Source organism: Myodes glareolus, chromosome 3, assembly GCF_982192425.1.
Source record: "Myodes glareolus chromosome 3, mMyoGla1.1, whole genome shotgun sequence".
Classification (NCBI taxonomy): Eukaryota; Metazoa; Chordata; class Mammalia; order Rodentia; family Cricetidae; genus Myodes; species Myodes glareolus.
Genome location: NC_142028.1, coordinates 24,783,854 through 24,855,540, shown reverse-complemented (window position 1 = coordinate 24,855,540; position 71,687 = coordinate 24,783,854). Strand labels below are relative to the sequence as shown.

Below are 71,687 nucleotides of genomic sequence, written 5' to 3'. Positions count from 1 at the left end.
TGAGGACCATGCACAGGGCATACGCATCCTGGGAGTGACATGGGGTGCAGAGGTTTGTCCCCAAAGGAATAGAAGATAATTGTAATGAAACAGAGAGTCTAAATTATGTGGTCCCCAAGTGCCATAGTAAAGTATCCAGATTCTAAATTAAATGATGTTCAGGGCTGCCATGGAAGGAATTTCCCACCAACCCTGACTACCTGAGTTCACACCCCAGACCCACATGGTAGAAGAGAACGGTCAACCTCCTCAAGATGCCATTTGACCTCCACACACTCACTGAGTGGCACATGTGTACACACATACACATACAAAATAAATAAACAAATGGCTTTAAAATAATGGATTCTCAAAATCAAAGAGGATAGAAAAAATATTGAGAGGATGTTGAAAACCAAGATAAGTGAGAAAAGTTAGTAGGGAAATGTTTGCTGACTTAGGACAGAGGAGCCATGAGACCTTGATGTGACCTTCAACTTCATCTGGTCCAAAAGCCTTATTTCGCAGATGGGGCCAAATTTGGGCTAAAACAAAATCAAAAGCTGCCTGTACGCTCCGGGCTAGCGAACGGCAACGCCAGGGCTGGAAACCAATGTGGCGTTCTTTTCACCCCCTTAATAAATTCAAATCTCCAGACTTAGACAAATCACGTCCCAGGTTGTTCAAAGAACTCTCAGAACCATTGTCAATAACCTCTGAAAAAGCATGGAGAATGGGAGCCTGTTAACAGACAAGGAAAGGACAAAGGTGTCCCCATTTTCAAAAGGGGGGAGGGGGCATATTATAAAAACTATAAGCCAGTCAGCCTGACAATTACCCCTGGCAGAATTCTAGAGCAGAATTTTAAAAAGCTATTTACTCCACAAACATTATTATAATAATAGAAACGAAGGGGAAATAACCCACAATTTTGCCACTTTTAACCCATCAACTGAACGGATTATTAAGTAGACTCTTTGTACGTCTTTAGAAAAGCAGAGATCACTCCGAGCCAACCCCAAATCTCTGAAACAAAACATGTCTTCATTTATTCCTTTTTTGATAGGGATATTAGATTGGTAGAGAGAAGAGGCATCAAAACTATCCTTGCTTTCAGCCTGGCCTTTGACAAGCTCCATCATGATTGCAGTGCGATAAGACGGGAACTGGCTGGGCGCCACGAGGACAGGCGAGGCTGTGCTGGGAATCACACCTGCAGCGTGCCGATTAGTGTGGGGGTAGCCCGAGGGAGACGGGTGGGGGCCTTGAGCTCTCTTCTCTGCTTTCAGGAGAATATTTTTTTTTGTCTTAGAGGGAACAGTCAGCAGATTTTCTTAGGACACAAAGGAGAATGCCTGACCTGAGGGCCAAGCTGATAGCTAGTAACAGTACCAAATGCTTATCAATCGCTTGCTAGGTGCTATGGATTGTGGGAAATAGACATTTAAAGTAATTATCACATATAACTCGAAACCGATCTATGAAGAAGGTAGCAATAGTATCTCTCTCTCCACTTTAGAGATAAGGAAATTGATGCTTGAAGAAATGAAGTCTTTGGTCCAAGATCACAAACAAGGCAGGCGTGTGAAGGAAGAAACAGACTTTTGGACCCCAGCAAGGTGGCAGACCTGGTTCTCAGTAATTTCCACAACTTGAAACCTTACGACAACATAAGGCTTAACGCCTGTATTCTGCTTGTCACAGTGAATCACAGGGGCTGTAAAATAGTAAAAAGGGGCTTGCTGTACAAGAGTAAGGCCAAGTGTGGACTCCCAGCACCTGTAAAAGCTGTCGGCAGTGCACAGTTCTATAACCCCAGCATTTGGAGGGTGAACAGGACAAATCTCAGGACGAATCTCTGGAGCCACTGGCCAGCCATCCTAGCTGAATCTGTGGACTCGGGGTTTAATAAGAAACCCTGTCTCAATAAACAAACAAACAAACTAGAGAACAAGAGAGGAATACACCCAGTGTTGACCTCTGACCTCCAAACACATGCCCACCCATGTGTATCTGCATGCACCACACACACACACACATACACACACTCACACAGAGGAGTTTATGTATGATAACGGGAACAGTTGTTGTCAGGACATAACCATATGAATGACATAGGAGGAGTTTTGGTTCACCAACAGTTCCAAAGAAAAATCAGTGTGGCATAACCATGAAAGTTAACCACATTTTGCCCCCAGTCATAGAAACACAGCAATTGACATGCCACTGTTGGCAATATGTCCGGAACATATTTTATGGAAATTCAGCCACATTTTGGCTCTACGGAAGAACATTCTAGCTCTTGGGGTGCTTGCTTCTCTGAGTCGACAGTTTCGGTATTACTGTAAGAACTTAAACAGATTGGAGGTGGAGGGGGTTGTAGTGTGGCGATCCATGCAGGCATAGGGAGGGAGACTGAGGCCAGGCAAACTCCTTTCTGATGCCTGCTTTGTTCTCAGATGTATCAGAACTTGGTTGGTAATTATATATAGTTCAAGTAGTCAACTGACCATCAAACAGCTCATCTAAGAACCTCCAAATGACTCCGCTGTGCATTAAAATAACTCAGTACCTGAATCTACCCTGGCACTAAGTGGTTCAACACACTCCATATCAGAATGCAAGACTCATCACCTTTGGCCAGAGTCACTCAGGACGTCCTCCTGACCTCCTACCTGCCTCGGATTTTAACGGGTTCTTTCTGACCCTCTACCTTCGTTTTTAAGGGATTTCTAGTTTTAGCTAACTATCTTTATTCTTAAATACATATTAGAATTATCACCTCCACCATCAAGGATAAATCAGCGTGGCCCACCAGAGTCCTTTGGACACGGCCTGCACAAAAGCTGGGCTGGTCCATCCAGAAGCCTGACAGGTCTTCTCTGCTGATTGGAAAGTGTGTGGTTGTGCTTGGCCTTCACCTCCCAGCAGGAAAAGTTGTTGCCTGTGTGACAGCGCCATCTTGTGTTGGAAACAAGCAAAATTTCCAGCTTCAGCCAGAACGAAAAAGGCTACTCCTTTCTGTGCCCAGGACATGCAGATTGAAAGAAACCCCCAAATCAAATATCAAACGGGCCGAAGTTGTCTAGGAAGAACTTAACTATGGTCCTTCCCAAATCTGGATGTTTTTAGCCCTATGTCTGAGTGTAAGACCAGAAAACAGGAGCTGCGAGAAACATCCTTAGCATGAATGAAAACGAAAATGTTCCACGTGAGAGATCACAACCAACTTCCCTTCCAATTTCCTTTTAGTTTCATTTTCTTAGAACCACTGGCATGTTCAAACCGGCGAAAACGTGTGAGTAGAGGCCTTCTGGAAAGCTTAGCGGTGGCCCTGGAAGACGGGAGCTGACGCAATGACAAGATCCTAACGCATAGAGAAAGGTTTTTTTCTCTTTCTTTCTTTCTTTCTTTCTTTCTTTCTTTCTTTCTTTCTTTCTTCCTTCCTTCCTTCCTTCCTTCCTTCCTTCCTTTCCTTCTTTCTTTCTCTTCTTTTCTTTCTTTCTTTCTCTCCTTTTCTTTCTTTCTCTCTCTCCTCAGTACAATACTTTTAAAAACTGGTTGCCAGGTAAATCTTGTTCAATGCCATACCAAACCATTCCAAATCATATTTGCTTCACTGGGCTCTGAGAAGTAGATTGTTAAATGTATTCATATTGTAGCTTCAGGCAAGAATAGTCTACCAGGGGGAAATAATACATTAGAACAGGGGTTATAGCAAATTTTACTTGCAAGCGGAGGTGGAACAACTGCTAAGAGCCTTTCTTTGTGACTTGGGGTCATTCATGAAGTATGTTAGTAGTGGCCGGTCCAAAGAGCCCAATAGTTGGTGGTTAAGAGTCTCTCCACAGCACTTTAGAGATCTGACCATTTATTCCTGCAGCTTCTTTGCCTCTGTCTTGTTTGGGTGGCTTGTGCCTTTGTAAGTTGTTCGTGTGGGCAAGTTTGAGTTTCCTTCAGTGGATGGAAAATTCCTCAAAGACAGGGACAGGATCTTTTACGCACCTGTTGGCGCCTTGGTCAGGATGCACCTGAGCCTTGCATCTGATTGTATCATGTTATTGTAACAGACTGTAGCCTTCTAGAGATGCCAGCAACCAGGATGACCACCAAGACCAAACCGTTCATTTTAGACAAAGACGTGGGCTCCAAAGTAGAATTCGGTTGGCTCAATATCATGCAGTGAGGCAGGCCAGAAGGGCTGGAGGCTCCTGACCCTTTTTGTTCACTAACAAAGCACCCCAATCTCCTTCTCTCCTTCCACTGACGTGGCTAGTCACATGCAAGAAAGGGCTTCAAAGTAGATAAACGTGGCCTTCTGTGTCACAATGGACAGGTTTATTTCAACATGAAAGGTTATGTATTTTTGTCTAACGAAGAAAGTGGGAACTGAAAGTGTAAGGAAACGCCCCACCCACCCCACCCCTGGCATAATGTTATGAGCCCTGAAGTTTCTACAGAGCTGTAACTATGGGCAGAACACCTGGGATCTGGGAACAGTGGGCAACTTTCAGAGTGGGACGCTGTGTGCCTGGAAGCCCTGGGAAGAAAGACGGGAACAGAGGGAGGACAAATGATAGAAGAAAAAACAAGATTCCAGATTTGAAGAAAGTAATCTTATAGATTTATTGATATATAATTCACTCACCATACAACATGACTATTCACAAATGCCCAGTCCACTGGCATTAGTATGAAGGTGCCCAGCCTGGAGAGAACAGGTTAAAGAGCACCCAGAGCCTGGAGCTGGGGGCAGGGCACTACAAACACCACCCCTCCGTACACACACCTTGGTGGTATCTTTATACTATGGGAGCAGGAAAAGACAGCTTTAAACTCAGGTCTTGCTTTCTTGCCTCTGACCTGTTGGCATTATTAACTGAAAAGGCACCCCCACTAGCCCCACAGACTGGGCCAAAGCTCCTCCCTCGGACGTGTGCTTGACTTGGCAAGCAGAAGCCTTGGCCACCAAGGACTCGCTAGCAGAAAAGTGTCTCCAGAGCTGAGAGCTGGGGAGAGGAACAAAGGGTGGGGTAAGGGTCACAGGCATGCCACAGCGAGGGAGCAACACAGCTTTCTTTTAAGAAAAGCATATGTTTCTCTTAGGAGGATTCCTAGATCAATTCGGGGTTGAGGAGTCAGAAGCGGGTGACTTAAAACCACACTGAGAAATTGTGTAAGGTAGCCACAGGGGGTTTGGGCTCTGGAGTGAAGTGCCAAGGTTAAGCTCCTTGCCCTTAACCAACTTCTCTGTGCCTCAGTTTCCTTGCAAGACGAACATGATATTGTTGGGCAAGTGTATTTGTTTACATGCACATACACCTATAAAGGCAAGGATACATGTATGCTCACAGATATGCATACGTATGTAAAGAAAGGGCCTTTAACAGCATCAGGCAGATGCTTAGTTCCACATAGCATTGGCAAATTATTACAACAGGCTCTGTTCAAGTTGCAATCCTCCTGCACACACTCTATTCCCAAAGCATCCTCCCTCCGCCCCCATGCAACCACGCATTGTGGCTGCTTAGAAGTTTTGCATTGACTGTCTCCTCTGCTTGGAACCCCGTGTTAGGATCTCTGTTAACCGTACACTCCTATCCTCTTTGAGTTGCTCCCAAATGTTACCTTTCCCCAGACCTCTCCTGGGTCCTCACAATGCTCTTCACCCTGACCTCTCTGTAATATACTTATCACACTGTATTGTACTTGGCTTCTGCTCAGCTCCATCTCAAGGCTTTCTGACCCCTAGTAAGTAGCACAAAGGTAGGGTTTTGTTGTTGCTGTTGTTTTGGTTTTTAACAGTTTACTGATCTAAGCAAGAGTGAGAAAGAGAACGAGAGAGAGAGAGAGAGAGAGAGAGAGAGAGAGAGAGAGAGAGTCTGGAAAATGGAAGGCACTCCGCAAATATTTGGAGAATGAATAATTGGGGAGTAATTCAAACTAGACCATTGGCTGTGATTTCTCAGTGTTCCTGGCTGTGCTCTAAAGGAACAAGCTGGACTCACAGGTCTAGAGTGACCTAGTGTGGGCAGGCCACCCTCCACCTGCTCTGTCTTCCCCTCACCTCCTCCTCACGTGCTGTTCTAGAACTTCTCAGGCCCGCATTTGTCTCAGTGAACTTTCTTTTTTCAATAGCGAAGCTTCTAGCACCCTTTCCTAAGTCGGTCATTCCTTTTAAACAAAACAAAACAAACAAAAAAAAAAAAACAACGTGGTGATGCCCAAAACCTGAACGTAGCATCCCTGGAAGGAAAGCCCCAGCCAGGAATGTGGCAGCTCCAGGGTCTTTTCAGAAGGCTGCATCCTCTAATTAGGATGGCCGCACATCTCAGCTGCTGCTTTTGCCCGCTGCTGTGAGCTGCATGCTGATGCCCATCTTTGTGCTTGGATAATTTCCCCCAGCAGCTCAAGCTAATAGTCACTGGTATTTTCAATAGAGCCCTTCCAGTGAGTGTGGGCGAGTTACTTAGCACTTCATTTTTTAAAAGGTCGAATTTAATTCCTTGTCATGTTTCCTAATTAAAATTTGTGGGGATTGCATTTTGATGGTTTTAAAAGAGAATTCCTTCCCAGGAATGCTTATCTCAGCTTCTGCAAATGTTTCACCTGCTTCTTTCACCTCTTAATTCCTGTTGGGGTTGTTAACTGTCAGACTTTAACAGCAGGGCAGACTCTGGGGCCCGGCCCCATTGTTGGCTCTTTCTCAGACAGAGCTGGGTCTTTACATTCAATGGGTGCAAATGCGCTTTCTCCAGCACTCCCTCGCTCTCTTTTGGCCCCTCCTCTCTCCTTCTGAGCCTCCTTCCAGGCCCCTCTTCTCCTTTCTGACACAGGAGCTTGTCCCTCACATCCTTTCCTAGTGCCCCTCAAATTCTTGCTGTGAATATGGCCTTTAGAAAAGCAACTAGAGCGAGGGGGAGACAGGAGCAGACAAGAATGTGACCCAAGTGTTACAGGCATATGGTGAATCATTACAAAACCCAGTTACTATGTGGCATTGAAACTATAGTGTCAATACTGGAGAAACTAAACAGTTATATAGAGGTCCTGTGCAGCATTCTCACTAATTTTCTCTTTAATTCTATTAAATCAAAAGTATCCTGAAATTCAACAGTAGGAATGCCCACTCTGGTGGGATGCAAAAGGCTGGACTCTGTGACTTGGATTGCGAGAATACTTAGATCTTGAGACATAGAAAGAAGGGAATGAATGAAGGAAGATAATGAAAGGACTGACAATTATGGCAATAACATTAAAATAATAACATTAAAATATGCTTGGTTCTCTCTCTCTAAGATATATTTATTCATTATGTATCGTTTTATGCCTGCATATATGCCTATATGCCAGAAGAAGGCACCAGATCTCATTATAGTTGAGAGCCACCACCATGTGGTTGCTTGAAATTGAACTCAGGTCAATGCTCTTAACCTCAGAGCCATCTCTCCAGCTCTTGCTTGGTTCTCTTTTCTCCTTATTAGTTTAGGATAAATTTATTTCTCACCCCTATAAATTCAATTTAACCCTGCCTTCACTCATCACTGCACCTGACTATTTTCAGGTCCCCCATGGGGCCTCTCCTTGCCTCTGATCTCTCCTTTCCCATCCTGCACTTCTTCCTACACTCCCCCTGGTATTCAAAGGTCTAAAAGTCTTCCAGTCACCCAGGAACCTCTGGGCTGAGTTTAGCTTGGCTTATGACATCTCCATTAAGGTCAAACACAAGACCATGAGAGACACAATCAAATGTCTAGTCTTCCTTAGAACAGAGGTGCCTGTGATTAGCACACATGGTTGTCAGGGCTGTGGCTCTGGACCCTAGCACAATGAAACAGAGAGGTGTTCACCTGCAGGGTGCTGTGCTACTACAGAAGAAGGAAACTGCAGACAGTCACACAGAAAAGGTGGTTCCTGGGAAGGCCATGAGGTTGAGCCTCAATGATTAGCAACCCCCACCCCAAGAAGCTGTGGGAGGCAGTAATGAAGCAGCTCTTCACTGAAATATTTTAGAAGGTCTAAAATTCATTTTATTCGTTAGTAAGAATTAAGTCATCATAACTTATGTCTCCAAATACCCCCAAAGGGCCCAGACAAGCCAATTCAGTGAGATAAAAAGCCCCTTCCAAGTCCAAAGGGGTCAGCATGGCTGAAGCCAGTGGTTGGTAAGTGAGAATCTCTGGCAGGGGAAACTAGAAGTAACATGGTTTTATATAAAATTTCCCATTTCTAAAATCATATTTTCATCACATATAATTAATATTACCTATCCTGTGAAAGCCTACCAGCTACTAACTTGTGACCCAAGGACTAGATATTCATTTGTTCACAATTCTTCCCCATACTCCTTAGCTTCCCAAATCAATAATAAGAAAAAGTATCTCTGAAATTGGTGTATCTGTTTTGGTTTTCCTCCTGTTACCCTGGGATGGGACAGCATACTTTAGAGTGTATTTGTCCCACAGACATCAACATCAGTCAAGCTCCTCCCAAGCCCCTCCCTCTACCAGTAGCCCAGGAACACTAAGGTTTCAAGGAAGTGAAGTAGTGAAGTTTACACCAACGCACAAAACACTAAGGACCTCGTCCTAACTTCCCTGGTTAACTTCCCTGGTTAACTTCCCTGGTTAACTTGTTTTATAAAGACACACTACAGCTTTTTTTTTCTTGGGGGGGGGGATTCTAGACAGAATTTTCCTGTGTAGCCCTGGCTATTATGGAACTCGATCTGTAGACCATGATTGTCTCAAACTCATAGATCCACCTGCTTCTGCCTCCCAAGAGCTGGTATTAAAGGTGTGAGCCACCACCATCCTGCTCCCACTCTGGCATTTAAGAAGATGAATTCCCAAATTGCTTCAGTTGCTTCAGTTGCTACTGTTCACTTCTCAGGGCTAGAATCACCCTGGTATCACAACTTGTGAAAGGTAATCAGCTCTCTTTATGTTGCTCAAGTCGACCTCAAACTCTCCATCCCCATGCCCCATACCCCAAGTGCTGAGATTACAGTCATGGGCATCACAGCCAGTATAAATTATAATCCTAAACAAAGGATTAATTAAACTAAAGTCATATAAAACCGAAACACTAGGATAAGTAGAGTTTATTTCAGGAATGTGAGGCTGGACTAGAGGTGAGCAAATCTATTTATTCAAATCATTCGTTACACTGATGACCTATACTGAAACAGATATAACAATAAAATAGAAAAGTCATGGATAGCATTTAATATCTCTTCATGCAGCAAACTAGGGATAGAAGGAAACTGATTTAGATATGATCATGTATTTAGAGTATTGAGTATCAGCTAGGGACCTGTTATTTTATTACATTAAAGCTGAATGATTACTATCAATAATCCATATATGACTATTATTTTATAATCTCTAGAAATTTTGTGAGGTTTTAGAATATTATCTTATTTGGAGATAATGTGTATAAAATATTATTACATATAATATTATGCATAATGATACACAATAATGCATACTATTATGTAGAAATAATAATATTATTTAAATAATATTTCACAGATTGACTGATAAGTTACAGAACTAATAGAACATTTTCAGGGTAGTACGGCAGGTGACAAATCCACAAAAATCAATAGATTTCCTAAATTACAGCAAAAAAAAAAATCCACTTGAAAAAAGTTATAAAATATCCAAAACAAACACATAAGAACTGTGCAAATTTCTATAAAAATATCTTAAATGTATTTAAAGATATCATAGAGCTAGGGACTAGAGGTATAGCTCAGTGGTGGGGTAGGTGTTTGGCATGTATGAGGTTCTGGATTCAATATTCAGACCTCCCCTCAACACATAACCTACATACTGGAAGAAGTGTGTTCTGGATGAGAACTCATTATTTTGAAAAAAAATTAAAAAGAAAATTCAAAGATGTTCTTTATGAAATAGCAAGTACATGAGGAATCCCTTTATTATAATATCATGGCATAGCACAGGAATAAGCAGATGGCTAGCAGACAGATAAGAATGCTCAGAAATAGATGTATATGCATATTCATGCAAATTTAACCTCAGAGCAGCAAGTAGAGAACAGATGATGCTATGCAATAAATATTTGGACACCTGGTTAACCATTTGGCAACATTTTCATGAATTTCTTATTAAACACTTTCATTTCTAAGAATCGGTTCCAAAGTGGTTAAGGGATAAATGCCTGAATGAAAATAAAGATCATAGTAACTTTTGGGAGCATGAAAATATCGTGCCTATCATAGTAGATTATTTCAGATATGTGTATAATATGTAAACTATGGAACATCATCAGTTTACTTTAATGAAACAGATTCACGTGTATGGGAATGGAACGATACCATATTAAAATGTAAAGAACCACATTCTAAATCTGCGGGTAGTCTTTTACCTACTTTTGAAAACGTGTGAAGAAAAATCTTTTCTTTTACTACTTCTTTAACTTAAAGAATATTCAGCTGTCCTTAAACACATAGGCACAGTAGACAACTTCCTGAATAGAACCCCAGTAGCACAGATACTGAATAGACAATTAATAATGGGGACGTCCTGAAACTGAGAAGCTACTGTAAAGCAAAGGACATGGTCCACAAGACAAAATGGCAGCCTATAGAATGGGAAAAGATCTTCACCAACCCCACATCAAACAGAGGGCTGATCTCCAAAATATATAAAGAACTCAAGAAACTAGACATTGGAGGCTGGAGACATGACTTAGAGGTTAAGAGCATTGGTTGCTCCTCCAGAGGTCTTGAGTTCAATTTCCAACAACCACATGATGGCTCAGAACCATCTATAATGGGATCTGATGCCCTCTTCGAGCATGCAGGTGTACTTACAAATAGAGCTCGCGCACGCGCGCGTGCACACACACACACACACACACTCACACACACATATGTTACATAAATAAGTCTTTCTAAGAAACTAATCAAAAAACTAAATAATTGAATTAAAAATGGGGTTCAGATCTGAACAGAGAATTCTCAACAGAAGAATCTCAAGTGACCCAAGTAAACTTAAGAAATTCTTAGCCATCAGGGAAATGCAAATCAAAACGACTCTGATATATCATCTTACACCTGTCAGAATGGCCAAGATCAAAAACACTAATGACAGCCTGTGCTGGAGAGGATGTGGAGTAAGAGGAACACTCCTCCACTGCTGGCAAACTTGTACAGTCACTTTGGAAATCAATATGGCACTTCCTCAAAAAATTGGGAATCAATCTACCTCAAGAACCAGCTATACCACTCTTGGGCATATACCCAAAAGGTGCGCAATCCTACCAAAAGGAAACTTGCTTGACTATCTTCATAGCAGCATTATTCATAATAGCCAGAACCTGGAAACAACCTAGGTGTCCCTAAACCCAAGAATGGATAAAGACAATGTGGTATATTTACACAATGGAGTATTACTTAGCTGTTAAAAGCAATGACATCAGGAAATTTGCAGGCAGATGGATGGAACTCGATAAGATCATCCTGAGTGAGGTAACCAAGATCCAGAAAGACAAACACGTACTCACTCATAAGTGGTTATTAACTGTTAAAGTAAAGGATCACCATGCTGCAATCCACAGTCCTGGACGCTTGGCAACAAGGAGGACACAAAGGGGAAGCATGGATCTTCCTGGGAAGGGGAAATAGAAGAGATCTCCTGGGTAGACTGGGGGCAGGTGGGGATGGGAACATGGAGGATCAGGCTGAGGGGTGAATGGAGGGGGAGAGTAATTAAATAAATGACTTGATGGGGGGCACTTCGAGGTCAGGTAGAAACCTGATGCAAGGGGAAATGCCCATGAATCTACAAGGATGAACCCAGCTAAGACTCCTAGCAATAGTGAATAGACAGCCTGAATTGGCCATCTCCTGTAATCAGATTGGTAACTACCCCAAATGTCAATGGAGAGCCTGCATCCAGTAACTGATGAAAACAGAGGCAGAGATCCATAGCCATGCACTGGGCTGAGCCAGGGGAGTCCTGTTGAGGAGAAAGAAGGAAGAATTTAGAAGTCAGGGATCAGGGTCATCACAAGGGAAAACACAAGCAACTGGCCTGCACATGGGAGCTCACAGACTATGTTCCAGCGGCGAGGGAGCCTGCATGGTACCAGCCTAGGCCTCTGCGTATGTCTGACTTGTAGAACTCTAGTAGTGGGAGTAAGGCCTGTTCCTAACACTTTGGCTGGCTTTTGGAAACCTGTTTCTAATGTTAGATTGCCGTGCCCAGACTTAATACAAGCAGAGGAACTTATCCTACCTCAACACGATATGCCATGCTTTGTTGGCACCCATGGGAGGCCTGCCCGTTTCTGAACAGAGGTGGAGAAGGGGTGGATTGGGGAGAGGGGGCAGAGAGGAGATGGGGGATGAGAATAGAAGGAGAGGGAGGGGAAGCTATAGTCTGGATGTTAAATAAATGAACAAAATTTAATATATAAAAATGTAAGTAATTAGTCTCTCCCCCCCCACAAAAAAATGGTTTAGTTCTTTTCACCCAGGTGATTTCAGTGTGAGTACCTATTTATGGCCCTAGCTTTCAAGATACTCTAGGTAAATGTGCTTGGAGACCTCCGTACTTGCCAGGATGTCTATAATTTCATGCTACACCTTCTTATATTTCCAAATTACTTTTTGCTTTCTTTCTAAAATCCATGAGGACAGAGACAATATATAGGTAGTGTGTGTAGTGGCATTTCAATTGTATTTTAATAAAGAAAGACTGCCTGAAAAACTGAGAGTCAAACAGTCCCACTGGTCAGCCTTAAAGACCAGGTTATGGTACCACACACCTTTAATCCCAGTAACCACAATGCCACACTAGTTGCCATAGAAATCTGGTGGTGCATGGCCTTTAATCCCAGCCCTAGAGAGGATTATAAAACAGGAGGAAACATATCTCAAAACACAATCTCATTCTGAGATTTCGTGAGGTAGGATCACCATTTCAGACTGAGGTCGAGGTAAAACAGTGGCTGGCTGTTTTGCTTTTCAGATCTTCAGATGAACCGCAATTTCTCTCTCTCAGTTTTTATTAATCGTGCTTCAAGTGCTCACTTCCAAGTCCAGCGACACCTGGCCAATACCGCACATTTTTTTTTCCTACATTGCAAACACAGAAGTACTTGATATAAGTAAGCTTGCTACATCCTTTGGTAGAATTATCATGATGTACACTTCGAGAGAGAAGGAAACAAAGAGGCTTGACGCTTGACCCAAATGCCATTGGTTGAGCGGAGCTCCTCAGGCCTAGCATTGGGTCACTAGACTCAGTATAAGGTGATGGTAGAAAACATCGATTCTACAAGGAGGAATTACAACCTGTCAAGCTTGAGGACATGATGGCGGAAGATGGCTGTATTTAAACTCCTTTACAAGCCAGGTAAAGGCCCCGCCCTCAACGACATGCGCGGAAGTTCCGAAGGGGCGGGGAAATCTTTTGTGGTGGGCGGGGCCACTGCTGATTGGCTAGATCCAGGCGGAAGTCGGGAGGTTCGAGGGTCCGAAGACGCCAGCTTGTGACGGGGAGGGGGAGGAGGAAGGCTTCCGTAAAAGGTGCCTTTCGGTCCCTTCGCTCCCGGGGACCCTCGGAAAACGCCCACCATACCGACCCCGCGGCTAACCCCTCCCTCAGGCTCTCTCCGCTTGATTTCGCACCGTTATGTGGGAAGCGAATCCGGTGAGTAGCCGGCGGGACGGGGCGGGCCCAGTGGGCGGGGTTGCCTGAGAGGCGCGGGAGGCGTTCCCGGGAACTCCCCCAGCGCTGCCTCGGGCTCGGGGTTTGCGTTCCGGGTCGTGGCTGTCCTGGGTCTCGGGCCTCCTGCGGGCTGCGTTATCGCGGCTTGGAACAGTGGGAACGTTACATGGCCGCTTCCACGTTTTTGCTTTCCATTTTCCGATTGTTGATTTTACTTCCGGGGGCTTCTCCGTCTTCGCTTTTTCTTTTCTTTTCTTTTTTTTTGTATTTTTGTATTTTGATTTCTAATTGGAATTACTGGCTTTCGAACCTGCTAATTTGTTTGGGCTCCACACCCTCATTGCTGCTTCTCTTTTTTTTGGAGCTACAGAGGTTTCGGATTCTCTTTATATACGGAGTTTCAGTGGATGACGTTCTAGGATGTTTTCTTTCCGTGATTAGAACAATGATCTGGAATCCCTCTTTGTTTGCCTTCAGTAGTTCCTATGACTGCAGGCATTTTTTGCTACTTGGCCTTCATTCATTCATTCAAATTCCAACGCCACGCAAGGATTTGTCAAGAATATTCAGCTCTTGTTATGGGAATATAGTAGTGAGAAAAATGTACACTGACGTTAGAACTTCGTAGTTGACTGGCAGAATCGCATTTCAAGAAATCTGTGGACTTACTATGTGAAACTACCCGGGTGGCTGGGCTAACCAACAATTAAGTTGACTTTAATAACTCCCACTGTCTGTACTTGAAACAATCCTCATCCTGATTGTGGGATGTATTTCCAGTTAATTCTATCAGAAAATTCCCGATGTTTTAAAGTTCGTACCCAGTAGTAATGAGCCTGTTGATCAGGATTCGGGTGCATATGTGGTTTCATCCCATCATGACAGCCATCAGATGTTTTTGATTCGTACATTATAATACTGTCATCAGTTTGGGTCAGAGGAAGGTACTTGTTTGAATATAATTTTAGCCAAACATTTCTCATTGGGATAAAACTGGCTTATAGGTGTTCATATACTCTTTTACTGTTAACTATTACCGTTTCTTCATTTTTATATCTGTATCCATTTCTATACGTGCATATATGGAGAAGGAGTCAGTTTTTATTAGTAGCCCCTTTCTATTGTTTTCCCACAAATACCCATCACCAGTATGCTTCAAGGTCACATACTATAAATCCTCTGAATTATCTCTTTGTGAACGTGAAATGTATATTCAACTAGAGGACAGATCCTGTTGCATAACAAATACTTGTTGAGTTCTTGACAGTGACTGGCTCAGTAAGGCACTCTGAGACCTCTGCCCACCCTGTTCATCTTTCCTTATGTTTGCACTATTGGGCCAATTATACTTTGGAGAGAATTACAAAGGATATAGTGAATGACTCATGTATTTGGTTTGTTATGTCACTATTTCTTTGTAATAAAAAAAGGCCCAGTTTTCTGTGGAATCATATGTAAGTCTTAAGTTTTGCTCAGCAAGTTGACTTTTGTCAATCATAATGAACATACATACAGCCTTGGGTCCTTTTTTTGGCCCCTCTGCCATCCTTACATGGGTGAGTTACCTGCTGGTACTGTTTTTGTTTGTTTCTTTTTTGTTTTTGTTTTTTTCCTTTTCTTGCGAACACCTGAATGTTGGCAACAGGCACAGCGTTTTATTATATGTATATGGGCGTTTTGACTTCATGTATGTTTGTGCAACACATTCATGCAATGCCCCCAGAAGAGGGTATTGGATACCCTGGAACATGGACTGCCCTGTGGGTGCTGGGAAGCAAACCCGGGTCCTTTGGAAGAGCATCCAGTGTCTTAACCATGGAGCCATCTTTCCAGTCCCCACCACTTAGCTTTTATTTTATTTCATTTTTATTTTAAGTAAACTTTGCATTTTGGGTTCCACTGATAACCCGTGAGTTTCTTGTGACAGAGTGGTGTCTGCATAGCTTATCTAGCTTTGCCAGGGAATAAAATTATCACCCTAAGCTGTGCACATCTGGAAAGACTTAAAATCCAAGTAGAAGAGGAAAACAAACCCCCAACCACAGTGTACTTAAATATCAGTGCGAATAGCATTCACATTCCTGACCAGATTTTTTTCTGTAATGAGGGAAGGTTTGTTAAATGATGGTGAACTGATTTTGTCTAGTTTTTCCTTGTTCTGATGGTCTCCATGGCTTTTAAGGTGCAGCCTGTGACCTGAAATTGATACTCCTTCCTCCTCCTATGGGAAAATAGCTGCTTTGTGAAAACTGTTTCCCAAATGTTCTGAGGCATCATGGAATAATACTGCAGATTTTGCAGTATTTTCTGGGCCACAGGGGTGACAACCCAGAATTAGATACCTAAAAAGAGATTAAAAAAAAAAAAGTCTTACCCCCTTTTACTCGTCTACTTTGAATACAACATAATGTCTGCATTGCTTTGTTTTGCCCTTCTGCCCAGGCAGGTCAAGTTGACAGGGGCAGCAGGCAATTCTGTGAGCTCTTGGTATCTTTCCATCTACTGGGGAGAGACCCTGTGACATTTCCTCACTTACAAAAATGGCAGCCTGAAGAAAAAGTTAGAGGGTTTTTGTCCCTGCTTTGACTCTGAACCCTGACTTTGTCCTTCCTTTCTCAACTGTTTGTCTGTGTCTTCTCTCTTTGCTGGGAATGGAGTAAGTATTTCCCTGGAATTGTTAGTCAAGAGCAGGATTCTGTCACATAGATGAAGAGGATTGAAAAGTAACACATTTGTTTGAGAGTTGTCTTAGTGAGAGTTCTATTTCTGTAAAGAGACACCCTGACCACGGCAACTCTTGGGAAGGAAAGCATTTATTGGGGCTGACTTTACAGAGATTTAGTCCATCTAGTCCATGGCGGGAAGTGTGGAGGCGCACAGACAGACATATTACTGGAGAAGGAGAGTTCTAAATCCGGATGAGCAGGCAGCAGGAAGAGAGAGACACACTGGGTCTGTCTTGAGCATCTGAAACCTCAAAGTTCACCCCCATGACACACTTCCTCCACCAAGGCCACACCTACTCCAACAAGGCCACACCGCCTAGTAGTGCTCCTCAGAATGAGCGTGTTTTCATTCAGACTACTTCAAGAGTACACGGTTTATTACACTGGCAATGTCTTTATAGAAATTGTTAAATTCTTCCAAAAGTCATTTCTGTTTATTGATTCATATTGTCAGAATAATCTGAGTTGGCTCAGGGAGAGAAAACGGTTTTCCCAGAATGGCGCCACAGTTGTCTTCAGAGCTTACTAAGCCCTCTTTCGGTTCCATTTGGATCCCAGGACAGTGCTGGCTTTCAGATGTCAGTCCCTGCTTTGTGTGCAGAACCACTTTTTCTTTGTTACTTTATATTCACAACTGCTTCTCACTTCCTTGGAACTGTGATTTTGTCTCTCTCCTGTCAGTCTGCTTGAAAGAATGACCACATACTTGTCATTTTTAGTCGTAGTCCATTCCTGCAGGCTGGCTCCTGTCAACACTGCTTTCCAGGAAGTCTCCAAGAGTCTCTGAATCAACACATACAGTGGTACCCTAGGTCCCTTAGGTTGATTCAGCAACTTGGATGCCAATTACAGATTTCCCTTCAAACCTTCCTTTTCATTGTTCCCGGTACTATATCCTCACTGATTTTTTTCTATTTTTCTTTTTTATTTTCATTTAATTTTTTTATTTATTGTATGGATGCATGCACACACATACCATGGCACAATAAAATGCTCAGAGGAGTCATTTCTCTCCCCTGACCGTGTATGTGAATTCTGGGGATTGAACTCAGATTGACAGGCATGGTGACAAGTGCCTTTACTGACAGAGCCATCCTGCCCTTTTCTGAGATTTGTTTTCAGTTATAGTTCTGGGCTAAGCTGCAGCCCTCCTGAAACATCCCATCTTTGATTTTTTTGTTCCTTTAGCACATCCTTTTTGGCAAGCTCTGAGGCTATTCTGTGAACATGCCTGCTTAGGGTCATCTTTAGTCTTGATCCCTCTTACTGCTTGTCCCTTTGATGGAACTAAACCCTTGGTCACTGGTTCATTTCACCCAGCAAGTCCTCAGGAAGTGTTTCCTACTTACTAAGCATGGTTCTGACACTTGAAGAGAGGAGTGCAAACATGAACTGAGTTAGAGCCTGTCTACCCCATGAGGTCACTCGCTGGATGCAGTGTGACTTGTGAGAAGCAGGTGGGATCTGAGGGTGACTGGCATGCTGGGAAGACCTCTTGAAGTAAGTTACATCTGAGTAACTGACATGAGAAGAGCGAAGCAGACAAAGTGACCCAAGCCCATGAAATGGAGCGTGGATGTCAGCTACTGAGACATGGAGGAAGTACTTCCAAGACTAAAGATGGAGGGTTGTCCTAGTCACCTTTCTACTGCTGTGAAGAGATACCATGAACAAGGCAACTTTACAAGAGAAAGCAGTCGTTTGGGGGCTTGCTTACAGTTTCAGAGGTTTAGTTCATTTTCATTATGGTTGGGAATTTGGTGGCATGTAAGCAGGTGATGGAGCAGTAGCTCAGATTTTACATCCTGAAATGTAGGCGGGTGGAGAGAGACCTGGAACAGGCTTTAGAAACCTCAGCCCCCCCCCCCCCCCCCGTGACACAGTTCTCATACCTACACCAACAAGGCCATACTTCCTAATCTGTCTTAACCTTTCAAACAGTTCCACTCCCTGCTTACTAAGTATTCAAGATAGCATGGTCTGCCACAGTCTTAACACTGTGTCAAGCCCTGTGATACGAATACTCATGTTTCTAGAACATTTTTTTCTAGTGATCTGTCTCATGATCATGAATAGGAAAGTGGTGTGTCTACCCTAGTATTGGTGTGGCGGATTCAGCACAGCACCAAAGAAATGAATCTGACAGTTCTCAGTGTAGGGATGATGTGAGAAGTCCTTCTGTATGTGTGTTGCTTTTATTGGTTAATGAATAAAGAAGCTGATTGGACCTACAACAGGGCAGAATAGAGCTAGGCAGGAAAACTAAACTGAATGCTGGGAGAAAGTAGGCAGAGTTAGAGAGACACCATGTAGCTGCCAAAGGAGAAAGACACCCACGGGAACCCAATGGAACCTTGACAGTAGGCCACGATCATGTTGTAATGCACAGAGTTATAGAGATGGGTTATTTTAAAATATAAGAGCTAGCTAGAAATATACTTAAGCTATTGGTCAAACAGTATTGTAATTAATACGATTTCTGTGTGATTATTTTGGTCAGGGTGGGCGGGAAATAAACAAGCAGCCACCACTTACATAGGAGGGGTGGCAGATTTGGGCTGCAGGCAGAAGACTCGGATTTGTGGTAGAGATTGGAGCTATGAGTGGACACCTGGTTGAGTAATCCACTGGGTCTAAAATGCTAACACTGAAATCTTTGGTTTATTTAACTCACACTTCACAAACTAAATCTGTTGTTAATATAACCCTTGTTGGCACTTATTATTTGTTTATTTTTTGACCCAGCAACCAGTTGGTGAGTGTGAGGGTTTTGTATTTGCCCCTTATAGGTTTGCAGTGTGATGTAAATAGGCAGACCTAGCATAAATAACCACACAGATGAACCCTAACTCCAATAATGGAAAAACTATGAAGGAGAAAGAATGACAGTGTAAGAAGAAATCAGGGAGGTCACTGTTTGAATGCGGTGACTTTCAGAGACACTGAGGACTGATTAAGAGCCAGCCTGATGGAGGTTGTTCAGAAGGTGGTGCAGTGGAAATGGCACCAGCAATGCCTTCAAGGCTGTATGGGACAGGATAGTTAAGCACCAGGCAAGTCTGTGAGGCAGGAACACAGGGAAACAGGAAGTAGGGTCAGTAAGAGGAAGCCAGGCCGTGACTGGCTCTATGGAACATGACTGGAATTTTTGGCAGTGTGCTGAAAGAAAATTCCGTCAGTTTCCTACGGTAGTGTGATAGCTATTCTTGGTTGTCAATTTGACACACTTGGAAAGAAGGAGCCTCCATTGAAGCATCTCCTCCATCAGATAGATCTGTGGGGCATTTTCTTGATTCGTAAATGATGAAGAAGGACCCAGCCCACTATGGGCAGTGCTGTCCCTAGCCAGGCAGGCCTGGGCTGTATAAAAAAGGTAATTGGGTGTGAGCCTGGGAACAAGCCAATAAAACAGTGTTCCTCCATAATTTCTGCTTCAAATTCTTGTCTTGCCCTCTCTCAGTGATGGACTGTTGGCTGTAAGATAAAATAAACCCTTTCCTCCCCCAGGGTTGCTTTTGATCATGGTGTTTGTTGAAACAAGGGAAACAAAACTAGGACAAATAGGGAGATTTAGCTTGTATGATTCAGGGCAGCCTTCCAAGTTAAAATCGGGAACAAGGAAGCACCATTGTAATGGTAAAAGTAAAATGCTGCAGATTCCCAAGTGGCTGCAGTGGGCAGCGGGCCGTGAGACCATGCCGCAAGTCCTTGAAGTGGTGGTGGGCAGCAAGTCCCGAGACCAGCTAGACCCAGGAAGGGATGGCTCAGTTCCCCGAGTGGCTGCAGCAGGCCACAAGTCCCAGGCAGAGAGCCACATGGTGAGTGAGAGACCTCAATGGGGCAGCCAGTCCCACGAGGAGAGACAGACAGATGGACACACCATGAGACCATGCCACAGGTCTCCTGGGCAGGAAACCACATGGTAGGTGAGAGAAAAGAAACATGGATAGGCATGCCATGCAGAGTGAGGTTGGATATTTATTTAGTGGGTTATAGAGGGGAATGGGGACAAGGGGGCAAAAAAGCAGAGAGAGAGAGAGAGAGAGAGAGAGAGAGAGAGAGAAACAGAAGGGGGAAAGGAGAAAAGTGGGAAGAAGGGAGAGAAAAACTGCCTTTTTGAGAGGGAGACAAAAAGGGAAGGGACTCAGACTGGAAGCTGAAGATCAGCTTGCCTCAGCAGAGAGGGGGAGTGGGCATGGCTTGTCTCTTAAAGGGACAGGACAGATCATTACAACCATGACATGGAGTAAAGCAACATCAAGGAGGTCCAGTGTCTTGGCTTTGGAGGTGAAGGGAGGGACTTCAAGCCAAGGTTGTTGGCTTAGCTTCTAAAATTGGAGAAGTCTTGTTTTAAGCTACTAAGCTTGTAATAAGCTTTCCAAGGAGCAGCAGAACATGAACAGAGAGGAGCCATGAGGTTGTGAAGAGGCAGGTTCAGAGCCTGGACCACAGAGCAGAGGAAAGGAAAAAATGTTTTTGTATTGTATGATGGATGCCAGATGGCTAGAAATTGAACCCAAGGCTCCTCATAATAGACCAGTGCTCTACCACTAAGCTGTGTCCTCAGCCCAGGAGTTTTCTTTTGGATCCAACTTGTTTAATGTGTTGATATTGTAATGTTTTAAGTAAAATGCTGCAAGTTCCTGAGTGGCTGCAGCGGGCAGTGGACCATGAGACCATGCCGCAGGTCCCCAAACAGGGTCAGGGAGCAGGTCCCTAGAGCAGCAGGGAGCTGTGCTGCTGGTGAGAGACAGAGACATGGATAGGCACGCCATGCAGAGTGAGGTTGGATATTTATTTAGTGGGTTATGAAAGGGAGAGGGAGAAGAGGAGAAGAGGAGGAGGGGAAGGGGAGAAGTAGGGAGAGACAGAAGCTGCCTCTTCAAGAGCAAGATGAAAAAAGGGAGGACTCAGGCTGGAAACTGAAGATCTGCTTGCCTGGCAGATGGGGGAGTGGGCGTGGCTTGTCCCTTAAAGGGACAGGATAGATCATTACAAATATGGTTTAGATGAAGTCATACTGTGTGTCCCCCCCCCTCAAAGTTTCATGTGTTAAAAACTTGGTCCCTAAGGTGATGCTATTACCTTCTAGGAATTGATTGGGTACATTTTCTATGCCACTTAAAGAATTAAAAGGCAAGAAAAATCTCAACCTCAACAGGTAGCAGAGGGAAAATCTGACAGAGTAGAAAGAAGCAGATGCAATCAGTGTTAAAGAAAGACTTTATTCGTGGTGAGAAAACACATTCAGCAAGCACACAGAGAGAAAGGTTCTCCACAAAGCAGAAGGGTCCTTGGGTAGCCAAAGTCCTTTATGGCTGTGGTGTTTTAAAGTCCTTGAAGGGTCCTCTCTAATTTAGGGTCTGAGGAAAGACACGATGACCTATTGGCCCAGAGCTCTTGTGTGACATGTCTGTTGATCTTGAACTTGTTGAGCCAGTCTGTCATCATGGGCCTCTGGGTGGGAGAAAAAGCCCACAAGACCTTTGTTTTAAGCTGCCCAGCTTTTGTCTCAGGTCAGGAGAATAGGGAGGAAGGCACCATCTTGGAAGTTCTCCGACTTTATTATTAATGTAGTGGCACTTGATTTGTATTTTAATAAATAAAGCTTGCCTGAGGAAAAGTAAAATAGCCACACTGGCCAGCCTTATAGACCAGGCAGCAATGACACACACCTTTAATTCTGGTTGCCACAATGACACACACCTTTAATCCCTGTAGCCATACTAGTTTGCCATAGAAACCAGATGGCAGTGGTACACACCTTTAATCCCAGAATTAGAGAAGATTATAAAATGGAAGGAGACAGCTCTCAGTCTCATTCTGAGATTCCTGGAGGCAGGATCATCTTTTCGGATTGAGGTAGAGTGTCAGGGACCAGCCTCTACAAAAATATCTCTTGCTAGGGTAGAGGTGTCGTGATTTAGAGAAATAAAGAATACAAAGACACACTTAAAAATAAATCAGAAATAAATAGAATAGTACCAGGAAGGAGTTTTAGTGAATACTGAAATCACCTCTGTTTAAGTTTTAATTGCTTAAAATATCCCTGACCCCAAAAGGTAGGAGTAAAACAAAAAACTACATTAACATGATAAAAGGAAATGATTGAACCAGTTGAAGGTTGTGGGCTATGTACACAGTTAAACATTGTGTTGTTAGAACAAAACAACTCACACTCACACCCTAGACCAAAACATTCTGTAAGCAAACCACTCCCTGGGTAAAATCCCAAGTTATCTTCACAAACCCTTAGTCAACCCTTAATCGGAGCCTTTTCTTTGGAGTAGACTTTTGGAGTAGACTTAATCGGAGACTTTTCTTTGGAGTAGAAACGCATCTACTTCTCTATTTCTCAAATACAAGGTCTGGATATTAGCCACACCTGTTGACAATAACCTTGAGAGAGCAGAAGTCTCTGATCTAAATCTAGGTGACACCCTTGTTTGAGATAGAAACACAATAACGTTGAAGGAATAGAAGTTAACTTCCAACTCTTTGGCCTTTGGTCAACATGGAAACAGGCTTACATTTTTTGGCCTCCACAGTAGAGGTAAGAGCCAGTGGCTGGCTGTTTTGCCTTTTTGACCTTTAGGTTGAACCCCAATTTCTGTCCTTGGCTTTTATTAATCGTGCTACATTTATGACATAATTATGTCTGCCATCAGGAAATATGTCTCCTAGTCCCTGAATGCTATTTGGATATAGCAGATCCCTTTTAAGAGGTAGAGCTTAATATAAGGTTCTTAGGTCTCTGGGAGGCATAAGGAAGTTCCCATGAGGCCCCTTGGGGTCTTGCAAGAAAGGACCAAGCCTAGTTCCAATTATCCTTTCTGCTTCTCCTTTGGGATGCTTGCTTGCTCTCGTAGCTGCTCCTTCTAACTGTTTGCTACAGTACACGACTGACTGTGTCCTTGAACCTTCCAAACCCTGAACTTCTAACCAGAGTCAAGTTGCATTGCCTGTGGGGCATCGAGTACTACAGTCATGGAGGGAGCTGGACATTAAGTATTAGCCCTTGAAATTACAAAAGTAGATGCTAGTCTCAGAAAAGAGTTCTGCAAACCTTTTGCATGCCTGTAAATGACAGCATTTTGTTATTGTTGCCCTTTACTTTCCTTTTGAAAAGGAATCTTTGTTGCCCAGGCTGATCTCAGACTCATGGCAGACCTCCTGTTTCAGCCTCTCAAGTTCTGTGTTTACACACATGTGTAATCCTGTTTGGTTTAGATTACCATTTTTTACATTTTAGATAATACAGGAATAGTTTTCAAATTAGGATGTTTATTATTGAAAAGGGCATTTTTGCGGCCTCTTGTAAGGTGCCCATGTCTGACTTGACTCTGGTTAGCCCAGGATGTAGGTTAGATTCAGGTGCTTGCCCCAGGAGGTGATTTGTACTGAAGTTCAAACACAACTTTGAACACTCTGTAGTGCTCTGTCGGTTGTCAAATTAAATGACCTTGTGCTATTACACAGTTTCGGGTGTGTGCCAAGCATAGGAGCAAATGGATTCTCCAGTCACTTCTGAACTGCTTCAGTGTAGGGAAAGAGTAACACGGGGGCAGGGATGAAAACCTGATCTCAGCGTTAAAATTGGATTGTTTGGGGCCTAGGGGCAGAGCTCACTGGTAAAGTTCATCCCTGCATGTGCAAGGCCTTGGGTTTCCGAAACTACATAAACTGGACATGATGGTGCATGCATATAATCTCGGGGCTGATAAAATAGAGGCAAGAGGATCAGGAGCTCAAGGTTGTCCTTAACAATACAGTGAGTTTGAAGCTAGTCTGAACTGAACGAGACCCTATCTCAAAAGAAGAGTATTTGGGCCTTGAAGTTGTAGGTTGGGGTTCTTTAAAACTATGGGCAACACGGGATAGAAAGGTACTCACTCTATTCAGCAAGGCAACTTACAAGTCTCCATTATAGTCTGGAACTTCAGGGAGTGAGCTTTGGAAATGTCTACCTTGAGAGGAGCACAATGCACACCTGAGGCTCCGGGCCTTGCCACAGCAGTTTGACCAGATATTTATGCTAGAGTGATTCAGGGGAATGTCTGTTTTCCCTCCAGATATGGAACGTCACACAGATCAATCACACGGGTACTGTGTGTCAATGCCAGTGATTCTCAGTAGAAACCGTGCCCCTCAGCTCAGGTGACCTCTTGTGGCTGCAGTGTTTACTGAGAAGCAACTGTGTGCTGTGTTCTGGGAAGGGACACTGTGGTGCTTGCCCACGATTTCCTCTGGACTTCATTCCCTGTGCTTTTGCCTTTTTTTTCTTTTTCCTTTGCTGATTATATGGTCTATCCTTGTTCTATAATAAACATCTACAATTTCAGCAACTTCTGAGTACCAGAAAGTCATTCACCCTGAAGCAGGAGTTCCCAGAGGTGTAGGTACCATCTGAACACAAGATCTGGCTGTAGCCCAGGCTGACTCCAAGCTAATCCTCCTACCTCTGATATCCCTAATGCTAAAATTGCAGGTAGGTGCTACCATGCAAAGGGCAGTCTCGAAGGAATGGCCACTATTATACTGTCTCTTTAATTTTAGGTAATTAATTAATAGATAAAGTCTTTTTTTTGTAGTCCAGGCTAAAATGGAGCTTGTTTCTTAGCCCAGGTTGGCCTTCAACTTGCAAGCTTTGTGCCTCAGGTTCAAGGATGAAAGAAGAGCACCATCCAGGTGTAGTCACCATCTCTTTGGGGATGGTCTCTATTTGATTAGACATTTTCAGTTTTAATTGCTCTGGTTCTGGTCTCATGTTTCATATATTCCTTTTTGTGTATGTTTGTGGAAGCCTGGGTATTTAATTAATTGATTTGTTTGAGACAGAATCTCCTTGTACATTGAACTCAGTGATCCTCCAGCCTCTGCTACTTAAGTAATGGGTGTAATGGTCTGCTCTGTCCCTTTAAGAGACAAGCCACGCCCACTCCCTCCCCTGTCTGCTGAGGCAAACTGATCTTCAGCTTCCGGCCTGAGTCCCTTCCCTTTCCCTCTCCCTATCAAAGAGGCAGCTCCTATCTCTCCTTTCTCCCCACTTTTCCCCTTCCCCGTTTCTGTTTCTCTCCCTCCTCTCTCTCTCTGCTCTTCTCCCCTTTTTCCCTTTCCTCTCCATAACCCACTAAATAAATATTCAGCCTCACTCTGCATGGCTTGCCTATCCATGTCTCTGTCTCTCGCCCGCCGTGTGGCTCCCTGCCCGTGACCAGCCACTTTCTGAGACCTGCAGCGTCATCTCATGGTATGCCCATCTCTCTGTCTCTCCTCATGGAACTGGCTGCCCCTTTGAGGTCTCTCCCCTACTGTGTGGCTCCCTGCCTGGAACTTGTGGCCTGCTGTAGCCCCTCGGGGACCTGCGGCATGGTCTCATGGCCCACTGCAGCCACTTGGGCATCCGTAGCATTTTACGTTTACCATAACAATGGGATCATGGTCAAATAATACCATGTTGTCTCTAAAAATTAGTTATTTTATTTTATTGATCTGACCTCTTTTGGTGGCTGCCATAACCCGGGCTCCATCACTGTGTGGTTTGGTTACTTGGCTGAACTTACGTATGAATGTAGCCTTCTTCACGCTGTTCTCTTGTCCTCACTGCTCAGGCAGCACTTCCAGGTCGACAGGTCATGGATTGAAAGCTGTGCTGAGCCCCCAGGTAGTCAGGCTTTAACTCTTCAGAGGCTGCTGTTGTGGTTGAGTGAGGTTTTGGGGTTTTTGTTTTTTTTTTTTTAGGGGGGATGCTATATTAATATTTGTCCAGAAGTAGGTTTTCCTTTTTTCCCCCTTGGTTTTTCAAGACAGGGTTTTTCTGTGTAACAGCTCTGTAGACCAGGCTGGCCTCAAACTCACAGAGATCTACCTGTCTCTGCCTCCCGAGTGCTGGTTACTGGTGTACGCCACCACTGCCTGGCAGAGGTCTCCCTTTTGGATCACTCCCGAGAGGACATGATGGTGGACTTATCGTGACTTATCGTGACGTTGTGGGCTGAGGGTGACTGGACTATGAAAATGCCATAATGAAACCTATTACGTGTAAGCTAACTTATAGAATGAGTTCTTGGGATTAGTGAGATGGCTGAGTGGATAAAGATCCTTGCTGCCAAGTTTGAAGTTTACCCTTGGGAGGCACTTGATGGAAGGAGAGAAGTGACTCTTGACAGTTGCTCTCTGAGCGATGAGCATTTGAGCCATGGCACATATGTGCAGGTATATGCACACACTAAGTAAATAAACAGAATTTTAAAAATTAAAAAAAATCAACTCCTGCTTCGCAGCCTTTGCCCATGAACCAGAGTAGCCTCCTGTGTAGTCAGTGTTTATCAGCAGTGATGTTGAAGCCCTTTGCCTGCCTCATGTTTCTTCCTGTGTTGATGGACACATCTGTCATGTGGGAGCATTTTCAGGTCTGTCCAGTGTCTTGCTCTGTTTGTTCCTAGATGGGTACAAGCTCAGAGCTGTTAACAGCCCTTTCATGTCCAGCAGTGACTGATCAAGAGGGCTCTTCCCTGCTGTCTCCTCTTCTCTGTCACTTCTGTCACTTCTGCCATCCCACTTCTGTCCACGCCTCACTTTCCTTGGTTTTCATGAAGCTGACCACTGTTTCTCTGAATTCCCTTAGTCTCGGGTCCTCTCTTGTCTCTTCCAAATAGAGCTGCTCTCTCAGGCTGCAATGTGGTCTTCATTCCTTGTGTCCATTTGCCCTTGGGCAGAGTTCCTGTGTCAGGGTATCTGCAGTTCAGGTGGAAGCCCTCTTTTCCCAAGGTGACATTCTACTCCTTGAGAGGACACTAGGTGAGGGAGTTAGCAGCCCTAGAAGTGGACTCTGGGTTCGGAGAGGGAGTTTGTTTTCTGTTGTTTGTCTGGAATAGAACTTCTGCCTCGTGGACTGAGGGGGATGAGGAATACCAACAGCCTTCCCTTCCTCAACCTGGGGTACAGGGGCCGCATATTTGGCCATACACAGAAGAACCAGCAAGACATTTCTTATGTGTATTCAATCATTTGCAGAACTCCCTAAGCACCTGCTCCAGAGTTAAACGATTTTGAAGAGTTTTACTAGTTGAAAGGCTGATCTTCTGGGAAGAAGATCCACTTCCAGAATTTCTTATCCTGTTAGTCTGGAAGTTCCACCCCTTACCAGCTTTGTAGCTGATTTTGGAAACACATGAATGTGCATGTACACACACACACACACACACACACACACACACCCCTACACCCCTGATGACCTGAGTTCCATCCCTGGGATGAAAACAGAGAACTGACTTCCAAAAGTTGTCTAATGAACTGCCCCCCCCCCGTATGTGCCATGACATATGTGTGCTGTGGCACATGCATGCTCACAAAAATGCAATAAGCAAAACGTTACTTTGTATATGTGCATGTACATGTCTATGTTTTGAGACAGTGTCTCCTAAAATACCCATGCTTGACTTGAACTTGCCTTATCCTGCCTCAGCCCATGAAACTCAGTGCTGATTCTTTATAGAGAGGCAAAGATGCCTTTATTTCCAAGTATGATTTCCTCAAATATGCTTATGCTAATAAAATAACTATGTAGTAATACTCTCACTAGAAATGATAAGTCTAGAATGTGGCATTGTGTTCCTGGATATGGACCAGGATTTGACTTTGAACTCATCTTTCCTGTTACTTTTCAGTTGCATGATTCAGATGGATTGTGCCCAGATGCTGTGATTACAGATCTTCGTTAGCATGGATGGCCTTGGAGACGGGCTCCACCTGTATGCACATTTGAAAACGAGAAGGATGCTTTGCCACTTGGTGCTGGCTGTTTTCCTTGGCAGCCTTCTGCACAGGAAGTGCCGTTTCCTCCCAGTTAGAAAGAGGAAAGTCAGGCCGAATGTGGCATTGTAACTGAACTGGCCCTTTCTAACATGCATTGAGTGCCTTCTCCGTGTTGGATAAGTTGCACGTGTTCTTTTGATTACCTGTGGATGTGTCCTAACTAGAGTGAGCCATCATTACTATAGCGACAGCATCCTAAATTGTTTTATTTAAGCCAGTTTTCTCTTTGAGCCAAATTATACAAAATAGCCATTCCTTTGGAGAGGAAGCACACTATAGAAGATGCTGTGGCTTTTATGGTATGAAATGAATTGTTTGAAAGAAAACCAGCACATTTGTGAAGTTTGGCAGTGAAGGAGGACTGGCTGTAGGTGGAAATGAGGCCGAGGGGTGGACACCTGGAGGGAGATGGGACCCCAGCAGGCCTCGGGGCTTCTTTAATCTTCTCTGTACTGTATGTGCACACCCTGATTGTAGACAAAATAATTATATTATTTTCTGCTTTGTATTTTCCTTGTCTTTAGCTGGAGAGTAATGACTTCTCTCTCCTGTACATGAGACTAGAGGAAAAAAAAATAGTGTAAAGTGTGACCAAGAATTGACCTGGCTAGTTAAAATTCAGTCAAAGCTGTTTATCACAGAGAGTTCTTCTCTCTCTTTCTCTCCCTCCTTTCCTCTCTCCCTTCCTCTTTTCCCTCCCCCTTTTTCTGTTCTCTTTCCCTTCCTCTCTCCTCCTTTTCTCCCTCAGGTTTCACTGTGTTTCTCGGATTGGCCTCAGTAGCTGGGACCTGGGCTCCAGTGCCTGGCTGTAGACTGGCCTGCAGTGACGGCTCCGGGGCTGAGCCAAAGGACAGGGCACACTGTGCTCTAGACATAGAGGGAACCTTTCCGTTGCCTGTCCCTTTTCTGACAGAGAAAATACAGAACCCACAGCCCAGTTCTGTCTTAGCTATTTGATTCAAGCTTGTCTTTCCAATTTTTCAAGGTATTTCCCAAACAAAATTAAACCTGTGTCCCCTGGCTTGCTTTCTTATTCCTTCACAGTGAAATGGCCAAATGGCGTGAGGAATGCTGGGAGAGGAGAGCGAATGTCCGGACTAGTTAACGACACAGCTGAGTTTACATTTTAAGTCATCGTCTTTATTATCCACCTAAGGCACAGAAGGTAAATAGTGCGTTCTGACCTGGAGCCCGGGCCAGGCTATTCTGGTGTTGTTGTTGTTCTCAGCAGCCAGTCAGCTTGTAAAACATGAAGGAGTGAAAACAAGGACATAGTCAGAAAAATATTCCTTGGAAAGCTGCTGGACATGAATGAAAAAAATCAAAATTAACTAGCCCCTTCAGGAGCTCAGGTATTCATCCCAACCCCCAAGTGAGGAAGGAGCTTTAGTTTCTGCTGTGTGGGAGAATGTGGCCTAGACAAAATAATGGGAACTTATCCTGGGTCACACAGCTCCTCCATTTTATACAGTGGCATACAAATATTTTTCAGTTTATCAGGAAATACAGATTCTTTGTTAAAAACAATCAAAGGTATAAGGGATTGTGTTCTAGCCATATTGCTAGTGTAGATGTGTATATACAAGATTCTACAACACACACACACACACACACACACACACACACACACACATGCGCCACACCCCTGAGAGATGCATTGTAAAGTGATAGCATTGGTTAACTCTGGAAAAGAAAGGTAAAGAATGCCAAGGATAAAAGTGTGATGGGCCAACAAGTCTTCAGCATAAGTACTCTGACTTTTTAGCAAGTCATATGCTAGTTGGACAAATTCAGTCTATTTATTTATTTATTTATTTATATTGAGGCAGGGTCTCTCTGTATAGCCCTGACTGACCTGGAACTCACTGTGTAGACCACGCTGGCCTTGGCCACAGAGATCCACCTATCTCTGCCTCCCAAGTGCTAGAATTAAAGGCGTGCGATGCTCTGCCCAGAAAGTGCTTTGTTTTTTCTACATTCCCTTGTAAGGAGCCCAGAGCTTGTCTGTTGGAGTCTAGACTGGATGTCACCCATCCAAGTCCTAACTAGGTCTGACCCTTCTCAGCTTTGGAGATCAGGCATGTTCAGGGTGGTATGGCCATAGACTGGACTAGTTGTACAAATTTAAATGAATTATTTAAGAACCTTTAGAGAATGATGATAGGAAGTCAAGTTGCAAGTGAAGTTAAATTAACCACGTGGTCCCTTTTCTGGTGACTTTATCACAATTTCTACCCAAGAACATCAATTTTTTTCAAAAGTTAGGTATATGTGAGTTGATGCTCTAGTCAACATTATAAAGCCCATTGGTCATGAAGCATAAAACAGTATAACGTGTGACCTACATGTACAGATCCTGTGGCCGTTCTGCCTGAGCTTAGCTTCCCCCTTGCGTGACCTCTCTGCCTCAGTTTCCTAATTTATGTCAGGAGTACCTGTCTCATATAGGTTGTTGTTAAGCCTGAATAAGTTATCCCTACAGTTCTTAGACCAACACGTGACACCTAGTAAGAGCCAGATTGTGTCACTGCTGTCATTATACTCTCAGCATCTTAGTGCTTAAAGACACTATGGCAGCTTATTATCTACTCACCTTCTGTCCTGTGTACACATGCTCATGCATGTATCCATGTGTTTATGAAAGCAAAGTATAGATATATTTTAACTAAAACTTTATTATATTATTCTTTACTGTTATAGCTTTTTTTAAAGGCCTCACATATTTTAGAAATGTCGCTTTATGCCATTAAATAAGATGACTATTTGAAATAGAAGAGCAGATACATCTGATCTTAAGTAGTTGTGATGCAGGGGTGCCTGACACATTCACAAGCGAATGTTGAATTACTTCTTGTGGCTTCATGGGCACTGACTTACCCACCCAAAGAGGATCATCAGCCTGATGTGCTAGGCAGCGCTAACATTTTAAGTTGCTTATCTTCAAGGCCGCTGTGCAGATAGCTGTCAGATGTCACTGGGAAGACGTTGGAATCTGGTTCCTGGTAATGAAGTAGAATGGTCCATAGAAAGCACATTGGTCGTTAATGGGTATTTCCTCCTCCACCTCTCCCTGGCTCTCCAGAAGATGTTTCACAAGACAGAGGAACTCTTTCCCAAGAAGATGGAGAGTGATGTGGACGACATGGACACCTCGGACACACAGTGGGGCTGGTTCTACCTGGCGGAGTGTGGGAAGTGGCACATGTTCCAGGTACCCCACCCCAAACTTGACAGGCAAGGACTTGCCACTGTATAGACTCTTGCTCATGGAGCTCTGGAAGGTTCCAGCACTGATGGAAACCAGTGTAGCTAGAAGTCTGTTTCTTCCCCCCGACAATAACCTCTTAGAAGCAGTGGTGAACTTAGACAGGGAGCATACCTGGGTGGTGGACTCGGCACATACAAGCACATCCAGGTTTGATTTGGTGGAAATAGGGAGAGAGGAGCTCGGGGTGTGACGCTAGGTGCTGTGTGCACCCTGTGTGTCCTCACAACAGTTCTGAAGCAGATAGCACTGCTCCATCTTCTGTCAAAGGACAGGGAGCTCAGAAAAGTTCACTTACTTGGTCTAAGTTGCAAAGAGAGTTTAACTGAGGTTTGAACCCCCACACAAGAACTTGTAGTTTGGGTTTTTTTTTCCCCATTGTATGGTTACCAGACTGGTGAAAGGTTTACTTTGAGCCACTTAGTGCAATCATTAGATAATTTGTGAAACTCGTGGTACTATGTGAGACGGCTGTGGCAGAGCCTGTCATAACAGTCGCTGTTTTCCCCTGGACACTGTTAATCGTTTTCCACGTGCAGGCTTGGCTGTGCTCCCTGTGTATGGGGGAGGTAGAGCAGGAGGCAGTAGGAACCCTTCATTCATCCGTTCTCTGTCACGCGACCTCAGCTCCACTTCTGTGGTCAACCCATTACTGTGAACAGCTGGTAAATGCAACTTTCTGGTTTGTCTTAAAGCCGGATACCAACATTCAATGTTCAGTTAGCAGTGAAGATATCGAAAAAAGCTTCAAAACAAACCCTTGTGGCTCCATTTCCTTTACTACTTCCAAATTCAGCTACAAGATAGACTTTTCAGGTATGTTTCCCCTCCTAGTTGTGTGTTTCTAGAATACTCCTAGACCATTGGTGCAGTGCAATCTGCAGCTCAGGATTAGCCAAGATGTCTTAAAGCATGAAGTAAATCCTCCTGCTCTATGCAAAAGGAGCTCTGTAAATCTGCACTGTTAGACTCTTGAGCAGCACTGCCATTTATAAAAGCATGTTCTGTGCTCATGTGTGTTAACATACGTGGTGTTGCTGTGTGTTTTGAGTTTATGTAATGCTCTTTATAGCTCTTTTATGTTTTGATTTTTGAGATGAGGTCTCGCTGTATTGCTGGACTTTTCTTGAACTCACAATCCTTCTGCCTCAGCCCCTGGAGCAGCTGGGATTGCAGGCCTGGACTGCTGTGCCTAACTTACAGCGCTTATTTTACTCGGCACTACGTCCCTGGATATTGGTTGGAGTTGGGAACCTTTTTACCTTAAACAGCAAACTGATATTAAATGATGAGGAAGTCACTGGTAGCTGGTGGTTGTTTCAAGACCAAAGTGAAGCCAGGTGACCTTCCTGTTGATGGTTTGCTTAGAAGGCTGCCTCTTCAAAGGATGCTGCTTCCTAGGTGAGCCCAGCTAATGTGCAGATCAGCTTCAGTTAGACCCACGGCTCTTTGGGTTCCTCCCACCATGTGGGGTCCTGTTATCAGGTGTCTCATGGAAACACTGTTGGATTCACTCCGTAAGTTCCAGGCTGCTGTCACCCACTGTTGATGGCTTTGAGGCAAAGGAGATTTGAATGGGGCAGCTTTTTAATAACCGCTCACTTTTAGTCACTCTACACTTTGGTCTTCTAGCTATTCTTGTCCAGTTGCTGAGTTGTGTCTTTCTGACCGTGGTGGTGCTGATGTGCTGAGGATGGAGTGTAAGTCTGAAACGCTTTCCCAGAAGTGGTAAAGGGTTCTCAGGGACGGTGTAGACAGAGCTAAAAATACCATCTACCAAACTTGATTTTCTTGTAATTGCTGATTATCAAGAATGATTCAAAGAATAGATGAGTACATTAAATTTAAGAAGAGTGAAAACAATTCTCTTTTTACTGTCAATTAATCCTGACTTTCAAAACCAGCATTAGGCAAGCTGGCTTCCCATAGGGCATGCTGACATTGGTGCTCTGTTCCAGCAGGAGGTGTTTGGTAGATGTTGCTGTGTTCTGTGCTAGTGTTGTATACAAGCACAGTTTTGGAGGCAGAACAGAGTATGATTTACACAAACTTCAGGCTTTGTAAAGGGGATGCCATTTGTTGAAGTGTGTGGTAGGTAAGTCAGCAGGCCACTTCTGACTAAGAATATTCACTAGTGAACTCTACCCTCTGGGAGATTCCTGTCAGGAAAAAAGATTAATTCAGAATATTTTGTAGATGCTCAGAATGTAGTTCACTTGGTAGTGTACCTGCCCAGTATGCAGGAAACCCCAGCACAGCATAAACCAGGTGTGGTAGTGCATGCCTGTCGTCCCAACACCCAGGATGTGGATAGGAGGATCACAACGTCAAGGCCCGCCTCAGCGACATAATGTGTTCAGGCCATTTTTGCCTACATGAGATATATATATTATCGTTACTAAATTATGACAGTGGTACGTGGCATAAACGAATAAATGGTGATGCTTTAAGGTGCAGCTCCTAGCGTTTTCCGCACACTGTCGGGGTCTTTAACCCAGTCATGCTGCCACTGTCCAGCTTCTCTCTGAGCGACATGGGAAGTAAACGCAAAGGAGACAGCTGTGAAGATGACGCCACAGGTTTTGTGCCAGGTCCTGAGGTGATCTTGCTTTTCCCTGAATGGTGGCAGTTCCCTGGTGTGCCGTGTCTAGGAGAATACAGGAGTGGCAGAGCACCGTTTGACAAGTGCAGTGACATTTGTTAAAATCTGCTGTTTGAATGGGAGGATAAATGGGACCTGGTAAACACTGCCAAGGCCGCGGTGCAGCAGAAGATGCTAACTAGATAGTGGCCCCTTCACCGGGAATCTGTGTGTAAATATGTGTTGTCTCTGGCTGGGTTTTCTTTTCCTTTTTCTTTGGTTTAGATGTGCAGCTAAAAGATGACTAAAGAAACACATTTTTGAAATTATGTGAGCTGTGCAAATGTATGGGATGTATCCCTTTCTGATTTCCAAATTCTTAGGGAGCCCAGAGTGCATTTCTCCATGTAAACAAATCCAATGGAAGATTTAGGACGGTGTCATTCTGTGCTCTGGTCGTGTATTTTAGTGTCAGTTTAACTGAGGTGTGATGTGTGCGGAGCAGGTGTGAGATGGGCATCTGGGTGTGGCCTTAGATCAGGCACTGAAGCAGGGCCCCTGCACTGGCACCTTTACAACATGGCAAATAGGTCGATGGTGAAAGAGCATAACTACCTGGCCGTCATCTCCTCCTAGAGCCACATGACTGCCCTGTACTGTGGCTCCTAACGTGCATGAGACCTCGGAGCACAGTGCGCTTCTGTGGCTCATCTGCTCTGTCTCTTTGTGCTCAGAAATGAAGCAGATGAACCTCGTCACTGGAAAACAACGCCTAGTGAAAAGGGCTCCTTTCTCCATCAGCGCCTTCAGGTAAATGGGGCAGCACGAGGGTGGGCGCCCTCTCTCCGCTTTCTTACTCTTTGGCAGAAAACCAGATAGACTAACATCCATCTCATGAATTAATAGCGATTTTTACAAAATAAACCTCTTATTTGCTGATTAAATAATCACTGTCTTCTGCCATTGTTTCCTTTCATTCTCTCTTGTCATATGTATATATTTTTTTCAATTCTTAGACCAGTGTGCATGATAATTACAAAATATCATGTGGTTTTTGTTTCAAACCCTTAAAATGGCCTATTGAACTTAAGTTTGAATTTGAACTGGACATACTGTCAGAGACCATTCCAGATATTTGACCATGAATCCTAGAGAACTGCCCACGTGGTCTGCCTCTGCACTGGTGTAGCTCCCCATTGGGCAGCTCTGAGGTACAACGCCAGTCCACATGAACTAGAGGGACAGCAGTGCATCTTCCCTGGATCCATTTTCCTTTTGCTTACTTTTGCCGTATATAGACTTTAAAAAGGATTGTTATTTGCAAAGGTAAATAAACATCTGTTGCGCATGGGAATGGAAAACAGGTGGAGCACTTTAAGACCCATTTTCTAGATGGTTCCTCAAGCAAATGCTGAGTTCTTTCTCTTCAGAGAATTTAAGATCCAGCTGGGAAACGAAATGGCAGTGTGTGAATTGTAAGGAATGCCCTCATGCGCCTTCCAAAGAGCGCCTGAGAAAGTAGAGCAGAGAAAGGAACTGAAGGAACAAGCAAGGAGAGAAATGCTTTTAGTTTCCTTTCTCAAGGTATTTGCTGATATTTTAATATCACGACTTAAAAGATAATAAAGGCTTTCCTACATCTGTGGGACACAGACTATGTTCTTACTTCCTACATCATGTATGCATTCCACAGTGCCAGGAATAGAATGCAGTTCTTATCTCCTAAGAGTGTAATCGGGGGGAATGAGTAGTAGGAAGAGTTTCACATCTGTGTGTTGGTATAGCTGGTATCCCTTTGAAGCTGGTGGGAAGTCCATGCTGGGGTCAAGCATTTTCTTCTGTCCCAGGCTATACAAACTGTACAACAAAAACAGAAGGAGCAGGGGGAGTAAGCAATTGAGGCTGTAATGAAAGGGGAGGAGTTAAGTGTGAAAGCTAAGGGGATGAAAGTCGGGAGGTGCTGATGCAGAAAGGTTAGATGTAGGGCAGCACTGGGCACTCATCACAAGCCTGGCCAGTGTGCGTTCTGTCAAGGCCGTGGGTCCATACAAGTTCTTTGAACCTTTCCCCCATAGATGAAAGATACATTGGACAAAGTGTGGGGGGGGTACAAGTCAGGGTTGAAGTTAACTTAAATAATAATTCCTATAGTATTTGAAGTTCTTCTAGAGCTCTCCTCAAACAATTTGAATATTCCTACAATCACACACATGATGAAGAAAAATATCAATTTATGCCAGACTCCTTTGTTAGCAAGACTGACTGAAATTCAAAAATGGAAGAGCATGACTCTGAAGAGGTTGCTGGAAGCAAGCTAAGTATCACCAGAAGCAAGCATTTAAATAAATTATGGTTCTGTCTCTGTTTTGGGTCCAGAATCCTAGGGAACTGCCCACTTTGCTCCTACACCAATGCAGAGCCCCACTGAGCAGTCCCTAGGTGACATGTCAAACCCATAGTGACTAAAGGAGGCCTAAGGAAGATGCCCCACAGTGGAAACACTTCAGCTTCCCACTCCCTGTGCCTGGGCTACACATTATTTTTTGCTCCCCTGTCCATGCACAGATGATGGAATTGTGTGTGTGTAGCAGAGGAGGCATTCGTTTGTTGCATGTTAGCTGAGTGTCTGCCATGTGCTGGGATTCCTGACCCTGGGAATGAGGAGATTGCATACATTTTGATAAAGATCATAGTAAGACTTGATTAAATTACCAAAACAACATAGGGGCAAAAATGTGTGCTTTGTGTTGCCATTTGTGTTGAGCAAAACTTGGCTTTCTAAACCTAAGGGAGCTCTAAAGGACATCTGGGTGTAGAGATGGCTGTGAGAAGGAGTGAAGAGTCAGAGCTGACCAGAACCCTGACTGCAGCAGGAGGAAAGGTGCCCACTCGGTACTTGCTGGTGCAGTGCAGACCTTCCTGAGTGGTTTCCAGCACCCACGTAGGCATCTCACAATTGACTGCGACTCCAGCTCCAGGGCATTGGATGCCCTCTTCTCCTTCTGCAGCCACCTGCACATATGTAGCACACTTGCACACAGATGCATACCCATACAAATAAAAATCTTTTAAGAATTATACATTATATTGGTTTTTTGAGCTAAGGATAGGTTTTAAGGTTGTTAATTTCCAAGGAAGGTTATTGTGCCTGTTTTAGCGTTTTGCTGTTTCTGTTCTGTGTCTTGACCATATTGTATGGCTTTTAAAGATTTGCTACCAAATGTGACTGCACTGAGCAAGTCAGGGTGCAATGCCTACGAAAACAAGGCAGAGAAGAGGGCTGAGTTAGGTCATAGAAGACAGAGGGTGGGGACCACTAAGCCATCTTGGAAAACAGCAGTGACTGGTAGAGTTTGCAGTTTCATTCAGTGCAAATATCAATAGATGCTTTGGGTTTAAAAAAAAAATCAGCCTACTTTTTCTTAGAAATTCCTTTCTTTGGCTAAAATTTTCTTCACATTTCATAGAAATTGCAACAAAAGAAATTGAATTAGTGAGTGGTTTCTGAAGTGTTGAAGCTATGTAGATTTGTATAGTCCTATCAAAGTTTATAATTCAGCATTTAAAAGTTAGGAAAGTAGACTTTCAGTAAATATTTCTAAGTGAAGCCAAAGGTTAAACTTTATTGTGTTTGTTGTAAGTACTTTGCAAACAGAAAACTCAGCTATGGAGAAAAGGCTAAACCACTGACACTAATTATAATCTGCTTCTGATACTCTGCTCTGTCTTTTGCTGTTTGAAGTTACATCTGTGAAAATGAGGCCATCCCCATGCCAACACACTGGGAGAACGTGAATACGGAAGTTCCCTACCAGGTGAGAGCAGATGACTGTAGCACAGGCCGGCAGCCATCCCCGGGGCAGGGGGGGGGGGGGAGATGGGAAGGCCACTGCTAAACTCTGCAAACTTCTTCTCCCAGCTGGTCTCCCTGCAGAACCAAACGCATGAATATAACGAAGTTGCCAGTCTCTTTGGTAAAACAATGGATCGGAACCGAATTAAAAGGATTCAAAGGATTCAAAACTTAGACTTATGGGAGTTCTTTTGCAGGTGAGTGGGTTCCTTGTCCCTCTTCCCTCCTTGTCCCACTCTTCCAGACTGTAGGGATGGCTCCACACAGAGCTTAGCTGGCTTCATTTTCAGCCACAGACAAGCTGTTCTTCTCTTGCCATGCCTTAATTTTTTTTTTACATTGATTTTATTTCACGAGTATGACTGTTTTTCCTGTGTGTTTGTGCACCATGTGCATACGTGGTGCCTGAGGAGTTCAGAGAGGGCATTCTGTCCCTGGATACTGCAGTTTACAGAAGTTGTGAGCCACTGTGTGGGTCCTACAAGAGCACTGAGTGCTCTCAACTACTGAGCCATTTCTCCAGCCTCTTGCTGGCCTTTGCTCTCATTTCTATCCTCAGAGAGTAGGCAAGGTCTTCTTTGTGATACATTCAGTCAGCACAGTGGGAGAAGCTCTATCTTTGCTAGGTCCAAAACTGCATCCTGGTTGAGATGGATCTCTTTAGCTTTGCAAGGTTGCTTGCCTCAGCGCTTTAGATTACATTAGAAATCTCTGAAAATGCTGACTTAAAAAGCAAACAGTCAGTTGACACTATCCTTCCTGTAGCTCGTTGCTTATTTTGTTTGAAAGAACACTTTAAAATTTACCTTCTAATTTCTATTTCTTGCTTCACTTGGAGTTTGTGCTGTGGGTTTAACAATCTCTATTCATTACTAAATCTAAGTTAGAAATGACTGTTAGTTTTCTCTGTGTGCCTTTAACCTAAAAATAAAGCTCATTACCTAAAACTTGTTACTCAAATTAACCTGTTATGTTGTACTTTTGTAATAAATAATACTTAAATAAGTGGTTCTCTGAAATATATTAAATAAAAAATTTGTAGACGAGATTTGATTTCTGGTATTTTTATTATAATTTTTTGGGTTTTTTGTTTGTTTAGTTTGGTTTGGTTTTTTTGAGACAGGGTTTCTCTGTAGCTTTGGAACATGTTCTGGAACTCACTCTGTAGACCAGGCTGGCCTCAAATTCACAGAGATCCACCTGCCTCTGCCTCCTCAGTGCTGGGATTAAAGGTGTACGCCACCCAGTTTATTACAAAGTTTTAATGATTTATTCAGAAAAATTTCATATTAACACAGAAGTAGAATTCTACCATAATAATCCCTGTGTGCTTGTGATCCTGTCTAACATGTGCTGGTGTTTGCTGCACAAGCCAGATGAGGAGGCTCACATCTACTAGCTCAGCTCACAGAAAGCTAAAGCGGGAGGATTGTGAGTTCAAGGGCTGCAGAGCAAGTCTGAGGCCAGCTTGCCCTGCTTTATGGTAAGGCCCTGTTTCAAAAACACATCAAACAAATAAACATGTGCCCAAAACAGACTAACCATGCATGATCCTTGCTTTATTATTGGAAAGTATTTAAGACCATTCCCAGCCTGTCCCCCATTTCATTTGCATATACTTGAGAATTAGACTGACTTTCCTTTGGTGATTTTTACAGTTTTGTTTCCTGTTGTTATGGTAAAATATCCTGACCAAAACAACTTAAGGGAGAAAGAGTTTATTTGGCTCACAATTCCAGGTTACAGTCCATCATTTCAGGGAAGTCAAGGTGGTGAGGAAGGTAAGAATATTGAAGCAACTAGTCACGTTACCTCCACACTCAAGTCCTGCATTAATGACTGCTTGCTAATGCTCAGGTCGCTTTCTCTACTCCTAACCGAATTTTCCTGTCTAGGGAATGGTGCCACCCACAATGGGCCATTCCAGTTAATCAAGATAATTCCTCAAAGGCATGCTCACAAATCAACCTAACCTAAACTGTTCGTCACTGACACTCCATCCCCAGGTGGCTCTACATTGTGCAAAGTCCTCAATCAAAGCTAACCATCACAGTAATGGTATGTGGAATTCCCCCATGGAGTCCCAACTCTCTGGGCCTCAGTTTGTTCCAGTTATCCGTGTAAGAAGTTATGGTAACAGTGCCTATGCTCTTCAGCCTGTGCTTTTTATAATCTTGAGTATTCAACCAAAAACCTTATATTTCTGACAGTCACTGAATTTACCTAAATTTAGAAGGTTTTATTCAGTTTATTTGGGGGAAAATAGATGCCTCTGCTCCCTATGATTTTATTCTTTCAATAATTAAACTAATTTTTCTAAGGTGAGCTGGTGAAGCTTATTTATTCTTTAAAAAATTAGATTTATTTATTTTGTGTGTATGAGTTTTTGCCTGCTTGTACATATGTGCCCCACATGTATACCTAGTGCCATGAATATCAGAAGAGGGGGTCTGATCCCCTGGAACTGGAGCTATAGGTGTTTGTGAGCTGCCATGTGAGTTCTGGGACCTGAAGCAGGTCCTCTGTAAGAGCAACAAATACTCTTAACTGCTGAGCATCTCTACAGCCCCTGTTATTATTATTCTTAATTCAAGCCTCTGAACTGGAGTTCATATTGGTCTCCTTCATACTTCCGAGCTCTCAGTAAAAGCATAAAAATATAGTGCTGAGTCCTATCCCATTTAATACAAGAATCTAGTAGACATTTTCTTTGGTTTATACCCTTTGTGATCTTCCTTAATGTCAGCCCACAGACACCTGCCATGACAGTGCAAAGTACTGAGGCTTGTGGGATAGGCAGCCTGTCACTCTGACATCTCCCTGCAGAGCTAAAATAGCCTCACCGGTCTCATTGGCCTGCGAGCTGTGACTCATCTGGATAGCCAGGCCCTGAGTGAGTCCACCCTGCTGCATATTATAATTCCTTTCTTACTTCCCTCCTTCCTCTTCTCAGCAGGTAGTCTTAGCCCTCACTTTGTGATAGGCAGTATTCTAGGTTCTTGGGATTTGATGGTGTATAGGTCTGTAGGTCAAAGAACCAGGCCACTGCTGACCCAAGGTGTATGGGTGAGCATAGGTTATGGGAACACAAAGTGAGGGTGTCGATTCACCCTTGCCCTAAAGGAGGGTATGTGTAGTGAATGTGAGTACTAAGAAGAACTTCCTAAACTGGTGTTATATATGCTAGACATGGGCTAGGGGGAAGAGAGCATCTTAGACATGGATGCATCATGGACCAAAATTTATCTAAAAATTGGAACACAGCAAATTCAGAGATTTTCAAATAGAAGAACCTTAGGGTGAGTAGCATTAGAAACCTAGCCAAGAAGCCAGGATATAGGAACTGATAGTGCCACTGACTGTGCACCTTCCCTCCATAGCTCTGAGTCAGATTGTCCAGCCATAAATTAAAATTAGCAGTGTCTTTCATGCAGCCCTTTGTAAGCTAAACTGGTTGTGTTTATTGTTTTGTTTTTTTCTGAAATGTTGGAACGTCTAAAACTTGGGGATGGGGTAGAGAGACAGAGTGTTTAGAATGATAATTCACCAGGCAATACTGTAGGAAAAGCTTTAAAGTAGTGACTCTCAGCCGGGTTTTTCCTACCAGGAACATCTGAGGAAACACTTTTGCTTGCATCAGAAAATTGACCTAGACTAATGATGAAGGCTAGAAGATACGGGGTGTTAGCAACCAGGAGTGATAAGATGACCAGAGTCTGGGTGTATACATTAAGAGAAGAAGACCAGGGGCTGGAAAGATAGCTCAGTGGTTAAGAGCCTATAGTGTTCTTGCAGAGGACCCGAGTTCAATTTTCAGCACCCACACCAGGAAGCTTACAACTGCTTGTAACTCCAGCCCCAGGGGATGACCCTAACCTCAGGTATATCATATATACAGACATACACACATGTACACTTAAATAAATAATATTTTTTAAAAGCCAGGCGGTGGTGGTGCACGCCTTTAATCTCAGCACATGGGAGGCAGAGGCAGGTGGATCTTTGTGAATCTGAAGGCAGCCTAGTGTATAAAGTTAGTTCCAGGACAGCCTGGGCTACACATAAAAATACTGTCTTGAAAAAAACCAAGGAAAAAGAAAAAGAAAGAAAAAAAAAAAGGACCAAGCTCTGGAGAGGATGAGCTAAGGAAAGAAAACCCAAGGAAAGCAGCAGAGTGTGGAGCTGCAGAAGCTAATGGAACCAGAGGGAGAAGCTGCAGGGTTGCATCCTGGAGAAGTGCCAGGGAACATGCATACTGGGCATGTCCTTGGGGTTAGCAGCAAACCGTGACGAGAGGGAGAGTAATGTCGGCTGTCGTGTCGTGTAGATGAGTGAAGGTTGGCAAGTCCCTTAGGGAGCTTGGCACTGGGAGGTGGAGAGGGAATAAGGAGTGGATAGGGAGAAGCGTAGTGTTTCATTAGTGTTTATTATTGTTATTTCTTTAATGGCTAACATTATAATTGGAAGAGACTTCTAGAAAAGGAGAGGTGAGAAAACAGGATAAGGGGGATGGGCAGTTGATAGATTAAGCATGGTGGGATAAGATTCAGTGACCATGTGTCAGAGAAGAGGTAGACATGTGTCCAGTTAGACTTACGTAGAGACGAAAGCCTGGCTAGCCTACAGACTCTTTAATCCTTCCAGTTTCCATGGCAAAATAAGTGAAGTCACCTAATAGAGTGAAGCACTGTGGCGATGGAGATAAAAGGGATAGAAAAAGGAGAAACTTAAGTGGCCACAGTGGGAGGTAGAACAGAAGAGCCAGGACCACAGGGTTTCCCACACTGAGGGTTAAGCCGAAGGTCAAGGTGGAGCATGTGAGTGTCTGGAGGAGTCTGAGAGGAGTTGCATGGGACTTACTTGAGAGGAACAGTGGAAGAACAGCAAGATAGAGATGGCAGGAGCAGTCAGAGTAGCCAGGGTGTTAGAACAGTGAGAGCCCTGTCTTGATGAGGAAGTGGGCTTTGACCAATCACAGATGCCTTACCTGGCTGTGTATCAGAGCCCTCTCTGAGACCCTTTAACACGTAGAGGGATCCAGCACCTAATCCAGATCCACTGACTCAGACCCCGTGGTTCTGTGGTGCTTCTGATGTTCATCTGGAAGGGAAGACCACTGATCTAAACCCAGGTGAATGTCCTTAGTCCAGAGCATGGCGACACTGCTGCTCTGAGACAGTGTATGGGCCACAGACTGGGAATTTTGGAACCTTGATCCCTAGAGGATAGGGGTGGGGCTATTGAGACATCTTTGAGAGCTGGGTGCCACAGCACTTTGTGTAGTTTGAGAAGCAAATGCGGTCTAATCCGGTGGGCAAAGTTGGGAAGCATTTACTGCAACCTCAGGTCTTTCTTTGAAAGTTTAACTCTTCTGACTTGGCCCTTCTTCTTCCCAGCAGTCTCTGTTTCGCTTTCCCCCTCACTTCATCTTGTCCAGCTATTGACCAGTTAGCTTCTTTATTCAGCCCATCATGGTGACGTATTCACACAGTGTAAAGGAATAGTCCACACCAGACTCTTTACCCCATGGTTTCTAATGCCTGTAAGATGCACATTCCAAACCATGATTCTCTTTAACCTGTGTCTGGGGTGTATGGCATGTGTAAGAAGCCTTCCGAGGACAGAGGGCATCAGAGCACTTGGATCTGGAATTAGAAGTGATTATGAATCACCCGGTGGGGTGTGGGACCAGAAACTGAGTCCTCTGCGAGAGCAGTAAGTACTTTTAGCCTCTGAGCCCATCTCTAGCCCCAAATATCTTAGTTTTTAGAATGGAATCTGGTCATTACAGCTTAATAACTTGATCTGAGACGTAAATATATTAATCAGGCGTTACCAAACTCAATAAGTTAGCTATTGTGTATGGGAAAGCCTTTTGGACATTTAAATTGGCCTCTCTAAAGTGGTTGAGAAAGTTTCTTACAATGGAAACAATATGTTCCAGGCGATGGTACAGAGAAAATGAGTACTAGGTGGCTAGAGGGCGTTTGCAGAAACTTGAATGTCAAGCTTGCTTGCTGCTCATCCCCTCAGTGTTATCCGGCACTTAAATGAGTGTAGCTTTGCTGGTCACACTCAGGAAAGATTCAAAACCAGAAAGGAAAGGACAGCTTGAGGTGGTGGTGGTGCATGCCTTTAACCCCAGCACTCGGGAGGCAGAGGCAGGTGGATCTCTGTGAGTTTGTGACCAATCTGGTCTTCAAGATCAAGTTGCAGGACAGGCTCCAAAGCTACAGAGAAACCTTGTCTCAAAAAAAAAGAAAGGAAAAGAAAAAGCTTAAGCTTGAATTCTGAGTGGGAATTATATGTGCATTGTTAAAAATCAGTCAGACAGTTAATACACACAGTCCTAGAAAAAGAAACTAGGAATTTCTTAGTGGAAAACTGAATGAAAGAGCTGCTTGACACATGCCCTTCTAATATGAGCAGTGGTCTGGAAAGACAGTCGCCCTAGATCAAAGCCCATGCACTGAAATTTGATAAATATTGCTAAATGACTCCTGTGGAATATGCATTTTCATCGCTGTCACCACTTGAATGAATGTGCTTTAGTTGCCTGTTTTGATAAAATTTGTCAATGTATAATATGGGTGTTTTACTTTGCTAATTAATGTTTACATTTTAAGCTGAAATATGTGAGAGCATGAGGCTTACCTGTCAGTTGTTCGGATATGATTAGCTGGGAGTGGTCTGATTTGAAAAACCCTGAGAATTTTATTTGACTGCTTATGGTATGGAAGCCATGTGATGGCCCCATTCCCAGTGCGGTGTCTCTGGTCACACACGTGTCTGATGATAGACGTGCTGGGATCGGCTCCCCACCCGCATTTGTAAACTAAGAGATATCCAGCAAATTCTGGTTAAGTAAAGATGTTTGCTGTGTAGAAGGGTGAGGAATAGTTGCTAGGGGGATAATATGTATTTCCTAGGGAACACAGCACACAGCTTTTTGGGGGGTGGTTATCTATGGAGTTATCTTATAAAAGAGAGGAGCTGTTGTGTGTTGAGGAATGGCATAGGCCAGTCAGTGGACATGGAGGTGGGTTCTAGCTCACTGTTGGGATGGATGCACATTAGTGTTAATCACAGAGTGATTCAACCACAAGTCCTCCACACTGGAACGGGCTGAAGCAACCCCAGGCTTTTCCAGAAAGCTGCTTTCCTGTCCATTCATGGTTCAGACTACAGAAGAGTTCTGTGCCTCAGCCTTCCTATTGGACCTCGCTCTTTAGAATTATAAAATTGTAAACGCCACTTTGGAGTGTGCTTTTGTATTTACATGCATTATGTTCTTAAGGAGAAGCTTGGGCGCAGCTCAGGTGAGCTAGCAGAGATGTAAGGGGTGCACTGTTTAGCGAAATGCAGCCAAAATGCAGCAAATAGCTGTCAAACCCCACAGTCCCATCATCAGACTTGACATTCCAATACCTGGCTCATTGTCTTTATCTCACAGCTCTCTGATAGAGGCTTGTTTCATCCCATTGCTTATTGAGGTTTATTTCTAAAATGGGTATATTCTTTTGCCTATAGTTTTGTGGTTTTACTTCGTGGCTATACATATCTATATAATAAACAGTATTATTTTTTGCAAAATACATTGATTTTTAAAATATTCTATTTAGACTTATTATATTTTATATTTACAGAGCACCTAGACTTAGTTTTTGTGAGACAGGGTCTCACTCGGTAGCCATGACTAGACTGGAACTCACTATGCAGACCAGGCTGGCCTGAAACTCACAAGCATCTTTGTGCTTCTGCCTACCAAGAGCTGGAATTAAAAACAACTTCTACCATGCCTGGTTCCTACTTTTAATTTTCATATATAAATAACTAAGTATCCATTTTTCTGTTAAAGTTTTTTAGGCTTTTGGTTTTGTCTTTTCTGTTACTAATATGACCATTCCTCATTTCTGAAGCAGTGAAGATGTATGTATTCACTAAGAAGAAGAGCTTGATGCTTCTACAACTTCCAGATTCAGCCAGCTGAGAGAATAAAATGTTTTTCCAGCTCAAAGACAGAATTCTTTGTCTGAATATCTAAGAACTTTGTATTACCTGTTTATAGTTTCATTTGCATCTCTCTGGACTGCTTAGCTGCTTTAGACGATCAGTTTCCCCGTCCTCTCTGTTCCACAGTGCTGAGGATGGAGCCCAGGCTCTCCCACATGTCAGACAAGCGCTGTACCACGGAGCTATCTGCCCAGTCTTTTGGTATATGCTTTCAGCCTTCAGGCTCAATGCTAGCTATACTGTTTGGTTTGTTCTTTTTGTTTGTTTGTTTTTTGAAACAGTTTCCTGAAACCTGAGCTAACCTCAATTTTTTTTTTAGCCTAGGATAGCCTTGAATTCTTGATCCTTTTTGTCTCTGACTCTTGATCTTTTTTGTTTGTTTTTGGTTTTGTTTTGTTTTTTTTCGAGGCAGGGTTTCCCAGAGCCTGTCCTGGTACTCGCTCTGTAGACCATGCTGACATGCTGACCTTGAACTCACTGAGCTCTCCCAGCCTCTGCCTCCCAAGCAGTAGGCTTAAAGACTGCATCACCATTGCCCAGCCAGCTGTGTCTCTCTGTCTCCTGTACATTGGGATTACAGGCATTAAGTCCCATACCCAACTGATCACTGTCATATGATTTTTATGTGTCCAAGAGCATTTGAAGCAATTTCTTTGCTAGAATTGTTCTGTCTACTCATTTACATTATATGATTTATATTGTTGTCTCACCTTTTCTTTTGAACTTTGCCTTTTAACTGTTTAAATTAATAAATAGCACTCAGTAGTGTATTTGTCTGTGGTTTTGTATCTGGATGTTTTGTGATTATAGGAAGAAGGCTCAGCTTAAGAAGAAGAGAGGTGTCCCCCAGATCAATGAGCAAATGCTGTTCCATGGCACCAGCAGCGAGTTTGTGGAAGCAATTTGCATTCACAACTTTGACTGGAGAATCAATGGTGTACACGGTGCTGTCTTTGGAAAAGGTAACATCTGAATCTCAGGTCCAGTTTCAGTCACAGGAGTGAGTGCCCGCTCTTTAGGGAACATCAGTTGCTTTCTGATTCAGAGTTGGGCGTGATGAAACTAAAAGTTACCAGACTATAGGCTTCAGACAGGGTGAAAGCGAGACTTGCACATCTCCCATATTCAACAGATCCCTGGGTTTCCGTCATCCTGATAGGGGGCTCTATGTTAGAGAAGCCTTGCAGTATCTGTGGTGTCTGAGTCAGCCTTCCCCATGGATGACCCTTCACAGGGAACTGCTCCATAGCAGAATCACAGAGTGATAGGAACATGTTAATTACACTCCAGTATCGTAACTAGTGGATTTGGTGTGTGGTTGTTTTGCTTTAGAAAATAATAGGTAAGAATATCAGCATGCACTGAAGGGGGGAAGTGGGCAAAACTCCCCCTTATTTTTGCTGCTGTATATGTCCTGGTTCTCTGTGGCATGCCTCAAGCAGCTAGGGAGAGAGCCGAGGAGGATAAGGGGCAGGCAGGTATTTGAGATTGGGAGGAGCTGATTTTGAAGCAGTGAATGAATTTAAGGACAGTTACCGTAGAAGCTGCTCACTTCAGTTGTGAGAGCTCAGAAAAGTCTGACACCAGTTCTATCAATATTAGCCGGTTATGCGACTTTGCCGTTTATGTCCCAATTTCTTAGAAGTAGGTACTTGATTGATTGTGTCAATCATTTTCAGAGAGTTGACTGTCTTACTGAGTGTTCATGACAATAACTGGCAGTGTTCTGGAATGCTCAGGCAGGAACAATGTGCTCGCTAGTTTCCTCTTACTATATAGCAAAACCCCAAGACAGCTTCAGAAGAAGAAGGATTCACTCAGACTCACAACTTCAGACGTTTCAGCCTATGCTACATTGGCACTGCGGAACCTATTTTGAGTCTGACCATCATGGCAGAGTATGTCATATAAAGTGAACTGGCCTCTTCTGGCAGCTAGAACATGAAAAGTATGAGGAAGGCCTGCGGTTCCTCACTTCCCTCTAAGGGCATCTCATCTCTAAGTCCCCACACCTCTCTTTAGCACCAAGCTCCCAGAAGACTGAAGAGCCCAGGGAGACCGAAGAGCCCAGGAACAGCTTTGTACAGTCTCAGAATTTTATTCCTGGCTGAGGCTCCCACTTCTAGAGTTCCTTCTGAATTGTCCCATGTCATAGCCGCAGCTTCTTGAGTGTGAGCTCCTCAGGTAGAGCAGAATTCTGCAGAGTTAGGCTACTGCTGGGTGAGGGCTGCAGGCACAGACTGAGGAATGGCACAGCGGGAAGAATGACCTCCAGTGAAATCCAGACCTGCCGCACTTCTCACCATGGGATGGTTTGTATTTTGTTTATTGGATTTCCTTGCAAACTCCCTTGGAAACACAAGTGTGGCACTTAGTTTATCCAAGGCACATGAGGGCACTAGTAAGGCCTGGTACACCCATAGTTGCCTCCATGTGGTGAGGGTGGGAATTGTGTCCTGTTCTTTAGGTGTGCAGAGGAGGAGGTCCCACATCTGTGGTGTGACTCGTGTCTGTTCTCCTGTCAGAATGTTGTTCCTGCATTTCGTCTTTTCTCCCAAGTAACTTTGGCCCTTTCTGTTGCAGGAACCTATTTTGCTAGAGATGCTGCATACTCCAGTCGTTTCTGCAAAGATGACATCAAGCATGGTAACACATTCCAGATTCACGGGGTCAGCGTGCAGCAGCGACATCTGTTCAGAACCTATAAATCCATGTTTCTTGCTCGAGTACTAATTGGGGATTACATAAACGGAGACTCCAAATACATGCGACCTCCTTCCAAAGACGGGAGCTACGTGAATCTGTATGACAGCTGTGTGGATGACACTTGGAACCCAAAGATCTTTGTGGTGTTTGATGCCAACCAGATCTACCCCGAGTACTTGATAGACTTTCACTGACCCCGCTTTCCTGGCACTGGTCAAAGCTTTGCTCTCTCGTTGCAGGCGGATTTGGCCCCCTGTCTTCTAGCCGCTAAATATAAATATTGGATACTTGTGAAACAGATGCAGGAAAGAATGCGGCTCCATATATAAAGAAGTTCCAGCTGTCAGGTTGGTTATATGTCACTCTGCTTCTGTCAGTTACAGTTTTGTTAAAGACCAATACCGTTGCCATTTTAACATACAGCAATGAGAGATGCCACTTAAAAATCAAATGGGTTGAGTCTCATTACCGAAGCCAGGTGGTCTTTAAAGTTGACATGTTTGTGATCGGGTCAGATGATTATAGTTTGTGTTCCCCATTTGGAGAACTGGCCCTTGAGTTTTGACATTATTGTCTGTCAAATGAGCATGTCCCTTTGTTGGTCTTCTGAAGGGGGGAGGCATTTAAAACCCTGAAGCAGCCCCTAGTGCTCCAAGAAGAAAGAAACAAAGACACTGTCTGCCATGCCGGCAGACGAGCTAGCAGAAGAGAGACCAAGACAGAGCCTGCTTCCCACTGCTGTAGGAAGGCGGGCTGCAGTTCATACCATTCTCACCTACCTCCCACAGGTGAGCTGACCACGGCTGCCAGTGGTCACTAGCTCACAGTTCAGCCCCCATTGCTCTGTGGTCCCTGCTCCCAAAATGTTTATCTTCTCTTCATTTTCCAGGCCCTGCAGTGATCATTCCTAAGACGCTTTATCTGTGTCTGTCCATGCCCCCCCCCAAACACACACCTATAGCTGTTCCGTGGTAACCCTAAAATTCACATGTCTTAGCAGTTGGGTATCTCTGTTTTGAATGCTTATGGAGAGCATGGGATGCTGGAAAGAAGTCTGGTCTCTTTAGAGTAGTGACTGACAGTTTCCAACACCTGAGCAGCCGTCCCACTTAGAGTTGTGCTCATGGCTCTGTGTGCCTCTCTGCTTTCCTGCTTTGCTGTCCTGAAGATGAAGTGGACAGCACCAGCTTCCTGCTCACTGGTCTTCTAGCAGAGGTAAGACAACACCCAGGCGTGGTGCTGTCTAGGTGTTTAACTATTAGACAAGGAGCTACCTGTCTGATTATCTTCCCATTGCTTTTCCCATGGTTCCCCATGGGAAAGATCACTCCCCAAGCCGTTCACCCAGAACCTTTTCCTAACTCTTACCACTGCGCTTTGTCTGCTATTCCATCCAGCTTTGGCTGAGAGAACGAGAGCACAATTTAGCGTCCAGAGCCCATGCCCATATTCTTCTCCTCTACCATTTGAGTTGGGAAGCACCTAGAAAGAATGAATACATGTATAGCATATGATTGGGGATGGCGATTCAGCTTGGTCTATCGCCAGATTTTCCTTATAACGCTGAATATGTGTAACAGTACAGTGGGTACATAAATAGCACACAGGAAACTGTATGCACAGTCCTTTGGGAACTCTCTGGCAGTAATGACTTCCTGGCTCCAATGTGTAGGTCCACTATTGGCTTAAGGAAGGACAGAAAGGACGCATTTTAAAGCCATCAGTGGTCACTGCAGCAGTGCCTGCGGGCGAATTAGCTATACCATCTACCTGCTCACCAGAACCGTTGTTAGAGGCATTCGGCATGCAGGATCCAACAATCTCTGCTAGCTAAGTTCATGCGAAGTATTGGAGCCCCTCTTCTTTCTAGGCAGTCTCCCCCGTTGTCCATGCACACATCTCTCAATACTTGAATGACTGTTGTAGTTGGGGTTGTTTCCTTTTAGACTTGTGTATCCGTGTCAAGGTGACTGAGAAAACAGGCAGTCTGTACCATCGGTCTCCTTCGTTGGTTTGCATGAGGAAGGCAGGATATGTCCCAGGGTGGCCATCAGGCAGCACTGCATTGCTGCTGGACTGCCAGCCCCTTTTACAGGAAAGATGTGATTTTGATACATGTTTTAATATAATAACATAGAATTCACTCATGTTAAACTTTTACTTGTTTTGTCTGATAAATGTATAGTAGAGCATTGTTTCCTCTGCTCATTGAGTCCAATGGGAGAGGAGAGTAAGGGAAGCCAATTACATAGAGATGAGCTGTGTTACAAAGGTGGCTGAATAAATCCCATTGAGTGCAAACTTGTCTTTTCCCTGTGTGGAGTCTAGATTTGGGGTAAAAGAATTGTGTTTATGGAAAACATTTTCCTAAATCTTTTATCTTCCACCAGGAACAGTTGAGATTAGTGGATCATTTTATTTCTAGACTGGTGGTGGGGGCAGTGACAATGGAGAATTCTGGTATTTAATGTCTCGAGTGTATTGTTTCCACAATTGTTGATTAAAGTTTTCTGTATCTGGACTTGGCTGCTTGTGTGTGCTGTGTGTATTTCTGATTCCTGGGTCTCAGATCCGACTGGGATTTTCCTCTCAAGCTTCATAGTCTCGCTTGGATTTTGGTGCTCGTATCTGCCATGGACCCTGTCCAGGGACACCTCTTGGTCTTAGTTTAGGTTGTTTTGAACAATGGCCGATGAAATAACCTGAGGATGAAATCACGTCCTCTGGCCCATTAGGAATTATGAACAGATCAAGGCCTGGTGACCTCATCGCCCTTCCCTTAAGGGTACTGACCCAGAGGGTAAGTTCTGGGGGTGTGCCAAGTACTGCCGCTCACTAGCGCTCACAGCTGTCTGTGATGCCTTGCTAACAGACAACGGGCAGCAGGATGGACCCCGCCTACAGCTGTGGCTCTTCCTGTCTGAACGCTCAGCTGGTAGAGAGCAGCATGTGACAGCAGTTCAGCTGACCTTTGGTTGGCAGAAAGCAAGCCATCTTCATGTGGCCTTTCCCTGGCTCAGCTAGGCTGTTGAGTCTTCTTGAATGTTTGGAGGGTCATCTGAGAGTCACCTGAGAAGTGATCATCCACTGTCCCTGTGGCATGCTTCCCCAATTTCCTTCCCTCCTTGGCGGAAGGGGATCTTGTTTAGTCATCTTTATTTCATTATTTATTTTAAGATAATGTCTTACTACATAGTCCATATGGCCTCAAACTTTGTACACAGCCCAGGCGAGTTAGCTAACTCACAGTCTTCAGGTTACAGGATATGCCACCATGCCCAGCCTGCTTTTTATTATTGCTAAAAAATAGCTTTCAGGAGCTTGGAGAGATGTCTTAGTGGTTAAGAGTGCCTACTGCTCTTCTAGAAGACCTGAGTTTTGTTCATAGCACCCACATGGCTGATCACAGCCACTGTAACTCCAGCTCCAGAGCAATCCAGTGTCTCTGGAATCCACAGGCATCTGTACTTTTGTGTTCATAACCCCCCCCCACACACACACACTCACATATACAGGCACACTCATGCACACACACACAATAACAATAAAAACAAATGTTTAAAAAGTCTTTTTGGGACCTGGTGAGATGATTCAGTTGGGAATGCGCTTGTCATTCACTCAGGGAGACCTGAGTCCAGACTCCTAGAACCCGAGTGAAAAGCCAGGCATGGTGCACATGCCTGCATCCCAGTGCCGAGGAAGTGGAGACAGAGCGTCCCTGGGATTTGCTGGTCCTGTAAACTGATGTGACCGCTCCATGGTATGGTTAAGGGGAAAGTTTTTATTGTAGATCTGAGGGAGAGAACAGCCAGAGACATCTGGAAGAGTCCAGAGCAGAGAAAGTCGTGGACTGCACTTGGCCAGCAGACAGGGCCTGGCCATAGGAGAAGCAGGAGCAGAGCAGCGACAGAGAGGGGATTGAGGGAGGGTGAGAGGTGAGGACAGTGAGGGCAGACGAGGGAGCAGAGTGGGAGCAGCGGTGCTGCAGGAGAATGAGTAGCTGGCCTGGAGAAGTGATGCTGAGGAAACCTGGAGGTCAGCATGTGCTTTGGTATGCTAATAGGCACCACTGTAGCCATGTGTCCCTTTGCCAGTGATAAGGGATATGGTTCCAGCTTCACAAGTTCCCTGAGGAATGCTGGCTTTTGTCTAACTGCCACAATTTGGGGAAATGGAGTTTCCATTGGTCCTGACATAGGTCAGCTGCTTCTGCTGAGTCAGTGAGCTTTAGGTTCAATGAGAGGCCCTGCCTTAAAGAATAAGGGGGAAACTGATAAAGACACCTTAAGTCTACCTCTGGCAGGCTTCCACATGCATGCATATGCACACGGACACACATGCACACCTTCAGATGCACACACACAAAAATGCATGCACACCCAAATGCTTTTGCTTAAGATGAGAGATAATTAATATCTTAGTGAAATTGTATCTTCAGAAAGAGAGGAAATATAAAAGGTCATGAAAGACAGCAAAAAGAGTTTGCTAAATTCCAAGTTACATGACTGCACAGTGAGAGTTAACTGGAAGCCAAGTTCCTGTAGCCTACAGCGCTGAAGAGAGGGAGCCAGGCAATTAAAGAGGAGAAAAAGGACAGGAAACTTAGATCAGTCACAGGCAGAACCTGCTGCCTGGTGTTGGAAACCCCATAGGCACTTCCTTCCTGGGTGTAGTAAGTCCAGGTCAGTAAGGGAAGTATGGAGGAGAGAGAAAGCAAGCAAATGTTCTTGGAGTCTCATTGTCTTGTCCAGACTGGCCTCAAGAAATCCTCCTGCCTCAGCCTCTGTAGTAAATAGACTAGAGGTATCAGCCATCATGTCTGAAATGGTTTTGGTGGGGAACTTTAGCAGGATGATGTGTCTGTGTGTGTTAAACTTTTAATGTTTCCTTTTATTTATATCTATGTTGAAATAAATGCCTTGTGTATTCAGGTCTCCTCAGAGGAGGGCATTAGGGTCCCCTGGAGTTGAAGTTGTTACAGGGGTGATGCACCACCTGGTGTGGGTGCTGGGAGCTGAGCTCGGGTCCTCGAGAAAAGTGACAAGAGCTCTTGGCCACTGAGCCACAGTCCAGCTCCGCTGTCACTTGTTTGCGACCCTTCTTTTGAAAAGATTTCTTCACGCGATACACCCTAAGAGTCTCGGTGATACATAGGCCACGCCGCTTCCCCCACCCAGACAATTTTCTGATGTCACTTGGGGCAACAGGTGAAGACCTGGACATACCAAAGAAATTAAGTAGACCATGATCTGAGAGCTTCAGGTTTACTGCGGGTAAGAATCACAGGGAGGGCCAAGCCCTGAATCCTAAGGAAGGATCCACTGGATAGCTTGTATCTTTACTTTTTCCCAGGGTAGTTTCCCTTCTCGCCCCATGTGATGGAAGGACGGAGAACTCCTGGGAGTCTAGGCAGTCTCCCTCTCTACTCTGCCCTTTCCCTTACAGACCTGGGCCTGCTCCATCCCAGGAAGGAAGTGCCTAAGATGTTCCCAACACCAGGCAGCAGGTTCTGCCTGTGACTGATCTAAGTTTCCTGTCCTTTTTCTCCTCTTTAATTGCCTGGCTCCCTCTCTTCAGCGCTGCAGGCTACAGGGACTTGGCTTCCAGTTAACTCTCGCCGTGCAGCCATGTAACTTGGAATTTAGCACTGGTCTTGCTCATTTCCAAGGGGCTTCTCCTGAGAGAAGAACATGGGTTTTATGCCAAAGACATCAATATTTCCTGCAGCTTTCTAGCTTTGCTGTGCCCTCTACTGAGCCATCAGACAGCAGGCTGCTTGCTTCTTCATTGGCGGATGCTGACTCCACTGTGTGATGTAGCTTAGCAGAGTCCCAGTCCAGAACTGAATTCAGCTCGCTTTGCTGTGTTAATTATAAATCCAGATGGCTCGCCTTGTATTTTTCCATCCCTTTTTAAAAATACCTTTTCCTGTGGGTCTTATTACGCTGCATTGTCTCCTAAATACCAGGGAAGCAGCAGGCTTTAGAAGCTACACTTGATTAAGGCTCTCAGAGAATCCGCGGCAAACCTGCTCCCTCCACTTAGATCAGGTACCAATTTGGGAGCCAGCTGATCTGAATTTTATTTCTGGCTGTACTGTTTGACTCACTGTGACCTTGGAGAACTCGCCAGAAGGCAAAGGTGAAATTGATGAAAAAAAAAAATAAGCAGAAAAAGGCCAAGGCTCTGGGCCCTCAGCTGGATGTTGCTAGGTGCTGTCTTTCAGCTGTTCAGCAGCAGCATTCGCCAGTTTGGGCAAAGAAAATACAGCTGGAGGCACCGTGGAATGTGCAGAGAAGGAGTGCTTGCTTTTAAATATTGCTGTTTGAGTTACTGACTGGTTCATTAAAAAATCATTAAATGCATTTTGATTTGGATTGGGACAGAATTCCGGCAAGGACATAGAAGAATGACTGCCCTGGGTCTCATTCAGAGCCTGCCACTCAGCAACCCTCCCACACCCTTCAGAGTCCCAGCTCTGGGCCCCTCTCTGTAGGGTGCCAGGTGGGGAACCCATTGAACCGGGTCTGTACTCTCATATTAGCAAGGAGGGCATGCAGCCAGACTTCACCCTTGCCAAAGGTGACAGTCACCTTGATGCCTAGCACCTACATGGCTGCTCACAACCTTCTCTAACTCCAGCCTCTGGAGGGCACCAGCAGGTCCATGGTACATGTACATGTACATATCCATGGGCAAAACACCCATATACATAAAGCCATTTAAAAGAAGAGCACTGTAATGTATGACATTGCAAATGTGAGCCAAGGTGTGGCAAGCAGTGTTTACCAGTATTTCATGGGGCATCAGCTTCAGACGTTGCAAAGTGTGATGCTATGTGTGCAGAACAGGAGCCGTGGTGATGCCATATGACGTCCAAAGTACCTTGGTTCATAACACATCTGATTTTGGACTAATCTTTGATCATTGCATGTTGGCAAACATCTTACCATATTTTCCACAACCATCACATTTGTTTGTATGACTCTGGTGCTCACATTCCGTTAGGAGGCCCTATATAGAGTCACCGCCACAGTTTCTGAGAAACTGAGTCCTGGGGAAATGAGAGAAGTTTACCTTGGGGAGTGGCATTGGAATGTAGAGATGGGAGGTGAAACTTGGACCCCTGGCCACACCCACCTCATCCACACCCTTGCTGAGAAAACAAGCTGAAGCTAAAGGTAGCCTGGGGCTTGTTTTTTGTTGAACTGAAGGTCCTAGAGTAAAAACCGTATCAATGCCATGCCCCCAAAGCCCTGCACCTTCCTAAGGCCTCATTTCCCAGGGAGCTTTGATGAACACTGAGAAGTTCATCAGGAGAGCAGAAGGGATCCTGTAGATTTTGGGCAGCTTACTGTCAAGATGTTGATCCGTCTCAGGCCATCCGCCACGCCTTTCTGCTTTGGATACACATTCCTTTTGTCTGTCTTGCAAACTATGTTTATCAAAGTGGTGGCTCTGGAGTCAGGCGACGGACTCCTGAACCACCAGTAGGCTATACCCTGGCCTTGAGGAGGGGACTGAGTCTCCCTGTGGCAGCAGTGCCAACAGTGCCAACCCCAGAGAGTGACGAGGAAAAAGACCATATTATACCTGGAAGGGCTCACTCAGGACGTGTGAGTGGAGGATGATATCAACGACCCTCCTCTTTGGGAAGGATGCTGCCCTAGCCCAGCCCTCACACAGGCTGGCTAGGGCACCTTCATAAGGAAGCCAGACAGTGCTTAGAGTCAAGGGCAGACTTTCTCCCCCCCACCCTTCATGTTTGTTTGTTCCTTCGGTGTCTTTCAGCCAAACACCACCAGAAGCAACTCTGTAAGCTAATCAGATCAGCCTTAATGCTTACCACAGCAAAGGGGACACACACCAGGAACACTGTGGGTATTCCAGAGAGGAGAGTGAGGAAGTTTCCAGGAGGGGTCTTGTGGTTTGTGGGTGGTCCGGGTAGCTGAGATTTCACATTAGATTTGATGTGTCTAAGTGTCAGCTCAGAAGTCTGGCTCCAGATGAACTGTCATTGATAAGAGCAGACATTTAACATTTGCCTTCGGTGGTGGGTGCCACAGTGACCTTATTTGTGTCTGCTTAGACAAAATTAAATGGTGTCCTTGCCTTGTCTCAATTCCTCATGGGCTGAGTAACCTTGTCTGACTGGGGTGTTTTCGAGTTTGGGGTGTCAGATGGCTTAGCAGTGAGTACCAGGCCATTTCCAAATGTCAGGGCTTTTTTGTTTTGTCCTTGTTTTTCTTTCTCTACTTGTCTTTTTATCAGCTATTTTTCTCCCTACGTGGAATTGTAGGTGAGTCTGTTCATTTGCTCCACAAAGGGCCTTGTCCTCCGCACGTCACTATGGTGCACATACCCAGGCCTGCCCTGGAAGGACTCCAGGTGTAGAGGAGGGAAGAGTCAGAGAGTGTTTGGTCACCCAGCCGCTCTGCTAGTTTCTATGCCTTGCCTGACTCTCCACAAGACTCTGTGTCCAGATTCTGCCCAGGTAGGAGGCTCCTCCCTGCTGAGGACCACACTGAAGAGTTAGGGTATTCATTCCTGGATCTGTCATCTCGGCCCTTGTGCAACACCGGGACCCAAGTCTACCCTCAGGAGAGTTCTCGGTGTTTGCTATGGTTTCTCTGCATGGTTGGTCCGTGGGTAATGTCCCCATTTGCTTCCCGTGACTCTAATGAAACACTGCTCAAAAGAAACTCAGGATGGGAGAAAAGGGCCCATTCCATCTTACAGCTCTCAGGTCTCACTTTCAGGAAGAAAAAAGTCAGGCCAGGAACTCGAGGAGGCAGGAGCTGAAGCAGAGGCCACGGAGGAGTTCTGCTTACTGGCTTTTCAAGAAAGAAATTTTTTAAAGTAATTTTGAAAATTTTTCTCTGTGTGGGCACATGTACACAAAAGCGTTTGTGTGTGTGTGTGTGTGTGTGTGTGTGTGGTGTATGCCGTGTGTATCCAGGTGCCCCAGGAGACCAGAAGAAACCATCTGATGACCTAGAGGTCTAATTACAGGTGATTGTGAGCGACCCAATGTAGCAGGTCCCCTGGAAGAGTAGCATCTTAACCGCTGAACCACCTCCCCAACCCCAAAAGGACATTTTAATTAGCTACACAATTTGTCGTTGATCGCATCTTCTGACTGGTTTTACAGTTTGCATTTGATTTGCCCAGTTAAAACGTTAAAGAAGGCATCCTGGGGCTAGGCTTTCAGACAGGTGTCTAGACAAGTCCGTGCTGTGAGCGCAGCATCCACTAGGTGGCAGCATCTAACCTGTGGACCGAGTCAGCCAAACCCCCGAAGATTAACTAACGATGCTCCAGAAACCATCTAGTAGGTTTCCTGTCATCAAGCTGCAGAGCCTTGCTTGTTTTGCCTGAGTTGTGTGTTTATCCCATTTATAGCACTTACTGGGGGAACTGAACCCTGCCTGCCCTAATAATAACCCAGCCTCATGGTTGTCAGTCTGGCCAGTTGAGTTTTCTTAAACCACCTCATATACTAAATACCACCTGAGTTCACTTGTGTGCTTTCCTCATGTGAGATGTGATTGAATCCAGAAAAATGTTTCTGGCACTTTCTGAGCCAATGAACAATGTGTTTGCTGTCTGTGAGTCGCCTGCCCTCCAAGAAGCCCTCCTCTCTCTGTTTCTCTTTAATCCATCGGTCTTCACAGGATGGCTTATGGCGCTGCCCCTTGACTTCACTTAAAGAGCCCGCAGGCGTTACCATCCTCCTAATGCAGAGAAAACACCAGGCACTGGGTCTCCCACTCAGCAGCCCGGAGCCCCTGGGCACTCAGGTTGCACGTCCTATGCTCTCTATGAAAAGACTAGCCTGTGTCACGTCAACCTCCCTCGCTGAGGGTCGAACCTCAGCATTTAGGGCAAGCTAAAATATTTAAAGCTGTGGTGTGTGTATATATTGTTCCTCCGAAATGGAAGCAAGATGAGGTCGTTTGCCACAGCGAAGAACTGAGTGTCTGACATTTTCATGACAGAGCCAGGCGTAAGTCCCTCCCCTCCCCTTCCTGTAGCTTTTTCCCTCTTGCTATGATCTTACTTGCTTTGTGCCTTCGTTGCTTTGTGGCCATGCTGTCTCACTTCATAGCGGTTAGCGCTGAAAAGCCAGGTACCCCAATCAGGCCCTGGCACCTGTCATAGCGCCCTACTTACAGAACCTGATTTGCAACTTACCAGCCACGTAGAAGTTGATCTGATTTTCAGAACGGCTGCTTCTTCACCCCTTAGTGCTGTTGGAGATCCCAGAGGCTGTTTGAGGGTGCAAAGCCCTTTGCACAGGGTCTGACATTTGTTAGCTGCTCAGTACTTAGCAGGACTCTTCCAAGAACAGGGCCTCTGTGGAGCGATGGTTAAAGGCCCCTGGAGAAGCTGGTGTGTGAAATCTCCCATCCGTCTGTCCCTTTGAGACAGTATGGATGTTGGGATGCAAGAGAGAAAAAAACGCTAAGCCAGAGAAAGACAAGGCAGCGGAAACTGGAGAAGAAGTGTACTTCAGGGTCCTTACTGTCCACACCCCTGGCATCGAGACATACATGTACCTTCCCCATTCCAGAGAGTGGACAGCAGGCAGGATTGGTCACGGGTATGAAGAGTGTGGACGGGCCTGCATCTTTAAACTGCCTACTGTGGCGGGAAAGCACTTCTCTCACAGCATCTGGAGACTTGTACCACACGGCTCAGTGTCTTGGTGGCGTTCTTCTGGAAAGTCCTGGGCTGTGTCTCTACGGCAGCTCCCCAGTGCCTCAGATATCCACATTTACGTAGATGGTTTTAGAAATACTTAGTTTAACTTGGATCTAATCCTGGCTCTTCTCTCACCCCCTTGTCCCGAGCTCTGGTTCCACATCTGTTAGGTGAAGGGTGGGCTTCACTGTCTCTCTCAGATATAATCTGCTGTGACACACAGCTTTTGCCCCCTCTACGCCGATTCACAGTGGGATTAAGACAGTAATCCTGCAAAGAGCCTAGTGTTTGTAGTCATTCTGGCTTAGGATCAGACTGGGGCCATAAAAATGGAGGGCAGACAAAACCCTAGTGTGCAAAATACTCAAAACTAAAGGTTCGGCAATGGAGGATGCTTCCAGGGCAGCCTCCTGGGTGACTTCCAGAGAACAATGGTTCTCCCTCTTGCCAGAGTTGGAGAAGTCTACCCCATTCTAATCTGAGGATTAGACCAGAAGGGACACGGGGCCGTAATACCGCTTAGGTTTGCTCCCACCGTGTTCATCTGGACCTTCGCCTTGCTTTAACAGCTGAGCAGTCTCTCAGCAGATTAGGTGACCACAGGCAGAAAACAGCCGCAGAGGTATTTGGATTTTGAGAAAATGTCCCCAAATGTGTTATAAACACAGCAGAAGCTGCAATTGACCCTGCTTGATGGTGAAAAAGAAACCGCAGTGGGGGTACTGTAGTGGGCTCATAGGAGACTAGATCATCCATGTGAAAACAAATGAGGGAGGCGGAGCCAAGGACAAGCCTGATTTAATGGCAATGTGCAAAAGGCTCTCTTTCACCAGTGAAACCAGCAGAGGAGCCCATCTGGGAGGTGGAAAGGATCCATTGAGCCTTCTGCTTCCTGCTGTGTGGGTATCCTGAGGCTGGGTTAACCCTTGTCATGATCTGATTATTAGGAACCAATACATTACTGTTTCTAAGATGAGGACTGTGCTACAAGCCTCTCAGAGCTCTCAGAGGTTGAGGTGGGAGGTTCATGAGTTCAAGGCTAGCCTAGGCTGCATAGTTCCAGGGTAGCTTTGAGGTTATCGTGAGACTCCTTTGCCCAAGCTGGTTTGGGTTTCTGACGCATTCAGCCAAGAGTCCTGACTGGTAAAGACAGGAAGACAGCTCTGATTTTGATGTAGTACATTTCAAAAAGACTCCCTGAATAATTGAGCACAACAGAAAACCCAGGAAGCTTAGTAGTTGTCCCTCATTTCTGACTTCTAGGTTTTGCATAGATATATAATATCATATAATATCATGTCTGTATGGCATGAAAGAAGAAACAAAGCTGTCTAGAGCAGCGGTTCTCAGCCTTCCCAATGCTGCGATCCTTTAGTACAGTTCCTCATGTTGTACTCTCCAACCATAAATTATTTTCATTGCTACTTCATAACTGTAATTTTGTTGCTGTTATGAATCATAATGTAAACATTGGTGTTTTTCGATGGTTAGGAAACTCCAGGGAAAGGATCATTTGACCCCAAAGGGGGTCTTGACCCATGTGTTGAGAACCACTGGTCTAGAGGAACAAAGCAGGCTAAAAAAGAAAGGGAGAAGAAAGGAGAGGAGGAGGGTGAACACGTTCAGCATTCATGTGTGTACTTAAAAAATAAAGTTTTAAAATGGCAACGATAACTGTGTGTGTGTGTATCTCTGTATGATAGATAGATAGATAGATCGTCTTCAGAAAGTGATCGTTTTTTAAAGCCATGGAAGTGGCTGATTACCCTAAGATAAAGAGGGAAGTTGTGGGAGACCAAGGAGCAGATGAGAACTCCAGCTCTCGAGTGTGTGGAGGAGGGAGTGGTTGGCGGGCGCTCCGGCCCTCCCAGCCTCATGCTTCACAGCCGGAAGCAGATAGATTGAAACCCACTGGGCCATTGCTAGCTCTGGGGTTTCTTAACTGCTGTATGTCACATCTTCTATGAGCTGTCTCAGAAAGCTTTCAGGGACGAGACAGAGTCCTGTCTTTATTACTCAGCCATCAGCCTTCCCTCAGCCCTGCCATCCAGAAACCCAGAACCGAAAACCTCATGACCTTGGGGATAAATCTCCATTTCTCCAGCATCCATCATCTGATAAACACCGTGATTTTGACTCCGAAACTCTCCTAAGATCTGCCCAGATGGCCTACAAAAGGTGCAGCAAAGCAGACATGCTGCTGCAGACTGGCCTAGATCCTTCAACTGAGCACCACACTGGCTTCTCTGCAGCTCCATTGTAAACAATAACAACAAAATCCCAGGCTTTTTTCTTTAAAAATTGAAACAAACACAGTAACCAAAGCAAAACTAAATCCACAACCTTACAACATTATGTAATTATACAGTTAGATTTTTGTTTTTTATTTTATTTTAAAGAAATTTATCTTTTTTTCATTTTACATGTCAATCTCAGTTCCCACTCCCTACCCTCCTCCCATCCCCTCCAGTCCCACCCTCCCCCCATCTACTCATCAGAGAGGGTAAGGCACACTGCTTTGAGGAAGGACCAAGGCCCTCCTACTATATCCAGGCTAAGCAAAGTATCCCTCCAAAGAGAATGGGTCCCAAAATGCCAGTACAAGCAGCGGGGATAAATCCTGGTGTCACTGCCAGTGGCCCCACAGTCTGCCCCAGCCGTACAATTGTCACCCACATTCTGAGGGTCTAGCTTGGTCCTATGCTGCTTCCTTCCCTGTCGGGCCAGAGTTGGTGAGCTCCCATTAGCTCTGGTAAGCTATTTTGGTGGATGTCCCCATCATGGTCTTGATGTCCTTGCTCATACTCTCTCTCCTCCCAACAGTTACATTTCTTAATTAATGATTTATTTGTGTGTGTGCGCGTGCGTGCGTGCATGTGCGTGCGTGCGTGAGTGCGTGTGTGTGTGTGTGTGTGCGTGTGTGTGTCCCTGTGGAGGCTGGCTAGGAAAGGGTGGCAAGCATCCTGGAGCTGGAGTTGCAGGCAGTGAGAGCAACTGACAAGTGCACTGAGATCCCAGCTCAGGTCCTCTAGAAGAATAGCAAGTGCTCGTAACTGCTGAACCATCTCTCTGGCTCCCACGGTTTAATTTTAGAGCCTAAACAAAGGCTTTTCTATTGGCTCAGATCCATCTTTTTACACAAAAGATTGTAGCACAGCACATGGGTCAGTCGCTGGAAACCCACCAGCCCTCCAACAGGGAAGGGTTACATTTCATATAATCCACATATGACCCGGTGTCACAGATTTATGAAAAGCTTGTGTCTGAAGAATAGTTGATGTCATGACAATATGCTCACGATACACGGTTAGGAAAAATCCAGGGTTCAAACTACATGTAATACTAACAGGTCCAAATTCCTTCCACGGGAAGGAAGGAAGTGTTCCTGTCAAATTTTGTCTGACTTGGATTAACTGATGAGTCCATCTTTAAAAAATACTTTTTCACCTTATTTTTTTTCTCGGCCATCAGCCATCTTTCATGCCTTTGTGTCGACCAAAAATTGGTTCACTAAATAGGACATAAAAGTGCTTACACCATTGGGGAAATAGAGAGGAGACGTTGGGGAATGCTCTGCATTTGGGGTCAGAGTAACCCAGAACCGCCTAGAAGTGTTATTGAAAGATTACTCTATTACAGTGCTTTACTTGGAAGGGCACCTGGGCTGAAAGCCTCTTAAAGGGTCCCACCAGGGGCTTGGAGCTCAGTGGTAGAGTTTGCTTAGCATGTGCAAAAGCACGGAGCTCCAACTCCCAAACCAAAAAGATTCATCCATCTCCCCGACGCTTGCCAGGCTTAATGCTTTAGTTTGGTTCGCCATCTCAGAGTGCTCTGTGCCAAGGCATAAGCAATAGAAACCCACGCTCCTTGGTTCCAGAGGCTGAGAAATGCAAGTTCAAGGTGCTGGAGAGTCTAGCAGTGTGTGGTGAGGGTCTGCACCCAGGTCCTCAATGGCTGCTAGAAAGGACAGACATGCCTATGTCTCCTAGAAAGGCAATAATGTCATTTATGAATACTCTTCATGACCTCATGACCTAACCAAACTACCTCATGGGGAAGTATGTCTTCGACATAGAATATTGGAAATGACACTGATACTCAGGCCATAATGAACATCTTTGCCCTGATTCTGACTGCTTGCCTAGCAGTTCAAACTCTGAATTCCCTTGTGCCCCATCGAATGATTTCAACCAAGACCTGTAACCGAAGCTGCTGTCTCCCCCTCTACAAAATGGGATTTTCTCCTGTGGAGGTCTTCGTGTCTGCCTGGTCTCTGGAGACAAGTGTGGTACAAATGAGACACCCTTGAATTCTGCTGCCAGAGAAGACAAATGAATTAGAGTCCAGCTCTTCCCATCTTACGAGCTGAGTCCCCGGGACGAGGCTCAGGTGGGAATTCAGCTCCAACCGCGCGGTGTGGAGGATAAGAGAAGCCAGAGAGAGGAAGGTGGGTGTTCCAGCAAACGGAGACAGAAGGCAGCTGCAGATGCTCTCTGTCAGGATGTCAGTGAGAGAGGGATCATCTTATATGCCACGGAAACAGTCTTTGTCCTTAACAACCCCTTTCTTTTCATGGAGTTCCTGAAGACAGAAGAGATCCACATGTCTGCACACCGTCCGTCAGGGAGCAGCTGCGTTAGTGACCTTCTGAATACTGCCTGAAGGCTGACGTCTAGAAAACACGGGCTTCCAGGAGGGGCGTGTGTTAAAATGCAAGGATGCTTTATGGTCAGCATTTTAAAACCAAAGCATTTATGTTCCTTTTTTTTCCCTTCTTTTTTTCTTTCTTCTCTTTTCTTTTTCCCCTTAAGTTTCTCTGTGTAGCCCAGGTTATCCTGGAACTCACTGTGTAGACCAGGTTGGCCTTGAACTCAGAGCTCCTCCTACCTCTATCTCACCAGTGCTGGGATTAAAGGCACGAGCCATTAATGCCCAACAGTAAAGCATTTCCTACTTTGAAGTTACTACCCCAGAGATTGATATTCTTGTCCAACAACATTCCATATTGTAGATTAAGATGTTGACCACCCAAGACCTTCTCTCAGGTGATTCACGAGACGGTAAAATCGCTGCAAGGTTTCGCCCAGTGCGATAGTCTGGTTGTTTTCTTTAAGTTCATGTGTCCAAGCTTAGTCTGCAATGGCACAGTGGGGGGAAGTAGCCCCTAAGGAGAGGCGTTAGGTCACCAGGTTGAAGCTCCGTGTCACTGTGAAGGCCTTTTGAGATTGTGTTCAGTCCTCCTGCTTTCTGTCATGTGGTCACACAGCAGAAAGACCCTCGCCAGAACTTGCTCTTATTTCAGCCTGGGCTTTCTAGCCTTTGGAACTGTGAATAGCAAAGGTCTGTACTTTTAAGTTCCTCCATCCCGGGCATTTTGCTCTAGCAGCACTCAGCAGCCCATAGTGCCCATGGTCAGATTAATCAGTGTTGAGGTGTCAGACAGAGAGGCCGAGGCCATTGAAAGAAGAGGATGCCATGCGCATGCACTTGTGGTCCTTTTTGTGGTTTTCTCGGGATGGAAGGATTGACACAGGCAAGAGAGACAAATTGAGGATTTTGACCAAGTGTGGGATTGGGCAGTTGGAATTTTATCAGGCTCTGGGGCAGGAGAGTGACCTCTGGTGTTTGGTATCTGGTCCCGTGGTGTTTTGGACGGAGAAGTGTTGTCTGCCTGCACAGCAGTTAAAGGGGGTCACTGATAGGGGCCTTGGCATTGGTCGACTTACACGTGGGAGGAAGCCTTTGCTTCTCCAGGAGCCAGTGTTGGGGAGGGCAGTCTCCTTGGCCAGCAAGGTTCTCAGGGTGTCAGCGCACCGCTGAATAGAGAATGCATGTCATTGAGTGTGAGATCAAATTAGCATTAAAGTAAAACGGAATCTTGAGTTCTCTCTATTCCTTAATCTGTCACTAATCCTCCCTAAGAAAGCCGCTGGCCACATATAAGAGAATGATAGGTTTCTCCCCGTTTGGTACCAATTCTGTAAGTTTTGATAGAGGTAACTATTTGATGGGATGTATTATAGCATGGCCTATTTACTGTTCTTGGGAGAAAAATCACTGGCTACCTGGTAGCTGCTACCCTGATGCCACACCTGTGCCCAAAGGCAATGTCTTTTGTCCCTGCTGACACCGTATTCCCATAGGAGCTCATCATCCATGAAAATGAAGGCTGCATTCAGTTTTCTTGGCAGTCAAGATGGGTCCAACTTCTCGAGCTCTAGAGAAACAGAATAGCCTCTAGGGGTAGAAGTTCATGTGAGGAAACTCTTTCGAGAACACAGGGACTCTGAAAACTAATAGACAGTCTTTATTCACCAGCCACTGGGCTACACGGGGAACTTTCCCAAGCTGTGATCTTGGCTTACCATTCTTGGCTTTTTATGCACAAAACCATACTCTGGTAGACACACTTCATTTAGCAAGAGTGGTTATCAATAAGCAGAGCTACAGAAGCCAAAAGGCAAAGTTAGGACATTTAGGGTCGTTCCCAGAACTATGAACTATGATGGGTTAGACCTTTGTTCTCATTTTGGCAGATGTTTGGGATCTATGTGCGGAGCTCTTAGGACAAAATCGTGCCTTGGTGCCTCTAAATGGTGTTGGTTGTGTTAAGATCTGGGGGCCTGTTACAGTAGGTGATTGCTCAGAAGACAATGACCGGTAGCAACCATACTCAAGAAGAACAGAGAAGTCACCTCATCTCATCCTCGGGGTAGGCCTCCCAGGACCATGGGCGGGTTCCTGAAACAGATGGAACTCAGTTTAACCAGCATCAGTCTTCACTCACAAACTTGATGCCTTCCCTCCTCCACTGCACATACTGCTTACTGTGGCCGTGACTTGTCATCAGAGAAACAATCGCAAAATCACCGTGAACTTCTTTCCCCTACTTTGCTGCTTCATACACAGAAGTTTCTTCTTTCCTATGGTCCATTTTACTAACCCCAGATGTGAACATTTCCCCCTCTTCCTTATAAAACATCCCATCTTTTCCTTGAACCACTTCACAATTTCTCTTTGGATACACTTTATGGTCACTGTCATTGTAATATAAAAGTCATTTGAGCAAAGCTGGGCGCAGTGATGCACACCTATATAATTCCAGCCCATGGAAGGTAAACATGAAAGGAAGGGTTGATGTAGGTGGGTCTTCTGTATTTCTGTTGCCTTCATTGGTTAATTAATAAAGAAACTGCTTGGCCTGATAGGTCAGAACATAGGTAGGCAGAGTAGACAGAACAGAATGCTGGGAAGAAGGGAAGTGAGGCAGACGCCATAGCTCTCCTCTCCGAGATGCACGCCGGTTAGACTCGTCCCGGTAAGCCACAGTCAAGTGGCAATATGCATTAATAGAAGTGGGTTGAATCAATATATAAGAGCTAGCCAATTAAGAGGTTATAACTAATGGGCCAGGCAGTGTTTAAATGAATACAGTTTCCATAATTATTTCAGATAAAGCTAGCCAGGCGGCAAGAGCACACCCAGCTGTTGCTCCTTCTACAAAGGGTCAAGAGTTCAAGGTTATCCTCAACTACATAGTAAGTTTCAGGCCAATCTGGACTACATGAAACCTTCTCTCTCTCTCTCTCTCTCTCTCTCTCTCTCTCTCTCTCTCTCTCTCTCTCTCTCACACACACACACACACACACACACACACAAATACAAATAAGGAACAGACAAATTATTTGAACAAAACTACTGTGATACTGTGAGTCAATCTTATAATCTGGACAGCTACTGAGTGACTTCCTGGTAGGTAGCATATATGATGGGGATACACTCACATCCCAGGCAAGGCAGAAAAGGGCATTGTAAGGTTTCCATGGCCAACTCAGGAATGTTGACACTTTAAAACTTATGAATTATTTCTGAAATGTTTATTTCCAAATACTCCATTTTAGTATTTTTCATTCTTGGTTGACTGCAAGTTATGGAAAACACAGGAAGCAGAGATATAGGTGGTGGAGGACCCCTTTGCAACACCGGATGTTTTAGTTAGACCCCAAAAAGAAACACCTATTAACACAAGATTGATGGCCAAAGGAAATCTTGCAATGGAGCTCTCCCACAGTAGACAGGGCAGGCTAGTGATGAGGCAGCCTGCTGGGGTGGGTGAGACACAGAAAGTGCCCTTGCTGATCTCTTTCCACGTACACCTGTGCTTGTCTGTACATAAGCTTTTTCAAGAGACCTGTGTAACATGAAGGGGCCTGCTTGTTGGGGTTTTTGTCCCGCCCGGTACCGCAACAAGCCTGCAAGCCCCAAAGAAAATCACACGGAGTCTACATTAGGTTATAAACTGATTGGCCCATTAGGTCAGGCTACTTATTAACTCTTATAACTTATGTTACCCCATTATCCTTACTACGTTAGCCACACGGCTTAGTACCTTTCTCAGCTGGGCAGCTTACATCCTGTCTCTTCGGTGGTTTGCACAGGAGTGTCGGAGGAAGCTTCCTGCTTTCCAGAATACTCCCATTCTCTTTGCTCCACCTTTACTTCCTGTCTGGTTTTCCTGCCTATACTTCCTGCCTGGCCAATCAGCATTTATTTAAAATATGACAGAATACAGACAATTTTCCCACACCAGACCTGTCCCAAGGTGACTTCATAACCTTATTGCCTTAACAATCATAACAATGTCCATGTCTAGCAAGATGCTGTGTACATAGTAGATGCTAAAGAAAAATTATTTGGAGTGAAAGAACTAAATCCAGATGGAAGTTGCCTTCAGAAGTCTTCTGTCTCTTCCTTGCCTTTCTTTTTTCACCGTAAGCATCTTCCTACCCAGGGCTATCCATGAGATCTCTCTTGGTCCAGACCTTAAAGTATGGTGGATCAGTTTGTGTTGTTGCCAAACCATGCTCCTGTCTTTGAAAATGCGAGTTTTAAAAATCGTATCTGACCAGGAATTCTGCAATAGTGGGAAAGACTGTGTCTCGTCACACACACACACACACACACACACACACACACACATTGTTTCACCTTGCCCTCATGGTGCCCCAGGCTTTATTCACACCACCACACAGTGAGCAAAGGAACACTGTGAACGTGGTGAATGTGGTGAGCTCAAGGTCACAAAGCTAATAGTGATGTAAATCTCCATCTTCCCAACTCCAGAGCCCAGCACCCATGATCATTCCCTTGTAGGATATATATACACACAAAGATTGGAAAGAGAGGAGCCCAGGCACATAAATCTCCAAGGTGCCAGTGAACCCTATGGAGTGGAATAAAAGAGGCACAAATTGATGTGTGAGGAACCAAACATTCCGCCTACAATTAAGTTAGTCCTGGGGCTGGAGAGATGATGCCTTAGTGCTTACGAGAGCTTGCTTCTCGTGTAGAAGACCAGCATTCTGTTCCCAACACCCACATCAGGAACCTCATAATAGTCCAGGGAATCCAACACCCTCTTCTGGGCTCTGTGGACATCTGCACACACATGCACACACACACACACACACACACACACACACACACACACACACACCAAATACCTAAAGAATTTCAAAAACCAAACTGTCCTGGTATTCTCCGGCACATACCTGTCTCACCCCTGGCTACCACTTACAGCCTGCAGGGTGCAAGATCCCCATTGTCTACCAGGGTGAGGGCACATCAAGTTCCAGGAGCTTTAGTGGTGCTGAGGGTCCTGCAATTGTTTCCCATCTGTGAAAGAGTTTATTTTCATCCCCTTTCTAGCATATGACCAGCTGGGAGTGGGACCTCTCTGGCAACAGCACTCTGACAAACCAGTTCCCCTCTCCAGCTGCAGCTTGCGTTCACCTTGAACCATCAGACCCCATCCCCAGTGGGCCTAGTGTGTTTAGCTGCTGTATCAGAAGTGGCAATATTTCAACATGAAATGTGCTGACCTTCTGTGATGAGTCCTCCCAGTGAGTCTCCTGCCTTCCACCAAACACGAGGTTTCTTTTTATAGAACGCAGTCAGATCTCTCCCTGAAGGTGTGCTGTCGTTCAGTGAGAGAGGAGGCTGTGATTTGTGTATCATTCTGTGGGTTTAAATAACACTTGGGCAACAGTCAGCTGAAGTTTGGTTCTTACGGAGCCTGGGAAGATTGTCTGTTATTCCTTAGAATGGCCTGGGTTGCGGTGGGGAGGGAGAAGGGAGATGCAGGCTGATTTTTGGCAGCTCTAAGGAGACATGAAAAGGAGAAGAAAGCCCCTTGCCCTGAGATCTATTGCCTTTCTTGTCGAGAGTTCAACACAACTGATAATTATAGCCAAAACGGCCTATAGAGATGATGTGTGTTTTCAGCCTGTGTCTTCGTAACAACATCTCAAGCAAGGATGTGGACAAGTGACCTGTGCTTCTGAGGGCAGACTGTGAAAGTCTACAGTGTTTGACATGTAAGTCTTACCATGTTAGTGTTCCTCTCTCACCCTTAAATCCAGTGTGTCTCATAAAACCACCTCAACGATTTCGTTCATAAAGGAAATTCTTTAAGATACGAAGATTAAGTAAGGGGCTGAAGAAATGGTTCAGGGATTAAGAGCACTAAATGAGCTTCCAGGGGACCCAGATTTGACTCTCAGCACCCTCATGGCTCACAACCACCTGTAACTCCAGGTTCAGGGGAATCTGATGCCCTCTGCTGGCCTCCTTGGGCACTGCATGCAGTGGTTCACAGACGTCAGGGCAAAACACCCATATACATAAAATAAGGTGAAAAGAAAAAGACTCAGACCAGTTCATATATTTTACATATTTTTAAAGTTGTCTTGCTTTTCTTTTCTTTTCTTATCCTTTCTTTTCTTCTCTTTTTCTTTTTTCTTCGCTTTCTTTCTTTTCTTTTCTTTTCTTTTTTTTTCTTAGCATTTAAACTTTATAAACAATGCTCTCTGAGGAATATAACTTGGAAAGCTACGGGATCACATATAGCCATCATGAAAAGTGCACATGGCCTTTCTGGTAATTCTGTCTGAATGCTTGATAAGCTCACTGGCTCTGTTTTACCCTGGGTCCTCTTGAAATCTTTTCTATTACTTAGTTACGGCGACACAGGGGAAGGGGACTATCAGGCTGCGGGTGGCTATGGGTCTGGGTCCTCTCACCTTTGCTAACACCACCGTTGCCCTCTCCCATAACTGAGAGCTGACGCGGTGGTAGGGGCCGGAGCTTGGAGTCCCCATTTTGAAAAGATAACCAACTCTGGACATGCACTCATCCGACATGGGCAGTCTTTGGGGATAAAGCCTGTGATTTGTCATCACAGTCAGAGTCTGGACCTGAAGCTAGGCAGTCTGGGTTTCAGTCCTACTTTAGTTTCCCCACCAGTCAAGCCATGTCTCCTCCCGAGCTGCTGTGCTGATGGCTACATGAGCGCACATGCAAGGAATGCTCGGGATGTAGCCTGGGCCTACGTGTCAAGTACCGAACGCCGCTCCGTGAAGATCAGACTAGATATGACATGCTGTCTATAATAACTCTATTATGGCGTCCATACCAGACGAGCTGAAAGAGGACATCAAGTTCTGGAAAGAAAATAGTAGCTAGTTGGAAGGATTGATCAAGAAAGGGAAGAAGGGAAGATTTGGGGTACGATTCTTGTAACAGTATCTTGTTTAGGGGTTCCCTTGCACAGACCTAAAGGCCTGGGAGTCAGGAGTCGGGGAGGTCAAGGCGTGGTCCCTGGCTCACAAGCTCTATGTGCTAATCCTATTTGTAAGGGCACCGTTGGGCTCACCAGGGGGCGCTGCACGCTTTCAGCATGTTTGTCAGTGCTGAGAGGCCTATCTTGAACTCAAGACCCTCCAGGTTGGCTGGTTTCTCCACTTTCGGGGATCCTCACTGTGACTCACGCTCTCTAACTTCATTTGCTTGTGCCTGCCTCAAACACTGCAAGTTCCCTTTGTTCTCCTTCCTGTGATTTCAGTCGTTAATAATTGGACTGTTCCTGCATACGTAGAAACCACAGAAAGCTTGAGTCCATGCTCACCAGAGGGCAGCCACCTGGCTGTCCCCTAAATATCATGCATACATTTTCACTTCAGTGCATCTTTAATATCACGTGTCTGGATGTATGCGTGCTCACACCCATGGGATCAAACATTTTAAAAAACGTTTATAATTATTTTACCCTAAACTATATGATGCCTTGCTTCTCCTCTTCCATAGGGCTTCCAGCTTCCTGGGTTCATTCTGCATTCCTATAAATGTCCTGTCTAGAATATTTAGTCTCACCCAATGCCAGGCATGCTGCAATACCTGAAAGTTCAAGAAAGAGAAGGAGAAAATTGTCTCATCTCAGTTTACTGTCGTGTGACTGTACCATCATCCATCCATCATCCCTTATCTATACACAAGTCTTCTT

At 44.8% G+C, this 71,687-nt stretch overlaps 1 protein-coding gene across 5 annotated transcripts; it reads left to right on the top strand.

Moving 5' to 3' along the window:
• The first annotated feature begins 13,458 nt into the window (after positions 1-13,458).
• Positions 13,459-51,164, top strand: Parp11 (poly(ADP-ribose) polymerase family member 11). 5 transcript variants are annotated; one of them, XM_048444060.3, is made up of 9 exons: positions 13,459-13,664; positions 29,270-29,390; positions 31,311-31,436; positions 32,186-32,306; positions 34,806-34,881; positions 37,814-37,886; positions 37,991-38,121; positions 46,748-46,899; positions 48,521-51,164. In XM_048444060.3, the coding sequence occupies exons 3-9, from the start codon at positions 31,311-31,313 to the stop codon at positions 48,835-48,837; spliced, it is 996 nt and encodes a 331-aa protein (XP_048300017.1). In that variant the 5' UTR covers positions 13,459-13,664; positions 29,270-29,390; the 3' UTR covers positions 48,838-51,164. The 5 variants fall into 5 exon arrangements, with proteins under 5 accessions (XP_048300017.1, XP_048300014.1, XP_048300016.1 ...); XM_048444057.3 differs by having other exon boundaries at positions 13,460-13,664; positions 31,308-31,436; XM_048444059.3 differs by lacking the exon at positions 13,459-13,664 and adding an exon at positions 25,396-25,658 and having other exon boundaries at positions 31,308-31,436.
• The last annotated feature ends 20,523 nt before the right edge of the window (positions 51,165-71,687 follow it).

Bases quoted from the DNA above. Each gene is read 5' to 3' on its own strand.
- Parp11 (XM_048444060.3), top strand. From the start codon at position 31,311: ATGTTTCACAAGACAGAGGAACTCTTTCCCAAGAAGATGGAGAGTGAT. The intron at 32,307-34,805 runs GTATGTTTCCCC...CTTTGTGCTCAG, and splicing joins CTACAAGATAGACTTTTCAG to AAATGAAGCAGATGAACCTC. The intron at 37,887-37,990 runs GTGAGAGCAGAT...TTCTTCTCCCAG, and splicing joins ATACGGAAGTTCCCTACCAG to CTGGTCTCCCTGCAGAACCA.